The following is a 72,089-nucleotide window of genomic DNA, read 5'->3' on the forward strand; positions in this document are numbered from 1 at the left end:
TATGGGTTATAGGTCTATTTAAGTTGTTTATTTGTTCTTGAGTTAATTTTAGTATGTGGTTCCTATCAGAAAGTTGTTTCTTTTAGATTTTCCAATTTTGTGGAGTACCAGTTTTCAAAGTGTGGCCTAATTATTCTCTGGATTTCCTCAGTGCCTGTTGTTATGTCTCCATTTTTCTTTCTGATTTTTTTTTAAATTTGGATGTTTTCTCTCTCTGCCTTTTGGTTAGTTTGGATAAGGGTTTGTCTATCTTGCTGATCTTCTAGAAGAATAAACTCTCCATTTCATTGATTTTTTGGTATTATTCTCTTTGTTTCTATTTTATTGATTTCAGCTCTCAATTTAGTTATTGCTTGGTGTCTACCCCTCCTTCATGAGTTTGCTTCTTTTTGTTCCAGAGCTTTCAGCTGTGCTGTTACAGTGCTAGTGTGAGATTTCTCCATGTCCTTTAGGTAGGCACTTATTGCTATGAACTTTCTTCTTAGCACTGCTTTCATAGTGTACCATAAGTTTGGGTATTTTGTGCTTTCCTTCTGATTGAATTCTAGGAAGTCTTTAATTTCTTTACTTCTTCCTTGACCCAATAATGATTCAGTCGAGTATTGTTCAATTTCCATGAGTTTTTAGGCTTTGTGCAGTTTGTGTTGTTGTTGAATTCTAACTTTAAGCCATGGTGATCCAATAAGATACAGAGAGTTATTCCAATATTTTTGTATCTGTTGAGGTTTGCTTTGTTACTAAGTATGTGGTCAGTTTTAAAGAAGGTTTCATGAGGTGCTGAGAAGAAAGTATATTCTTTTGTGTTTGGGTAGAATATTCTATAGATGTCTGTTAAGTCCATTTGAGTGATGACATCTGTTAGTTCCCTCATTTCTCTGTTAGGTTTCTCTTTGGCTGACCTGTTCATTGGTGAGAGTGGGGTTTTGAAGTCTCCCACTATTAGTGTGTGGGGTTTGATGTGTGATTTAAGTTTTAGTAATATATCTTTTTAAGGTGGGTGCCTTTTTATTTGGGGCATAGATGTTCAGAATTGAGCCTTCATCTTGATGGATTTTCCCTGTGGTATGAGATGTCTTCTCCATTTCTTTCAATTAATTTTAGTTTGAAGCCTATTTTGTTAGAAATTAGGAGAGCTACACCAGTTTGTTTCTTAGGTCCATTTGATTGGAAAATCTTTTACCAACCTTTTACTCTGAGGTAATGTCTGTCTTTGAGGTTGAGGTGTGTTTCTTGTATGCAGCAGAAGGATGAGCCCTGTTTTTGTACCCATTCTGTTAGCCTGTGTCTTTTTAAAGGCAAACTGAGTCCATTGATATTAAAAGATGTTAATGACCAGTGATTGTTAATTCCTGTTATTTTTGGTTCTGTTGGTGGTGGTGGTGTAGTGTTTGTATGTTTCCCTTCTTTGGGGTTTGCTGGTGTGAGGTTATCTTTTGCCCGTGTTTTTGTGGGTACAGCTAACTTTCTTGGGTTGGAGTTTTCCTTCTAGTATTTTCTGTAGTGCTGGATTTGTAGATAGGTATGTTTAAATCTGGTTTTGTCATGGAATATCCTGTTTTTTTTTTCACCTATGGTGATTGAGAGCTTTGCTGGGTATAGTAGTCTGAGATGGCATCTGTGGTTTCTTAGTGTCTGTAGAAAGTCTGTTCAGGACCTTCTGACTTTCATGGTTTCCATTGAGAAGTCAGGTGTAATTCTGATAGGTCTGACTTTATATGTTACTTGTCCTTTTTCCTTTGCAGCTCTTAATATTTTTTATTTATTCTTTTTTTGTGTTTTGATTATTATGTGGTGAGGGGACTTTTTTTTTGGTCCAGTCTGTATGGTGTTCTGTAAGCTTCTTGTACCTTCATAGGCATATCCTTCTTTAGGTTGGGAAAGTTTTCTTTTTAGTTTATTATTTTATTAAATTTATTAGTTTATGATTTTATTGAATAAATTTTCTATGTCTTTGAGCTAGAATTCTTATTCTAACCCTATTTTTCTTAGGTTTGGCCTTTCATGGTGTCCCAGATTTCCTGAATGTTTTGTGTCAAGAATTTGTTGGAATTAACATTTTCTTTGATCAATGAATCTATTTCCTCTATCCTAGCTTCAATGACCGAAGTTCTCTCTTCCATCTCTTGTATTCTTATAGCATGATTAATAAAAACCCAGAGACAGAAATTGCAATTCAGCCTGAAGGTCAGAAAAGCAAAACAGCTAACCAACCACTGGCTCTTACCTCTACCTCAGCCTGAAGTGGCGATCCTGCCTCTAGGAATCTCAGGATGAGGCTGTGTGTGAGAGCTGTCTCCTCCTGTCTTATATTCCTCTCTAGTGCTGGGATTAAAGGTGTGCATCACTACCGCCCAGTTTCTATGGCCACTAGCGTGGCTACTGGAATGTGTTTGTCATGACTGCTGGGTCTGTAAGGCTGATCAGTGCAGCTGTTCTATACTCTCTGAACTTCAGACAAACTTTGTTAAAATACAAATGAAATATCACTATACATTCTGTTGTTTATGCTTGCAACTGTAGTTCCTGTTCATTTACAGAGATTTTCCATTTCCAGAAAACCCTCAGTTTGTGTTTTCTTTATTGCCTCTGTTTCAGTTTTCAAATCTTGAACTGTTTCCTTCACTTGTTTGATTGTTTTTTTCTTGGTTTTCTTTAAGGAATTTGTTGATTGCTTTCAATTTTCTGTTTGTCTTTTCCTTCATTTCTTTAAGGCAAATTTTCAGTTCCTCTTCAAGGACTCTATCATCTTCGAAAGTTATTTTTAAGGTCGTTTTCTTCTGCTTCATCTGTGTTGGGATGGTCAGGTCTTGCTGTTGTAGAACCACTTGTTTATGGTGGTACCATATTGCTCTTTAAGTTGTTACTGTATTCTTATTCTGCCATCTACCCATCTCTTCCTCCAATTGGTGCAGGTGGAACCTGTACCTCCAGAGGTCTGTTGGTGGGGCCTGTGGCTCCAGGGGTCACACTTCCTCCAGGTGCAGGTGGAACCAGAGGCTCTGGTGGTCATTGATGTGGCAGGGGATGATGTGGGGGCAGAGAGGATGCTGCTACCTGGTCACTGGGGCTGCTGTAGGTGGGGGAGGGGCACAGGATGTGTCCCCCAGGGGGAGCTAGTGAGTAGGGCTGTCCAGGAGGAAGCCTAGACACTCATGTCTTCCTCCAGGTGCATGTGGATCATGTGACTCAAAGCCGTCCTTTGGGTAAAGGGAATGGGTATCTTTGCCTTCTTTTTCACAGTGGTGTTGTCAGAACCTGTGGCTTCGTGCATGTTAGGCCAGCGCTTTGCTTCTGAACTCTACTGTCAGCCCCTCTCTGTGCCATCTTAATGGAAAAGTCCTCGGTTGCTGGTATTTCCTGAGGAGGAATTCCGGAAAGAGGGAAACTTGGAGATTTGGGTGGGGATCTTTCCAAGAGACTTCCATGTGACTAGAAATGGCCAGTGTGTGTGGGACATGCAAGTCCTACCAGATGGCGGGGAGAGCAGGGTCTGAGGCAGCGGTCCTCCAAAGTGACCTTTTATATCTGGATAATTTGTCTAGCTGGATAGTACAGGATGGTAGGTAGTCATGCAGCCGGGACCTGTCCTTTGGGTTCCCTTTGGGTTCCAAGGCAGTGGGAATGGGGTTGGCTCTGGGACCTGCGAGTGGCTGTACTGGCTTTAGTCTAAGTGATATTAATCAACTAGACTCTGGTATAGGTGAGGATTTCACTAGCCTTGTGATGAGGCTAGCCACTTTGATTCTGGATTGTGGGTAGTGACATTTAGGCTGTCTGTCTTCTTCCATTCATTCTTAAGAGAAGCAGTCTGGCTTTGGTCTAGGTCTTTGGGGGACTGTCTTAGTTGGCTCTGTGGAAGGTAGAGTGGGAGTGGGGAGCATCTCTAGATGGTTCAGTGTCCCAGGATGCACAGAGACTGCAGTGACCCCTCCAGAACTGTGGGTCAACTGTGAATGGTAGGGAGGCGGGTCCCTAGGTGGGTCCCAGCGACAGCTGGTGTGTGACCTGCTGCCTCTCTTGTCTGCTGCAGGAACAGAACAGACCTGGGGCTCCAGGTGCAGGGTTTTCTATCTGCCAGTGTCCCTAGGTGACAGTGTGGAGCAGAGCCCTCCTCAGAATTAAGGTGGCAGAGCAAAGTATGACCTTTGAGAATTACACTGGGGATTTGGGGATTATTTCTATGAGGAAACCTTGGAAAGCTGCTGCTGATGCTGTGGGAAGACACAGATGTCATTCAACTCCATTGATGTCACATTCTAAAAATAGAGGCCCAAAAATAAGGTATAGATGCCCACTCTGGCTAAGTAACATACATAAAGTCATTTTGTTTAGGGGCACAGCTATCCCTGATAATGTTTGTTTTAACAAGTAATGTACAAATAAATTGTTTTTTTTAAACACAGAGGATTCCATTTGTCTACTGATTTTACTATAGTAAAACATGGTAATCTGGTACTATGTTTTTTAAAAATTGTTATGTGAAGTTCAAAGCTCCACAGTGCATGGCAGTCTCTTTGTAATCAAGCGTTCAGTGCCAGTCAGTAAACATTTAGAAATGGTGAAAGAGCCTACTCTGAAATTAAGAAGGGCGTCGAATCCTCAGATGAAGCAAGGACTTTTATTTTCAGAATATATTTATTTAGTGTGTGTGTAAGTGTTTTGCCTGCACAGATGTATTTATACTACAGGTGGGTAGTACCTGCAGAAGCTAGAAAAGAGCATCAAAGCCTCAGGAACTGAAGTTACAGATGGGTGTGAGCTGCTTAATGTAGAATTTGGTAGCTGAACCTGGGTTCTCTGCAAGAGCAGCAACTGCTCTTAACCACCGAGCCAGCTCTCCAGACCTGCATCACCAAACCAGCTCTCCAGACCTGCATCACCGAGCCAGCTCTCCAGACCTGCATCACCGAGCCAGCTCTCCAGATCTGCGTCACCGAGCCAGCTCTCCAGACCTGCGTCACCGAGCCAGCTCTCCAGACCTGCGTCACCGAGCCAGCTCTCCAGATCTGCGTCACCGAGCCAGCTCTCCAGATCTGCGTCACCGAGCCAGCTCTCCAGATCTGCGTCACCGAGCCAGCTCTCCAGACCTGCATCACCGAGCCAGCTCTCCAGATCTGCATCACCGAGCCAGCTCTCCAGATCTGCGTCACCGAGCCAGCTCTCCAGATCTGCGTCCAGAACTTGGGAAGCAGCAATGATGGTAGAAGGAGGAACAATGGCAAAGGAGGCAAAGTGGCAGAAGAAGGCTTTCTCATTGCTCTGTTTGCAAACTAGAAATTTCTTATGTTGGGTATTTGTGAGTACATATGTTCTTTGGTGTATATGTGTTTTTTGTGTACCTTTGGACATGTATGTACTGTCTGTATTTATATATGTGTCTTAGTTAGGGCTTTATTGCCGTGAAGAGACACCATGACCGCAGAAACTCTTGGAAAGCAAAACATTTAATTGGGGCTGGCTTAGTTTCAGCCATTTAACTGGGGATGGCTTAGTCTATCATGATCATGGCAGGAAGCATGGTGGCATGCAGGCAGACACGGTGCTGGAGAAGGAGCTGAGAGTTCTGCATCTAGATCCACAGGCAGCAGGAAGAGAGAGTGACATTGGGCCTGGCTTGAGCATTTGAAACCTCAAAGTTCACCCCAGGTGGCACAGTTCCTCCAACAAGGCCACACCTCCTAATGGTGGCATTCCCTATGAGCCTGTGGGGACCATTTCTAATCAAATCACAACTTGTTAGTTTGATCAACACATAGCCAATTAACTAAGTTTTTAATGACCTTAAACTCTTTTATGGGAATGAAGAGGATTTAAAAAAAAAAAAAACATGAATAGATTTCATAGAATCATGAACATTTTAGTCTTCTGGATTTCTTGAATTTTGATGAGTCTCAGTCTCCCAAACCTTTGCATCAGTTTATTCTTGGAATGCATTTAGTGTGTGCCTACTGTGTCTCAGGGTCTCAGGGGCAAGGCCTTAAGGAGACTGGAGCTTTCTGGGGGGATGAAGACAGAAAATCCACATCTCCATGGTATAGAAACATATGGCAAACATATCATAACAGGATTCCCCAGAAGCCCCGTACCATTCACAAGAGGGATTTGGGTCATTTGAGGCTGGGAGTCAGGCAGGAGTCGGAGAGGACGAAACATCACGACCCACTTAGGTTGGTAAGGTTGTGTAGATCTTGACTCTAGATTTTGGGAGAGGCTGTTCCTAAAACACACACACACAATGGCCTGGAGGGAAGGGGTGAGATTATCAAATGCAATTTCACTGGGAGGCTAAAATAAAAAGGCGATTGTAGGCTCATCTCGGTTCTTTCACCTGGCAGGTGCCCGTCCCTTAGACCATTTATGGAAAGCGCTCCATTGATGAAGGTCCTCTTGTTTGTGCCTGGTGTGTGGTGCTACACAGTCCCAGAAATGCTCCCACCTTTCTCTAGCTCCACACTCCCCTGAATACCCCCTTCTGCACATTGTGGGCTTGGGTGTTTACACCCCTCTTGTAGCAGAGTGGGGTGCTGCTGCCTGTCAGTCAGGAAGACATGTTCTCAGCACGCCATGCTGTGGCCCCACAGAGACCCGTTTCCAAGAGGACTGAAAATGTAATCACAACAGTTTTTATTAGCAAAAGAACAGCAGGATCCCTTCTGCTGTCCATATGGAAGGATCCCGATGGGTATTCATGAAGCAGTTTGCCACGCAAACAGCCGTGCCTAAAACTCCTCGTCCAATTACCTTTGAACTTGCCCCTCCCACCCCCGCCTTTTGTTTTTGCTGTGGTGGCTGCTGCTGCTGTATGCAAAATGTCTTACATTTTGTTTTTGTTTCTACCAAAGATGGAGAGGAACCTTCTTTCCTCTGTGTGGCCTTGCCTTATAGGCCAGCCAGTGGTGACCTAGACAAGACCCAGGAGTTTGATGTCTTGGTCACTCATGATTGCTGTCATAGTGTTCTAATCAATCTCATTGTCCTATATAAAACCATCCAGCTGACTGGGTCAAATCACAGCTCCTGGCAAGGTCTCTCAGGAGTGCAGGGACACTGGTGACAGGCTCAAGAGCTTATTGATTGGTGCACTGCTTTCTTACCTTGTTGGCAGGCTGTCTCAATTTGGTATAGGACTTTTGTGACCATCCTAGCTTGGAATCTTAGTCTTTCCTGATTCAAAATATTCCTTCTCATATCAATGACAGACTAGATTCTTGGAGAGATAGTAGTATTTTTTTGTTTCTAGAGGAAAGGAATACACTGGAAACAAGGTTAAAACAGAACCATCTCTTTTCTGCATGGGGTCAGTGCTATTGTGTGTTGTTTTGCTCTTTTAGCTTTTTGGGGGGCCCCAAATAAATCACACATGGAAGCTTATTCTTAGTTATAAATGCCTGGCCTTAGCTTGGCTTGTTTTTTTGCCAGCTTTTCTTAATCTAAATTAACCCGACTAACTTTTGTCTCTGGGCTTTTATCTTTCTCTATTTCTGTACACCTTTCTTTGCTTCTTCCTCTGTGGCTTGCTGGGTAGCTGGGTGACTGGCCCCCAGAGTTCTCCTCTTGTTGTTCTCTTGCTCTTCCTTTTCTTCATTTGCAGGTCTCCTTCTGTTTATACTTCTGCCTGCTAGTCCCATATTGCAAGGAACCGCTTCTCCGTCCCGGCTGCCCAGAACCAAAATAACCACACAGGAACTGTATTAATTAAATCACTTCTTGGCCCATTAGCTCTAACTTCTTATTGACTAACTCTTACATCTTAGTTTAACCCATTTCTAGTAATCTGTATATCACCACAAGGTCATGGCCTGCCAGCAAAGTTTTGGTGTGTCTGACTCTGGCGGCTTCATAGCATCTCCCTCCACCTCTTCTTCCCAGCATTCCATTTAGTTTGCCCCACCCAGCTCTGTTCCCTTATAGCTCTGCTATAGGCCCAATGCAGTTCCTTTATTAACCAATAAAAGCAACACATAGACAGAAGGACTTCCTACACCAGTCCCACCTATTCTTGCTCCTGCCTTGCTATTGGCCGTTCATCTCTTTTTTAGGACTATTAGGTGTTTTAGACAGGCACAGTAACATAGCTTCACAGAATTAAACAAGTGCAGTGTAAACTAAAGTTACATACCTGAAAACAATATTCGCCAACACAGGGCCAAACTTTGAACTTCATTGGCTTGAAGAGGGCAGAGAAGTGGGGTCAGGCAGTCTGAAGTCAACCTTCTGAGTCCATGACAACCCACAACTGGAGGAGCATCCAGTCAGGCAAATATCATTTGATCATCGGGGCCTTAGATCTGTTCTAGCCCCCAACTCTGGGAATCCAAGGGGACAACTGTCATTGTGCCTGCTGCCCTGACCACCTTCTAGCCAGAAATCTGTTTTCCTTGGGGGTTCCAGGCTCTCCTGCTTTTAGGGACAGGGGTCGTTTTGAGCTGGTTTTCTTCTTCTTCTCTGGGGAATGGGGTAAACCCAGCATTAACCTGCTTGGAATGGGTCTACGTGGGGCAAGATGAGGCTGACTTGGACCTTTATACATAGGCTTCCTTTCAAGCAGGGGATGTGAGCTCTGGAGGCCTGGGATGGTTACCTAGGTGTCACCTGGGACAAAAATGCTGAGAACTGTTTGGACCCAATGATGTTCAAGTGACAACATCTCTGATTTTTGACCCAGAACTGATAGCCTTTCTTTTGTACTTAGGTTGCTGAGAGAAACTTCCAGGTTAAAGATTCAGCCAGATGATCCTTTCCTAAGAGTTAGTGGTTTTGTTTTGTTTGTTGGTTGATTTTGTTTTGTTTATTTCTTCTTCTGTTTTTAATATGACTTACAGCTTCCTTTCCCTGGCCAGGATGGGGCTTCCCATGTGACTGAAGGATAGTTAGCCTCTTCCCCTGGTGTGGTGGCCCATATGGCCATGTCAGATGGAGTTGTCCACAGTCCTGGCTCAGGGGAGCAGCTCATTAGCTCATGCTAATGATCCTATGGCACACATTTCCAGGCCTTCTCTGTTTCCCATCTCTGAAGACAGAACCACCTAAGGTGGGCTTTGGAGTCAAACAGCTCTGGAGGCTTCTGCCACTGTTATTTCTAGTGGCAAAAACTGAGTTTTTGGCAAGGTATAAAGGCCGTCTTTTAAAAACAAGTGATGGTGGAGTAACAGAGTAACCATATATAAGAAAGAAAATTTGACTCTTAGCTTGAATAATTAGGCAAAAATTAGGTCAAAGTGAATGGTAAATCTAAATATAAAACCCCAAATGTAAAAGTTCTAGAAGAAAATATTAACAACTGTGGTTTAGGCAAAATTCTTAAGTACAATCCATCAAATGGAAATATCAACAGATTGGACGTTATTCAGCGTAAAATCACCTTTTAGTCATTGAATAAAAGGACAAGCCACAGGCTGGAAGGCAATGTGCATAAATTGTGTGTTTGATAAAGGACTTGTATCTATAAGTTACAAAGCCTTCGACAATAATAAAGTAACCCTGTTAAAATCAGGCAGATTGAATGAATATCTCACTAGAGAAGGAGGGCACACAGGTAATGATAAAGAGCGTGATAAACATTCTAAATATTGTTATTCGTGAGGGAAATGCAAACTGAAGCCACAGTGAGAGGCTAAAGAGACAGAGACAACTCAGTGGTTCAGATCACTTGCTGTTCTTCCAAAGGATCTCAATTCAGCTCCTAGTACCCGTATCAGACGGCTCACAACCACCTGTGGCTCCAGCTCTGTGGGACCAGACATGCTTTTCTCACTCCGGCAGATACCAGGCGTGCACGTGGTGCAATACTCTTCCACCCCCACAGACACACATAAACAAAATAGTAATATATATATATATGTATATATATATATATATATAAAATGAAAAATGGAATCAATCTTTTGTCAAAGTCTTTTATCTACCCTCACAGAATGGTTAATTAAGTTAGAAAGACTGATCTTACCAGGTCTTGCAGAGGATACGGGAATTGAGGTGTTCGTCATAAAGCCCTACTTGTAAACAAACTAGTCTACAGAAAAAGAAAGCAGATCAGTGGGTTGCTGGGGGTGAGGGTAAGATGCTGGCAGAGTGAGCAGGAGGGAATTTGGGGGGATGATGGATAAGCCCATTATTTCAATTGTGATGATGGCTTCCTGGCTGTCTCTATTTGTCAAAGCTTATTAACATATACACTTTAATTATATATATAGTTGCTACACGTCAGCTATTGATTAATAATGCTGCTTAAGAACAAGAGGGGCGGTGGTATCTGGGTCTCCCAGCACCCAGATTAAAAAAGGCAGCTCAACATAAAGCCTGGCCTGTCTGGAAGAGCAGGAGCAGGCCCTGCAGTACTGGGACCCGTGCTGTCCCTGCATTGCGCACACACCCATCTCTCCTTCCTGCCCTGCCATTGTCAGATCATGCTCTTCCTGTCTGCTCAGGCAGCCCTCTTGAGATGCTGCTTCTCCTTCATCTAGGGCAGGGTTTGTCCACCCCATGAAGCCTTACAGAACGCACACCTATCAGCATCGCCTTCACCTTATGCACGGGGACAGCACTTCTTTTGTACCCTTCTCCCCAGAACATCCACAATGGGTCTTGCTCAATAGAAGACAGACATATGAGATGTTCAGTCAGCATTAGGAACTGCTGTCATGACTCTCTGGAGGCTTCCACTGGCACAGACTCAAAATAACCTACTGCCTATTTATTCGTTTGTGAGTGGTGAATTCACACGTGTGTAGGTGTGGGGGGCCCCTACGTGTACTTGTGGGCAAAGGAGGTCCATGTCCGATGTCTTCCTCACTTATCTTCCACCTCTCTCTGAGACACAGTCTCTCACTGAACCGAGCCCCAGGGTTCTCCAGGCTCGGCTCCCGGCCTCAGCACTGGGGTTATGAATGAGTGTGTCCACACACAGCTCTGGGCCCCAGCCTTGGGTTACGAGTGCGTGCATCCACACCCGGCTTGCACTTGTCTGCTGGGGTTGAACCCAGGTCTTCGTGCTTGCAAGACCAGCACTTCGCCCACTCAGCCAGCTCACGGTCCCTCACAGGCGCAGCTCTTGACCCAGCAATCTTCAGGGGGCAGGGGGGAAAAGCAAGCACACAGTGGGTGTCTCTGCAGCAAACAGATCTCTGCCTACCACAAAATCACACAAGTTTTTCTCTACCCTCACCCTCACAAAATGCTCTGGGTTCTCTTCAAATCATAAATCAGTGTACTCTGGTCTCTGTCTTAATAACTCATTCCCCAGCTAACATCACTGCAAACCCTTGCAGCTTTTTCTTAACCTAGCACCCAGCTGATCCCTCCTGGAGTTCCATAGGCAGATTCTATGTCCCCACACAAACCTTTTCTTTATGTTCTCTCAATGGTGTTGAGATAATACTGAATCCTCTGGCCAAGGGCCACGCTGAGGTGCTTACCCTTGCTCTGACCACCTTCGCTGACCTAGTCTTATCTGTGGCCTCTGACTTTCCCATCTCCCGCCTGTGGCACAGACTTGTCCCTTGCCTAGAGCCCCCTCTCTCCCTTTCTCTTTGTTTAGTTTATTGGAGCAATGGCCTGTCAGTTTCCAGCACTGTGATACTGTTGTATTGTTGAATGAACGAATGAATGAATCTCAAGGGAGCTTTGAGGGGCTAGCTTTCACTGTGTCCTTTGTCCTTGTGACCTAGCACGGGAGGTTATTTCATTCTATTGTATGGTGCAGATTTCCTAAGTCAGGCTGGCTCTTAGTGCTGTATATGTTTATGGTGGCAATGCCTTTTGCTTTGGAAAGCTACCCCCTTAGTAATTCATTCTTGTGATGACACATTATGTGGAAATAGAAGTAGAAGTCACGTCTTTGTGTTGTCTAATGAATGACTGAAAGCGTCTGACCCTTCATTTCTGGGAACTTCTGTCTGGTTTCTCAGCTACGACACCTGCTTTAAGATCTCCCTTCCTCTGATAAAGCAAGTGTTACTTTGCTCATCTCTTCAGCATACCTTCTTCTTAAAACTCAGAACTTAGGGGCTGATGTGATGCTCCACACTAACCTCTGAGGACTTGGATTTAGCGCAGGGAAGAAGGGGAGAATGCCCAGAAGAGAGAGGGGTCTGATTCCTGACCCTCCCCAGCCACGCCACACAACATCTGATAGTGTAGCTGTGGCACCTCTGGTATAGCCTGGACCTCAAGGGCAGTTGTGCTTTGATGCCCCTGAGTTCCAGGCTGGGCATTAGAGCCCTTAGGTATCCATTGGGTATCCTCAAGCATCCCCAAGGATGCGGGGCCCTCTCTTGTGAGCTGTCTGATTCCAGTAATCAGGATTTTTATCTTATCCACTGAATGAGTTCTCCACATCCCACCTCACTCCATTATACTCCATCCTGAACCCAGCGCTCACCTGAGCAGACAATTCAGCTCACTGCATTTGAAAGTTCACTGGATTCAGGGGTTTAGAGGCCCAGCCCCCACCACTAGCTCCCGGACCTCTGCACCTTTGTGCTGAAGTACAAATGGCAGGGGGTTCCCCATGGTCAACCACACTGGCCAGATCAGGCCAGGCCAACTTAGGCTTCTTCATTGTAGTTCTGTGTTTTGTTAATGGTGTAGCTCGTGCGGCTTGGCTTCTCTCTCTTAGGCACAGTTTCCTCATCTGCAAAAAGAGGATGATAAAGCCAGGCAGTGGTGGTACAAGCCTTTAGTCCCAGCACTTGTTAGGCAGAGGGAGGTGGATCTCTGGTACGGGAGAATTGTTTATATTCTGCCAATCATGTTTTAAATAAACGCTGATTGGCCAGGCAGGAAGTATAGGTGGGTCAACCAGACAGGAAATAGAGACAGGGCAAGGAGAACAGGAGAATTCTGGGAAGGAGGAAGTCTATTCCTCCCAGTCCTGTCTCAACCACCTAAGAAGCAAGATGTGATCTGCCCTGCTAAAAAAAAGTAATGAGCCATGTAGCTAACATAGATAAGAATAATGAGTTAATATAAGCTACAAGAACTAATAAGAAGCCTGAGCTAATGGGCCAATCAGTTTATAATTAATGCAGACTCTCTGTGTGATTTTCTTAGGGACTTACTGGCTGTGGGAACTGGACAGGACAGAAACCCCAACTAGTAAGCACCCATGTTACAGATCTCAGTGAGTTCGAGGTCAACCTAGTCTACAAAATGAGTTCCAGGGCAGTAAGAGCTGTTACACAGAGAAATTCAGTCTGGAAAAACAAAAATAAATAAATTGATTAATTAAAAGAGGATGATAAATATGGCTTGTTGGATAATTAAAAGTTAAGATTGAAGAGAAAGGACTGAATTGCCTAACCCTGGCTAAGCAGGGTCACAGCAGGGCCAGGCAAACCTTTGGGGATGTTGGGGGAGGCGTGGGGCAGGAGGAGAGGAAGAGAATATGCTGTAGCAGGCATTTAGCAGGCAAGCTAAAACAAGGTTATCATTTTAACAACTGGCCCATCACAAATGTGCCTGCTGGGCAGTACCTAGCATGGTGATGTGTAAGGAAGACAAGTTAGTGCTTGACTTAGGGGCATCACCTGTATGTGCTGTTAACTGCTAGGAAGCGCAGGCTCTCATTTTAAAAAAGCTCTAATATTTAGTATTTACCTGTGTGTGTGTGTGTGTGTGTGTGTGTGTGTGTGCGTGCGTGTGAATATTATCCACCTCCAGAGTCAATTTCAAGCAGCCAGCATGTCCTTTTGAACTTTTGTGTTATAAGAGATGTGTTGTGGCTACTGTCATGTAGAATTCTCTCTCTCTCTCTCTCTCTCTCTCTCTCTCTCTCTCTCTCTCTCTGTGTGTGTGTGTGTGTGTGTATAGGGGGCAGGCATCAACACCAGGTGTTTCCCTTGATTAATCTTCACCTTCTCCTTTCTCCTTTGGGATCTGCTCTCTCCTTGAACCTGGAGTTGGATGACTTGGTTAGGCTCAACAACCAATGAGTTCTAGGGATCCACTCGTCTCCACCCATCAGCACAAACACACACCACTGTGACCAACGTTTTACATAGGTGCTGGGGATCCTAACTCAGGGCTTCATGCTTGTGTGGCAGGCAGTTTGCTGACTGATTTATCTCCCCGGCCCCTTTCATTTTAATGTTTATTGTATGTTTGCATGATGTAGTTTTCAATGGTGCCTTTAACAACTGGCTTGCCAGATTTTTGGAAGTTTAACCGTTGCCTCTTGAGAGCTGTCTCCAGGCCACCTGTGATCAAAGATCACACCTGCTAGGATGCTAGCCACACATTTGCCTGTTGAGACTTCTCTTCATGCATTTACTTTCTCCTGTTACCTGGCTTACCCTCCCCCACTTCCTGCTTGTGGTGTCTCTATTCCAGGTAGGCAGCGCCCATCCAAGGAGACATGCCTGATACCAAAAGATTCTTGGGCCTTTTCATCTGCACACTTTATCAACTCCATCCATCAGCTTTCTTCCTGGGCTGGGGTCTGATGGAAAAGTGCTGTCTTGGGAAAGAAAAGAGTGTGGGCAAAGGAACGCACACTCTGGGGGCAGAGACGCAGCTACAGAGGAGGAAGGTTTGGCTCTTTTTTGGCAGGTTGCTGGTTCCCCAGCTCTTGGCTGCTGTCCTCAAGAGTTTCAGCTGGTAAAGATGCTTGCCAAATGAATCTTCAACCCCCCCCCCCGCCATGCACAGAAATTTCTCCTGCCAAATTCAGTCCTCCAATCAGAGATAGTCACTGTTGGCTGGTGCAGCTAAATACAGAGCATGAACAGTGGCGCTGGGGTTGGCAATTCAGAGTCCCTTGAAATCCTGCACGTTTGTATATCACAAAGTTATCAAATGAATTAAAGGGCCAAAGCGATCTGGGGAGATGGCTTAGCCAGTCCAAGAACCCAACTTTGATGCCAGCACGCAAGTAAAAATTCTGGGTGTGGTGGTGTGTTTGTAAGTAATCCCAGTGCTGGGGAGGCAGAGACTGGAGGGTCATGGGCGGACTGGCCAGCCAGTATAGCCTAATTGATGGCCTCTAGACCAATATGAGGTCCTGTGTCAAAAGAGGTGGACCTTGTACCTCAGGATGACATCCGAGGTTATTTTTGCCTTACATGTGCACATACAAGCTGAGCACAGGGTGCCCCATCCAGATGCCCCTAAGGCAGGCCTGCTATCAAGTCTTCATTTCAGGGTCATCTGCAGAAGAAGCCCATTCAAAGGGCCAGAGAGGACATAATCTGAAAACTGGAATGACCTTATGTTTTGGGTCCAGAATGAGAAGGAAGAGAGAAGAGGAAAGCTAGATTTGGAAGATAGTAAATGGTTCAAAGAGCGGAGACTTTTGGCTGTGATTGTAGTTTAGTTGGTAGTTTACACAGCAAACAGCAAAGCCTGCTTGTTCCCCAGCACCACACAAACTGGGCATGGTGGGGCAGGCCTGTAATCCCAGCACTTGGGAAATCAGGTTAGGAGGATGAGAAGTGCAAGGTCATCCCTGACTATGTAATAAGTTTGAGACTAGCCTGGACTACATGAAAGTCTGTTTCGACAAAACAGAACAACAGCAGAAGCAACAAACAGAGACTTTAGGGCAAACTGATACCATTCAAATTCAGAATTTTAACGCTTTCAGCTTCATGACCTGACCTGTATGATCTTGGTCATATTAGTTTTCATCTCAGAGCATCACATCCAGGAGAATCACGATGGATGTTGCTGGCGCTTGGTCCCTGTTAGTTAGCTCTCTCTGGCCCTCACTGGCCCTAGAGACGTCTGACAACCACCTATGGTTTGGTTGCAAGTCACAGGTCAGTTGATACTAGGAACTGCTCTTCCTGTGGAGAATAGCTCTCTCATTTCTCAGCCCTCAGTATGATGCTGAGGCACGCGGTAGATCCCCAGAGAGCCTCAGCAGATGGAGCCTCACACGGCTCCATTAGTGGGGTTCTCTCTTTCATGAACTACTTTCCTGAATTCATTGTCTTTCCTCACCCCAGTTGGTGCCTTTTGGAGCCATCCTGCACATAAGCTGCCTACTTGTACTTGGCCGCTTACCTCGGCATCTCCTGGAAGGACCTGTTGTAAGGAAGTACATACATCGTGGAAGTTTGAGAATTAAATAGCAAGACCCATCATCCATTTAGGGAAAAATAGCATGCAGAGAGCCACACCTAGTGTGGACCCGAGTAGGTACTGGGCTCTGTCCCATCTCTGCCTTTCTGTGACCTTCTCAAGAAGGATCAAACACAGTGAAACCATCTTCTTTCAAGTTCCCTTCCCAATTTTTCAGGAGCTATTGGTGTTCTGTCTACACGTGGAGCGGGCAAGCGGCTATGGGCAGGGTGGTCTCCTTCACTGACTGGAACCTGCGCCTTAGCAGGGAGTGGAACTCCCCGCCCATGGGGGCAGAAGTGGAGCCTCTGGGAGTTCTTTTGGGGACTAAACAGACTCAAGGATTAATTAGCTAATGCCTGTGGAGTGCCTAGGAATGTCAAGTACCGAGTGTGAAGTACCATCATTGAGATGGCTTCCCCTCTTTAAGCCCTCCATGAGAGATTCGTCGATTACCATGTTCAGAGGCGCGGCTGCTGCTTCTCCAGTTGGGGCTCTCAGCCAGGCAAATATTTACAGTCCACATCAGGCACCGAGGGCTGCACATCTTCTAGCGCTTTGATCACAGCTCCCTTCCAGATGCAGCAGATGTTAGCTTGGGGAATAGTTCCAAGGTGTCCACTTTGGAGCTGGGCCACCCAGCATCCTCAGCCTTAGGCTACCTTCTTCTTTGACTTATGTAACCATGGCTAGAGGTCACACAAGGGTCTTCCTTCATCATTTATGCAGGGATCTGGAGTTGTGTTCCCTCCGAATCTGCCTTCTTCTATTGGGCTGGCATTGCAACCCTCCCTAACATTCAGGCATCTTTACTCCCTATCCGTCTTAGTTAGGGTTTCTGTTGCGGTGATAAGACTCCATGGCCAAAAGCAACTCGGGGAGGAAAAGGTTAATTTCATCTTAACAACTCTTAGGCCACACCTCATCAGTGAGCAAAGTCAGGGCAGGAACTCAAGGCAGAAACCTGGATGCAAGAACTGACTATGGAGAATGCTTCTTACTGGCCTGTACATCACGGCTTGCTCAGTCTTCCTTATCCTCCTCAGATATTCAGGGGTGGTACCACCCACATCAAGCATGAATTAAAAGATAAGTCTGACAGAGTTGCCTATAGCACAATCTTATGGAGGCATTTTTCCATTTAGAGCCCCTCTTTCCAGATAATGCTGGAGTGTGTCCATTTGGTAGACAACTGACCAGGACACCACCCTAGTGACCAGCTGCCTCCCAAGTTGTACTCATTCTGATGTCCATGTCCTTCTTTTCCCCACCCTGTTGCCGCTGTGCTGGCTCAGGGTCAGCACTCAGGTGACCACTCTCTGATCTGTCGCTTTCATCTCCTGGACCCCTCTCCTAGCCTCCCGTGTGTTCCTCACACAGCCTGTGGAAGCTCATTCTGAATGCAGTTCCAGAATTGTTCCTTTAGTGGACATCTATCCCACCAGCTGTCTATGCTTATGGGATAGAACCCAAACTTGTAGTCTTCCCAACACTCACCATGACTTGGTCCTAGCTAACCTCGTTCATCTTATCTCCATCTCCGCTTCTATGTCCCTAATGCTTCAGCGACTTGAACTGACTCCGCGTTCATGGCCACTGCCCTGGTGGGTCATCCCAGCCGTTAAACTAGTCTGCTCCCTTTCCTTCACATGCTCTACATCCACATCTATGTTTAGAAAACAGTTAACTACTTGGTTTGCTCTCCTCAGCAATATGACCCATATCATGAAAGAGGTTTGGGTTTGATGATAAATAAGGAAGGGGTCTCCTGCCTCCTGTATTGGTGCTGTCTGTGGCCAAGTGGGGCTGTAATATAGTTTTCCTACAGCAGCATCAGAGAGCCTTTCATATAGCCCCCCAAGTTGCCTGCTGTTCGGCTGTAACTAAGAATGGGTAAGAGAGTTTGTCTTTCCTCACATCCTTCACAGAACTCTTTGCACCTAATATTCCCCCCCCAATGTCAGCAATTATTAGTTGTTCAATGCTTGCTGAAGTAACATAAACTTAAGACTTCCGAGATGACTGTGTATGCTCTGAAGATGCGCTGTGATTTCAAGCTGGGTTCACAGGATACCACAGCCAGTGTGGGATTCTGTGGAATCAATGTCTGACTTGACGCTTGTTCCCCAAGTCCCTCCCCATCCCTGGCTCTTCAGGTGGCTGCTGTTCTGGAGCTGTCACCTCTGAGAGGGCTTGACCAGGAAGGCGGGATGTGGAGATTGAGTTCCATTTGGATAAACAGGAATTCAGCCAAGGGCATTTTCTTGGCTATTTTGAGCTTTGGGAAGTGGGGAATCTAAGTTCTGCTGGGTGAGTGGTAGGGACAGTGAGGAGAAGGGGTGCAGCGCACTCTGGAGGAGGCCAGCCTTCACTGGTGGGAAGGGGGCCACTGTGGTGCTGGCCAGACATTAGGTAGCAGGACAGCTGATAGCACTAGCTTCGTTTTTGGGTTGCTTCTTCTCTGTCTCCAAAGAAATCACACTATGAGGCATCCTTATCTGCCCCGGGGGTTAGAAACACTGACTTGCCTGATGCCAGGGTCGCATAGGACAGAGCTCCTGGAATCGGGGTTCTTGGGACGGTATCAACTCTGGGCTTAATTTAAAGGCCCTGTGTCAGATGCGCCTTTCTGCTCAGTTTTGTTTGGTCTGCCAGTGTTTTAAGAAGCACAGCTAATATTTTTAAACGATCACTTTGCAAGCAAGGTCATGTCTGCTTTCTTTTAAAGAGAAGTAGAAGCAGGAGGGGAAAGGAGGAGGAACCGGGCTCCTTGCTCTTGTAAGACAGCAAATAGAGAGCTGGAATCAACAGTGACTGCTGTTGTGGACAGAGGGGGCAGCGTCACTGGGTCATGGGAATCACCTGGATTTCATTGCTTATCTTCTGTCCTGACCTGTGGCGTGGCCTTAGGTCATGGCCAAGGAAAATACCCTGCTCCAGTGGAGAACCTTTGCTACTAAGGAGGAAGCCAGAATGATGCGGCACAGCTGTGTGTATTCATGTGGTAGCCTGCCAGAGCATGGCAAAGTTCCTGTTGGACTTCCTTCCCATCTCTCTTACCAGAAGACTTAGATTGGTAGCCTGGAGATGAATAGGTATGTACCCAAGACACCTTCATGGCGCCCTCAGGAGTCGATGTGACCAGAGATCAAACCCATGACCAGGAGTCTTTCTGATTACGAGAACGTCTCTTCCCCACCCCCTCCGTCCTTTTGTACCTCTCATTTGTGGCCATCAGCTCCCTTGCAGACTGGGGGGAGATTGTGATGAGGAGGGCTGGGGAATAAAGGGGAGGGGAGAGGCCAGGGCTGCTCAGGATAAAGACTGAATGCAGGGGCGTTCAAAAGCCACCGGGCACTGAGCGAATTAAGCCATGCCTGTCTCCGTTGCCCGGGTACTCTTTATGCATCACATAATACTATTGTTCAGCCAGAACCCGGGGCCAGAACCATCAGTCTTTGCAGGTAGCAGCCAGAGCCAGCTCGGCAGCAGGAGAGGGAGAGGGAGAGGATGGAATATTTCAGCTTGAAAATAGAGCAGCTGTACAATAGAGCTAGGCTGGTTTGTCTCCGGGCCCCGCTGTCCCTTCTCCCACCTCAAAGTAGCAGCATGAATCAGTTCACTGCGGCAATAGTCCAGGCGATGTGACTTGCATTCCTATCAGCTACCTGATTACAGTCCCTGGATATGTGTGGCGCAGGATGTGCCTGGCATACCAAACCATCATCCTATTGCTGCAGCTCCAGGTAGAACAGGGGATCCTTCAAGGCCAGCATTGTCCTTCATCTTGTCCTGAGTCTCCAGGACAGTCCTAAAATCCTGGGACTGCTTTTGATAGGGCCCTAGTTGCTCTCAAAGATGCCCCCGACAAGCCCCTCCGTTTCCCTGCAGACAAAGGCTTGAAAGGGGATGAATTGCGCACAGTCTAGAGGCTGCTGTTACTAATACATTATTCTGACACACAATGAGCTGCAAAATTTCCTTGAAAGAAAGAGCCTGGGATTTCGGAGGGTCTGCATGCCTCCAGCAGGGTTCAGTCCTGTGCAAACCTTGCCCTACCTTCCTGGAGACCTAGGGATACCAGGTTCCTCACCATGGTGCCAAAGTGGTTGGTGCTTGTGGATGGCACCTACTGAGAGGATGCCCAGCTCAGGACCAGAAGGACCAGGGCATGTTTGCACGATGTTGGGGGTGGGGCTTCACAAAAACCTCCCAGCAGAGCCCTCTGAAACAACAATCCTTCAAAAAATGGTGGCGCTTATCCTCTGCTGACAAAAGACTGAGCGGAGCTCTCCCCGGAGGTGGGATGAAGCACACACTGCCTTTTATCTCCCCTTCGCTTTGAGAGGGGAGCCGGCTGGTGCAGAGCGTGGTGGGGAGCCATAGAGAAGGCACTCCGGAATGAAAAGCATAATCTCTCGCTCCCCAAACCAGGAGGGGAGGTGGCTTTCATCCCCTGTGCTACAAGGCTCTCCATCCTGGAGGCATCTGAATGGGAGTGAGGGCTTGGAAGGATGCTACACAATGCAGTACTATATTGCCTCTCCCCAGGAGCCCAGAGCAGGCCAGGGGTACACAGCATCTAACTTTGAAACCAAGCCTCCAATCAGCGATTTAAATAAGAAATATAATCTCATTGAACACCAAGAGCTGTCGCTCGGAGACGCTTCCATTTACAAGGTACTTGAAGAGAGTCCCCAAGCCTCCAGTTTATCAGAGCAGCCAGCTTTGGACTATTTCCCCGCAAGAGGGATGCTGGGGAGGAGGATGGAGGGCTGAAGTGGCTGTTAGGAATCCAGGCTGCAGGCAGCTCAAGAGGGTGGGGGTGGGGGGCACTGTGCTTCAAGTGCTTGCCTTCTGTAAGGAGGTGGGTGAGATCTCAGGCCAAGAGATGCTCTGAGAAGACCCCGTGACTGGACAGGAGGGCCTCAGAGCTTTGCCTGTCACCTTTGGGGAGACGTCACCCTGAGTACCTGCCATATTCTTTTACAGCCTTGTGCTTTTATGAGGATCAATGACTAGAAAGTCTCAGAGGACCAAGTTTCCCTAATGAGACCAGGCCTGTGAGCAGACAGTTATGTGCTGAACTGACTGAGCCTCTTCTGCGTGGGTCCGGTCATTTCCAGGCCTTGCCTTACCTGCCTTGGGGGATTCTGGAGACAGCTTTGTCTGGAGAGGGAGACACTGGTGCTTGTGATTTGGGCATGCCCTTGAGGGTTACTGGAGCAAACCAGGAGCCAATAACCACAGTAGGAGTCCTGAGGAAAGTTCTCTTCCATTTTAATCCATGTGCAGAAACTCATCCACAGCCTCAGTTTCCCCATCTGTAAAAGGCCATCTGAAATGAATGACAGACTATGCCAGGCTCTGCCCCATAAGGGATGTTTCTACCACAGAGAAGGCGTGGCTCTGTCTCACTCCCAGCCCATTGCTCTAGTCCTGGCTGTCCCAGCTCTGTCTTGTCTTGCCCCACCCTGTTTTGCTCAATTCTGTCATCACATATGCTTCAAATTCCAAGATGTCGATGTCTGTTCCATGATGGTGGGAAATAGGGTGTTGGTGTGAGCTGGAAGGCTGCCTGGAGGAGGTGTCTGAGGGGCGGGAAAGCTGTGAAGAGGGGGAGAGGTGAGGAACAAGTAGAGACGAGTAGAGAGGTTGGGAGACCAGCCTACTGCTGGGCTTCCAGAGAAGAGTGCTGGGAGACAAGCATCCGGGTCTCCTTGGTGACTTTGGGTCACCCGAGTGTCATTGACCTTTGGGGGAAGAGGTGAGATTGAAGCAGGTGCATCCTGGAACCACAGTGTCCCAGAGGCGTGGTAAAGACGGCCTCTTTAGTCCAGAGAGGAGTAAAAGGCAGGCGGCGGGCACCCACCCTGCTTCTTCCCCAGTCTCCGAGGTAAAAGTCAGGGAGCTCTTGCCACACCAGTCCCTGCCAGTCACTCTTCTCGCTCTTGGGCTGTACTCCACACTAGCCACACCATGAGCTTCTCCTTGTACCCATTCCACAGATGGAGAGGGTAAGATCAGGCATGCTCTAAGTGTGGCTGGAATCTTCTCCTCAGGACAAGGCAGGGTGAACACAGGCAGAGGAGTCTTGTGTCTTCTTTGTCTTCTTGCCTCAGGTGAGCGGGAACCCTCCCCCGTCTGCACCCTTGTCACGCCTTAGGACAGGAAGCCTTGGCTTCATTTAATATTTCCTTCCTCTCAACCAAGAGATAAACTGCGCCCATGTGCCCATATCCTAGAGCGCCAGGGGCGCGAAGAGAAGGTCTCAGCCCTGCGTCCGTCTGTCCTCATTTGCCTGACTGCCCTCATGCTTCTGGAAGCCATCCCTCAAGGCCATCCCTCCACGGCCTGCTCACAGAGCAGCTACCGTGTCCTTCTGCTACAGGAACCAGAGGGAGTCATGGAGGACGAAACTTAGCTGTGCACACACTGGTGATAACCTCACACTTAATGGGCTTTGTCTCACCTAACCTCCACAACGGCCAGCGGACGCCGACGTGGAACCCGACACCCGAGAAATTTTGTTCACTCACCCACAGTTTACAGGCACTTTGAAGGTGCTACAGCTACGAAGAGTCCAGACTTCTCCCAGCCTTTCCCTGCCTAGGCTATGTGTGTGTGGGGGGGGGGTGGGGTGGGGTGGGGGGACACAGGGCAGGTACTTGGTAGGGAGTAGGGGCGGGGGCTGGCTTGCAGTGCTGAAGTACATCTGTGGCCTTGGCTCAGAGGAGGACAACCCTGGCCAAAGTCATCCGAGGACCTCAGACAGCTGTCTCCAGATATTAGAACTCTGGGCATCCCACCACCTGGTTTATTAGCTGTCCCAGGTTTCGAGGGACCCTGTCCTCTCTCCCTCTACCTGCATTATCAATGACGGCTTTACCAAGTCTCCCTGTGAGTGGTTTTGAAACTGGAATCCGAGCCTCCTTGCCATGCTCTGGTCCTTCTTCTGAGGAACCTGGCTCCTGCTTGTGTCTGGCCTTATCCTATAGGATGATTCTTTCCAGGGACCAGAGTTCTTACCAGAGACATCCCAATCTGTTGCTGGCCTCTCTGCTCCCATTCTCACACCATGGTTTTGCCTCACCCCAAGGAGCTATGCCATTCTGATCTTGCTGCTTGGTAACTCTTGGCTCCTTGTGCAGACTCAGCCTAAGCTGGTCTCCCTTGAGTACTGTGGCCTGAATAGCTTGGTCCTGGAAACCTGACTGGCATGATGAGGAAATGAAGAAAGAACAGATACACAGCCACGTGTACAGAAAAACTGGGATTGGGAGGGCTGTGCCCAGCTATGCAGCAACCAGGAACCTCAGCGCGTTTATTATGTGCAGCAGGAGGGGTTAGCTAGTCTTGGTGGCTCTTAGGAGGGAAGTTGTCTCAGGTTGTAGTCATCTGAGAAGAGGAAGCTTGATCATAATAGTCTCACTTGGGCCAGAGGAAGGCTTTGCCACTCTCATTGGTCTGAGACCAGTGTGTGTGTGTGTGTGTGTGTGTGTGTGTGTGTGTGTGCACGTTTGTGCACATACCCATGGATGGAAACCTGAACCTCTGGACTTAAACTAGGCCCCAGTGCTTATAAGCCATGTATCTTCCATCATTAGGTTCAGCCTCCAGGCCTGAGCTCGCTCACATCCAATAGAAGATGATGGTAATTCCTTTATCGTGACTTTGTGGGAGGGGCTCCAGGGGTGATGTCGTTATACCTGGCCCAGGCTAGGTACAGAGGAGCATGTGAGGTTTGGTTGGAAGCTTCTCTAAGGTCAGGAGGGTAGTGCTGGAACTTGATTCTGAATCACTGCGCTGTGAAGCCAGGCATGCAGAAGCTCGTCTCTTGCTCATTTTCGTTCACAGTCAAGGTCAGAGCTGACTTTGGCATTTTACAGTGTGGGCAGAGCTGGACTGTGGGTGGGGAGCCTGAGGCGAGAGGGAGGAAGCCCACGCCTTTCACCGATGACCTGCTATGGTGGGGCTGATGTACTCACCTCTCTTGAGTCCACGGGTACCGGCTTTGGTGTGGCGAGCCACCTCCAATTTTTGGTTGTGTGTCTATAAGTAATATCTCCCTTGGTCCCCATAGAGAGAGTGTGACAGCATAAAAGGAAATCACCCAGTGCTGAGCACTGGCTGCTAAGTGGAGCCTAGGTGGGCCTGGTAGATCCTGTTACTTTATTTCCAGATGAGGATGTATGTAAGTCTGGGAAAGATCCAAGCGGAGAATCCAGGACTACCCAGTTACCAGGGACAAGCAACGAATGAGCCACTCCAGGCCTCTGTGGGGTGGGGAAGCTGCCCACCAGCAGACCACGTAGAACAGGCAGCTTTTTTCCTTACAGCGCTCGTGTTGCGTTTCTTAATTTAAAATGGGAAATTCTGTATTTGGAAGCTCATCCATCATTTTTGTGAGCTGGGCTCTGCGGAAAGCATGGGGAAACATTTAGATTTGCAGCTTGAACTGTTGAAAATGGGAAACAATTTAAATAATATTAACATTTTAACAGCCTCCACTCAGGGCTCTGTGAAATTAACTATTATCTCTTGGAGTGTTTGTTAAATTCAGCAGTGGGTAAGTGGTGGATCCTCTGGGTGGTATTCATGTTTGGGAGGTTGGATGGGGACCCTGTGTGAGGTCTCTTGGGGGCTAGTCTCACTGAGGCCTGCTGTCAGTACTAACATTCCCATGCCCTCAACAATAGGGCCATCCCCCCTGCAGTGGAGACTGTGGATCCAGCAGGGCTGAGTGTCAAGGCTAACTAGGGGTCATTCACATAAAGCCCTCAGCGGACCCCAGTGATGGGGGAGGTGACCAGAAAAGTACACAGTGGTGTTGGACATGGGCTACACATGAGAAGGAAGGAAGCGTGTGGGGGTCCTGGAAAGAGGGAATAGGGATATTTCATGGAGGAGGCAGCACCTGAATGGATCCTTGGCACTAGGCAGTCACAGAATGAGGGACAGCTCATCTCCAAGGTCTGGCTTGACTCCAAGGGGAGGGGCCTAAAGATGATGCCAGGTAGGGCATGAGAAGATGCTCAGGGCTGTACTGTTTCCACGGAGTCTGTCCAAGCCCGTGTGCAGATATGTGATAGGTTTGTACTCACAGGTACACAGGTGAAAGAATGGCCAGGCAGACATTTGCTATGCAGCTTGCTGGCCCTAGGGCTGATGATAAGCCAGGACAAGCGAAGACTCAGAAGAATAAGGTTATTGCTATTGCTGGAGTGGCTTTTCCCGGGGCCTCAGTGGGAGAACTGGGCTCTGGACCAATGGGCTGCATGGTGACGAAGCTTTCTTTTTCTTTTCTTTCTTTTTTGTCTCCTCCTATTTTATTTTTTTTGTACTTTATTTTATTTCAAAAAAGAAAACAAACTATCTTTTTCATTTAATATACCAATCCCAATTCTTCCTCCCTTCCCTCCTCTCCTTCCCGCCACCTATCCACCCCCACCCCCCATCCAACTCCTCAGAGACAATAAGGCAAATTTCTTTGAGGAAGGTCCAAGGCCCTCCCTACTATGTCTAGGCTGAGCAACATATCCATCCAAAGAGAACGGGTTCCCCAAAAGCCAGTACAAGCAGTAGGGATAAACCCTGGTGCTACTGTCAGTGGCCCCACAGTCTGCCTCAGCCATATAACTGGGTGACGAAGCTTTCCTCCTGTGCTCTCTTACCCATTCTTTCCTTAGTGTGTCAGCAGTCATGGGAGAGTGAGCCAGCCGTGGGGTGGTGGCCTTCCCATCACTGTGGTGCTGGGCAGATGTTGAGTTTAAGGTGTGTCAGGGCCTTGTGTAAAGGACTCCTGCATGGGACATAGCGGCCCTATTGTGGGCCAGGCAGCCCTTCCTTGGGCAGACATGGCCTTTCAGGGATGTTGTGGGCTGAATGTGACACCCCCACCCCAGAGGATGTACTAAAGCCCTACACACAGTCCATCACATCTGTACTTGGTTCCTGAAGTCAAGTGAGGTCATAAGACTGAACAAGAGCACAGCACGAAGGGGATGATCGTCCACAAGCTTGGAAGATCTCCTCAGACACTACCCCCAACCTTCCCAGTCATCTTTATCTCAGACAAATAGGGATCAAAGCAGGACCCTTGGGGGAGGTGGGTGCACGGGCAAGGGGCAGAAGAATGGGGATCTGGTGAGGTAGTGGAAGGAGTGTGGAAGGAATGGTCTGTACAAGAGGTGTTAAGGGATGATGGGCTTTGGGGCCCTGGACAGGGAAAGGAAGGAATATGAGGGGAGAAAGGCTGAGGGCACAAGTGGTGTCCATTGGAAAGGTTTGACCCTTCTGCATCTTGCAGGGAACGCTGATGAGAGACTCCCATCTCCCAGCAGACTCTGTTTAGTGACTGGTAACTTCTGTGTGCCCACAGTTTTCTCATTTGTAAAAGCGACTGAGGAACCTCTACCCTGCCTGTCTCGCCTCCTCCCCAAGGCTTTGTGGGCTCAAGGCGGCCACTGCTTGGTCTGCTGAGGAGATGGCAAGTGTTGCTGTGGAACCACCCAGACTTCTGAGAGGCACAGAGTCAACTGGAAGGCTATTGGGGAATTGGCTGATCTCTGAAGCTTGTCACCGAGACCTGCCTTTTCTTTGCATCCCTTTTATGCCACCGTGGGTTCCACGAAAGAAGGGAAGAGAGTGTTTGATATGTACAAATATTCCATTGCCGCCAGGGTAGAGGAATTCTGAGGCAGAACTATCATTAACGTCTGAGTCTTTGTGGATCAGAAACTGCGCTCCTACATAAACAGCTCCTTGTGTGCCTGACAGCCAGGCCCTGCAGGTTTGGGTAGAGTGCAGGAGCTGCCAGCCTGTTTCAGCCCTACTGGCTGAGCGTTCATGGTACGGAGCTGCAAGGCAGGAGGTCTGGCTTCCTCTCCCTACATTGTATCCCTTTGCAGGCAACCAGTGGCTAGCCACTTGCTTTCTTTGATCCAAGAAAGACAATACGGTTCCTACTAGCAATGAGGGCTTTTACGAGCAGGAAAAGCAAGATGCTGTGTAACTAAGATTGCATACAAGCACAGGATGCTGACCCTGGAATAGCGATGCCAGGGACTTACCTCGCTGGAAGACGCACTAGGGTTTGAGTAGATTTTGCCCCAGAACTATCAGGAATTTGAAAATCTGATTAACAGCACTGCTCCAGGTCTAGAGCCACTTCTTAGGCATAGACCTGGGGACCTTGTTCAGCAAACTCCCAGGGGATGTGCATCAGTACTGGTCCGCACTCCTGTACCTGTGGATCTGTGGAATGGGAGTCTGTCTGACGTCCATGGAGACAGTCAGGTCACATATCTGTGCATCTATTTCTCTGTGGGCTTCTAGGCCAGGAGGAGTCTTTTGTCCATGAGCTGTGGAAGTGATGACCAAGCTCTGGCTTTGGGACAGATTTATCTGAGAATTTGCCTTCCAGACCAGTTTCTCCTTGACTTTTTGCTGTGTCGCTGGCTCTCAGATCTTCCACAAATGAACTGGGATGCCTGAGCTTTGGGCTTTGGGTCCCTGGCCTGTTGAAATTACTTGTGACTTGCCACCGTGTTGCATTTACCAGGGAGGCCTCAAAATATCATCCCACTCTGACTGTGGTTTCAGGAGTCAAACATGGTCTTTGAAAAGCTAAACTAGTCCTATGTCCTACTGGGTCATTGTTGGTTACCCATGGCCTGGGCAGCTCAAAAAAGTCACAGCCTTATCAGGCATCCAGAAAAGAGCATGTGTTGTAATGCAGCACAGAATCCCGGGAACAGCTATAACCTGTTCTTGTACTGACACCATTGACGCTGTATCTTCAGACCTGAGATAGTCAGAAAGTCACCCCTTGCTGGGTGTGACATATCACAGTCCCAGGTCCCTGCCTCTTGTTGCCATGCCAAGGGGATCCAAGCGTAGGTGTTGCCATGGTCATGACTTTTTTGCCTGTTGGAACTCCCCAAGGAACTTTAAAACACCAGGGTGCTCCGGGCAGCTCTGTCCTTTCAGGAGCCTCGTCTCCTGCAAAGAAGGTTTTTGATGCCATAAACAGGGTCTCTTTGCACCAGTCTTCTGCCTTGTCTCACAGGACATGTCCTTGTCTATCTGGTTGACAATGGGCAAAAAAAAAAAAAAAAAAAAAAAAAAAAAACACTAGGATGTTTTTCATGCTCCAGAAGTGTCAGACTGGAAGTAGAAGATTTACCCCCTACCCACATTCTAGAGCTTGGTCATACACAAAGCAGACTGGGAAATGGATGAGACTGGGTAGCCTGAGCCCTGCTACCTTCTTGCCTATGATGCCTTTACCATTCCAGAGCTGATTTTCTTTGTTCCATCCAAAGGCTTGTGCTCTTCCTATCTCAGCCTCTGCAGGTGCTCCTTCCATCTGAACGCTGTGTTCTCTCTTGTTATCACACTACGCCCGGCTCAAGCGGCTATCAGGGCTCTCCCTGCGACTCTGCCTCTCCCTCTCATTGATCCAACCTGCATTTGCATCTTGGACGACTAAGCAGTTCTTCAGCCTGTTTATACCTCTAGATCTAAACTCAGACCGGCAGCATCAACACTAGCATCAGCTTCAGCATCAGCTTTAGCGCCATCATCAGCATCATCAGCGAGCTTCAGCATCTTCTTCAACCTCAGCTTCAGTGTCAAAGTCAGTGTCTGCAAGGACCTTATTAGAAGTATAAATTACCTAACTCTACTCAAGGTCTACTGAAACAGAGAATGTGTAGTGGGGACCATCACTGGGAGCTTTAAAAGCCCTCCAAATGTGTATTTTAGAATCAAGCAACTTATTTGAGTTAGCACAGGCCAGCACTCCCAGCCACCTGGGAAACAGTGACAGGAAGCTTGCAAGTTCAAGGCCTGTGTGTGGGCCATGGAGTAAAACTCTGTTTCCAAACAAAAAGTAAAGAGTGAGGTGGAGTAGTAGAATCCTTGCTTCATGTATACAAGGCCCTAGGTTTGATTCCCAGTACCACACACACATTCTACCTAAGAATAGAATCTGTGAGTCTTATCTTGGGCCTGGGGTATAGTTGCGGCCTGCCCCATGGGGAGTCACATGGATACAATGAGTTGGGGAAAAGTGTGAATGAGGAATAGATGCCAGTTGAGGAGTCTTGCAGGGGATAGTGAGAGAGCCCAGGGAGTGCACAGAGTCAGAATCCACACCAGAGAACTCAGTTCAGAAAGTCAGTGGCAAGATGGCAAAAGTAGGGTATGGAGGATGGAGGGAAGTACCAGTGCCCCACAGATGCCCTTTGCCCAGGTATCTAAGAGGTGGTTAGAATGATACTTCACATGTGGATCAGAGACTGGTCAGTGGGGTCATGGACTTTTGATGAAAGCTTCTGTTGTGTGTCCTGTCTGTGCCAGGCCTGACCAAGCACTGTGCAGGCCTCAAGTGGTTCATTTTCATGGCAGCCCTTTGATAAAGAATCTAGAGGATATCTGACTGACAGATGAGAAAGCTGGCATGGGGCTCTGCAGTCATACTAACACAGTGACCTCAAAGCAGCATCTGACTGGTCTGGGTAGAGGCAAGGGGACATGAATGTTCTTGCTCTATCAGACACTGGGCAGCTTCTTATTCTGTCATAGCTTCCCCCCTCTCTGTGCCTGGCACAGCCAGCCAGGACTGCAAGAAGAATCACTGCATGGGCTCTGGTTGTATGTGTTCCATGACTTGACAAGCCATGTAGGGTGTTGCTTCTAAGTGGCATAGGGCAACATCCGTGTGATAAATGGGAAGTGACCCAGCCTGGTATCTTGGCTTATTGCATCAGCATATTGCTGTATGCAGCCACCTGGCTCTTGTGTATATATGCTCGCCTTATGGAGTTGTGTTAAGTCTATGTTCTGTTGCTATAACTGAACATACATATGGGATACTTTATAAAGAAGGTATGCGTGTGTGTTGTTCTGGAGATGGGGCACTCTAAAGTAGAGTGTTGTGTTTGACGGTGGCCTTTTTGCTAGTGGGAGCTCCACAGAATCCCAAGATGCCTCAGTGGACCACATGTGACAAGACAGAGCAAGCTTGCTAACTTGGGTGTCTTTTCCTATCAGAGTACAATACCATCATGGAGGCCACATCCTCATAAACTCATCTAACCCAAACACGAGCACATTTCCAACACATGAACCTTCAGAGGACACACCCAAATCATAACAGCAATGTAGAATGATAAGCAAAACTCTTGCCTTTACATTGAAGGAATTCACTCAACATTCATTCATTCAATCATTCATTCATTCATTCTTACAACCCCCAATGGACCCACTAACCTGTGGTAAGACTATGTGTCACTATCTTCGTCTCTGGGTCATGTTTATCTTCATACGCATTTATGTGACACTGGCAGACAGGTGGCACAGAGCAGGACATGCCTCTGCCTGAACATGAGGCAGGAATACAAGGAAGTTTCTCGAGGAGGTAGCCTTGGCTCAGCACCTCAGAGAATTCTTCCCCACTCTCGTGTGTTCCTGTACTTACCGTGCCTCCAATGCTCCTGCACAATCCACACATGCACAGCATCACCCAAGACCCTGGTCCAGGTCTGTGATGCTCACCTGTGCAATGTGGCTCCTGGGTCTCATTAGAAGCTGCCAAGGAAGTTGGGTCAGCCTCCACCTGCTGCTTACAGTGCTCAGCTCACCGAGTCTAAAGAGATTTGATATATCTAGCAATAATTTAAAAGCCAGAAGACTGAGTCCAGATTATTCCCTTCTTTAGACAAATTGAAAATCCTACAAGCATTGACTGGAGCTCCTGTATTGAGGATGCGGAGTGGAGGCCATGCCATTTGCACAGATGAACTCCCTCCAGTCTGCTGTGTTCTCTTGTCTTCAGGGCCAGTTAGAGTCTCCCTGAGCCCAGGAGACTCTTGGTTATATGACCTTTGGGGTCTTTCTAGCTGGGTCCTGTGAAATGTTCCAGGAAGGCAGGAGAAAAAATGCCACCTGGCCCTTTGCTCCTGCTGAGCGAGCATGTTAGAACAGAGAGAAAAGCAGCACAAGAGGACTTGATCACTTACAAGATGTTGGGGTTTATTACAAAGTTACTAGCAACCCCTTTGTGCAATTGGGGCGTATCTGTATGATGTGACAGAGGAATTCTCCACCCAAAACATGGCAGCTTCAAGCTCTCACTGACATCCTTGGCGGAATGGTGTCAGTCTCAGTCCAGAGACCAACAGTCAACAAGCAGTGAGCGTAACTGGCCTGTGGAAGGGTGTCCTGGCAGGATGGCATGGTGCCAGCTAGCCTGACGCCTCTCCTATGTATTCATTCATCTGTTCATTTGTTTCTCCATCCTCCCATTTGTTCATTTGGAACAGGGTTCTGTACAGACAAGATTTGCCTTCAAGTTGTTAAGTAATTGAGGATGACCTTGAGTTTCTGATCCTCCTGCCGCCACCTCCCAAGTCCTGAGATTACAGGTGTGCACCACCATGCCCACTTTCTGCAAAAGTAGGCATGATCCCAAGGGGTTTTGTGCACATTGAGTAAGCACGCTGTCATCTGAGCTGCATCCTTGCCCTGCCCTGCCATCTCCTGAGGCCACTATGAAACAGAACCTTAGAGGTTGAGGCTCTGTCATCTTATTCTTCAAGTCAGACTGCAATTCCCAGATCTGAAGCCTCAGGGGAACTGTGGCCAACAGGGGGAGTTCCCAGGACAATTCCTGCTCTGAAAGTCCATCTAATGCTACAAGTGATGCTTGTCGGGGAGAAAGAGGAGGGACATAGGAAAGCCCACGAGCAGCAGGAATATAAAGGAAGAGGGTCCTGGGTACCAGATGTGTCCCAACTGGAGTGTAAGGAAGTGTACACTGTCTGTTATGGGGTCCTGTATCTCCCATAGCAACCTTGGGGAGGGGGTATAGCTGGGTGATTTCTAGTATCCCAGTGTGGGACAAAGTCAGGGTAGGGGGCATCTATCTAAAAGGGAGCAAGGCTGGAGGTTTATCTGCAGTCAGCTGAAAACTTCCTAGAGAGGGTGACATCTACCCTGGGATCTGGGGACATATCAGAAGTCTTTATGTTCAGGAGGCATGGGGTAAGGTTCCTGCTTGCAGATTGTCATGTGCACAAAAGGAATGACTTGTATTTCTTTTGGATATTCCTGAATTCAGTCATGGCACTTTTTCAAACAGCCTTCTTCCCTTGAGTCTAAACTGGCAAGGTCTGGCTGCCCAATTAGAGGCAAACAACAACTGTGTATTGAGTACCACTTTGTGACTGGCAATATGCTACCCCCTGGGGACCGAGAGATGCATAAAACAGAGTCCCTGCTCCTGAGAGCTCACAGCCCAGGTGAGCAGATGGTGGTCCCACATACAGGAAGACTAATGAGAGCGAGAGAAGACACAGACAGCTCATGTCTGTGGTGAGTGCGAGAGATGAGTTCTGATGGGGACGGGGGTAATCAGGGAAGAGTTCCTGTAGGAGGAACATTCTTGGGTTGGGATTTGACAGAGGACTTGACTAGGGAAGCCTTCTGAACAAGAGAACAGTGAGACCTAGACTGTTGTTGAAAGCCAGGCTGGGGTTGGAAAATGCCAGAGCTTTGAGTGGCATTCCCATGGGATTCCAGGCTCGCCAGGGTCAGAGGCTACCACCTAGCTACTCCAGCTGTGACCAGATAGCATGCGAGACCACACAACAGAGTATGCACCAGGATAGATGTGGGATTCACAATGAGCCAGTGTACCTGCATTTGTGTATATGTGAGTACGTATGGGTGTGTGTGTCTATGTTTGTGAATGAGAATACAAGCTTATGTGCATCTTTTGTGCACATTGTGTGTGAATGTGCATGGGTACAAGAATGTGTGTTTATATGTGAGCATGTGTGTGTTTGTAAATGTATGTGAGTGTGTCTTTGTGTATGCTTATGAGTTGTGTGCATTTGTGATTTGTGCATACTTGTGATTGTGTGTGTCAAGATGGTAGTGCTGACTCGCAGCCTTCAGGCATCCTGAGAAGGGCACTTTCTTTCCTATAATACATGGAACCACAGGAGAGAATTTGTTCCAGGCTCTCTGTCCTGGGAACTGGGCCAGGCCCCGGGCCCAGACTCACTAATTCTTTCCCTTCGTGGGGCTCACAGAACACATGAAAGATCAAAGTCTGCTCATCCAGTAGACTGTGGGGGTGTGACACGGCAGGCCTGGGAGACATAGCAGTGACTAAGACAGTCACATCTCTCCTGGGAAGCTTCTTCCCTAGGCAAAGAGGACAGAAGGTAATTCCAAAAGCAAAGCCCAGACCAGGGATAAAACACAAAAGCAATTAGCAATGACTTTATGGGAATAATCTCTAGAAGGCAAAGGAAGGGGCAAGTGTCAGTCAGGGACACTGTGCTTAGGAGGTACACCTGAACTGTGTCTTGCTTGGTTCCTACTGAGACAGTGCAGAAGAGGCTCATTTCGAGCAGAACAAGCTGATGATTAAAGGCCCTGAAGTAGGGGTGGATTTTATAGTCTACGGGAGGTAGAAGGAGGCTACTATGGCTGGAGCCCAGTGTGTGATGGAGAGAGGAGGGCTGAGCTGTGGGAGGTGAGACCCACGACAGGACAGTGCGTGGCGAGGACCAGGTATTTGGAGCTTTCGTGTATGCTACAGGAACTTTGGGACAGGCCAGTCACAAGATGCTCATTTCAAAGTGTCAACAGATAAGGAAACTCAGGTTGTATGTTACAAGTATGACAGAATCCCTAAAGGAGAAAGGCAGGAGTGTGGGTCGTGATGTAAGGGCGAGAGAGGAGAGAGAGAGAGAGAGAGAGAGAGAGAGAGAGAGAGAGAGAGAGAGAGAGAGAGAGAGAGTAGTGGGTCACCCGGCTTCCTTAGAGGGAACGTCCTGCAGAGGTGGGTGTTAGCGTGGGTGGGCAGCCAGAAGCCTGGCTAGAGTTCAGAGCTACGGAAGTGGCATCTAGGAGATGAGACATGACAAGGTATGATCTACAGGTTCGGTGGGGATGAGAGCAGGAAGGAGTTGTTCACTGGGAGGTCGAACAGTGTCTCTATCAGCTGTGTTCCGTCGTGACCTTACTTGCAACAAAGGTCATTGCCAATGCAAGTAATGCAAGAACCAAAGATGAAATAATTCTGTGTTAGACGGTGACCTAAACTCAGTAGCCTAGGAGGTAGAGAAGACCTGAGACCCAGGGAGGCAGGTATCGAGAAGACAGCAGCAGAGACAGGGTGATGTGTCCATAAATCAAGCTACCTGCGGGGCATCAGAAGTTAGAAAAGGCCAGGAACAAGGTCTCGCCTGCCAGCCTCGGAAAGCATGTAGCTCTGTGAACACTCAGACTTCAGATGTCTGGAAGCTTCTGGAACTGTGAGAATATATTCCTGTTGCTTGTAGCCACCCATCTGCGGTCATGTTCTGTGTCAGACCCCAAGAATTGAATGTGATGTTCACCTAGAGAGCCCAGCTAGCTTTGCTCTGCTGAGGCCCACAGGCTGCCCTGGTACCCTTTGCAAAGCTTGACTCTGTTCCCATCTTGTGCCCTCCCCTCCCTCTCCCATCTATATTAGAATAAGATTGGATTTTCTAGTTTGGGTTACTAAGCTTTCAGATCTCAGAACTGTGGCCATTCATCAACTGTCAGGGGATGTCGTAAACAAGGGACTTTAAAAACCATGTTTGCTTTTTAGGGTGATAATACTCGGGAGGTGAAGCTAGGAGGTTTATACATAATGCATGTGTTTTAATGGGCCACGCGCTACGGCCCTCTTTAGTTGGAATGATTCGTTTTAATGTTCAAAATAAATATCAGAGACAATTTGCCAACAAAGCTGATTTTCTTCGCCCGCCATTAACTTAATCTTTATACCTCAGCTTAATGACAGAGGGACTGTGGGATGACGGGCTGGGGCTTCAGATGGAAAGTCCGCGGGAGGGGCAGGAGGCACGGTCATGAGACAAAGGGTTACGACCCATCTTGGTTTGTGTAACAGTCCCAACCTTGTTCAGTGTCCTGAGTGATTATTCTGAGGTGGGATCAATGGGCACTGTCAAGATTCAAATACTTCTCATGGACCAAATCTCAATTTCATAGGGTTTAATAGAAAGGTGAAGAAGTTTCCTGAATTGTATGTTAAAGTGTATGGTTTTACACACAGGGAAACTGAACTCTGTGAGCCCAGGGGCATGGCCTGGGAACACAAAGCTCCACGAGGTATAAGCCCCAAGCCCTGCCCACTGCTCCTGCTTCTTTCCCCTCTCCACCTCTGCCTGCTTCTGTCCCCAGCTCCATGACCTTCTTGTCATACCCGGAAGGCAAATCCTGAGGGCTTCTCATAGTCTGCCCCGGCTTCCTGGGACTGACGGTACATGAGGAAGGACCTCCAGACCCATGGTCTGATCACAGCCTCCCCACCAACCCAAACCAGTCATACCCTGCCCCCACAGAACAGCCGTCATGCCTACTCATGCTGCTAATTAATTTTTATATCTGTATGGAATTTCAGGAAGGTATGAGGTGGTTGTTCCTCCTCTCTGAGACCTGTGCTCTGGTCTCACTCACAGCTGCTGTCGGCTGAGGTGAAGGTGCAGGGAGCAGGGAACTCAGGAAAGGGCTCGCCAAGTTCAGTGGATTTGACTCTAGAGTCCCGTAGCCCAGCGCTGTCCGTCTGTCTGTGTTGCTATCTCAGAACAGTGACTGAAAGAGGAAAGTAATGTCGTCCTCAGTTTTGTAGGTTTGAGGCAAAGTCATCCGAGATGAAGGCTGGGCGTGTGACAAGAACTTCAAGTGGCATCCTTCCATGGCAGCAGATAGGATGGGAGAATGTGAGAGATAAAGAGATGGAACTTGCTGTGGCATTTATCTCTTGTCTGTCTGTCTGTCTGTCTATCATCTATCTATCTATCTATCTATCTATCTATCTATCTATCTATCTATCTATCTATCTATCATCTATCTATCTATCTATCTATCTATCTATCTATCTATCTATCTATCTATCTATCTATCTATCATCTATCATCTATCTATCTATCTATCTATCATCTATCTATCTATCTATCTATCTATCTATCTATCATCTATCTATCTATCTACCCACCTACCTATCTATCTGTCATTTATCAGTAGGACCTCATACTGAACCTAGAAGCCCCCAATTTGGCTAGATTAGTTGGCTGTCTCCTGTCTCCATCCCTCCCCCAGTGCTGGGCTTACAGGTATGCACCACCGTGCCTGCATTTTGATGTGGGTAATGGGAATGCAAGCTCTTATCCTTATGTTTGTTGCAACAACCACTTTGCTGAGTCCTTCTCCAGCCCATTATCTGCCTACTATTTCCCCACCTCAGGGGCCTTGGATTATCTCTCTGTCCCTGACATAACTGTGAAGGCTTCTTCTTGCTTCAGAGCCCCTGATGGAACCCTGGACTAGGTTTTATATACCCACATGTTATAGGCCCATTCTTTGGGACCAACACTGAGGCTGCAGGAGAAGAAATATCTAAATCTGATTCCCAGCTCTTCCATTCCCCGACTCCATGGCTTGGGGGAAAGTTGGCTTCAGCTCCTGAATGCAAGCATCTTGCTCTGTGTGGTGGGAATGCTCAAAGGGAAGCCGCTGGGCCACCATCATCAGGGACTTAGGGTGCAAGGTGACGAAGGACTCTCTCCTAGGGCTGTTGCTGTTGCCGAGGTCAGTGCCTTAGGATCAGCCACAGAGTGGGTGTCCCAGTCAGAAGTTGTGTGGCAAAGGTTCCCTGAAGTTGTTTTGTGTGTGGATAACCCCAGGGAGCAGGAGAACCCAGGGGCACCATGCAGGGGCTCAGAGAGATAGGCACCTATGGTGGTAGGACCTCAGTCTCCTGTTTCCTGTGAGGGACCATCACATGGGGACTGTCTTCTAGCTCTGTCTCACTAGGAGTTCCACAGCTCTGGGAGCTCTGTCAGCAGCTTTCCTCTCCTCTTCATGGACATGCCTGCGAGTGCACAGCCTGCGAGTGCACAGCCTGCAAGTGCACAGCCTGCAAGTGCACAGCCTGCGAGTGCACAGCCTGCAAGTGCACAGCCTGCGAGTGCACAGCCTGCAAGTGCACAGCCTGCGAGTGCACGGCTGAGTCCTGGCAGTGAGAAGCAAAGGGGAGCTGGGGTTTGAACGAGAACTTCAGGCCCCCACACTGACTTATGTGCACTTAGGCAAAACACTTTACCTTTCTGAGCCTTGGTTCCCTTATCTGTGAAGTAAAAGGCTACGGTACCATTATCCATATGGAAATGATGATGATGATGATGATGTGTGTGTGTCTGTGTGTGCGTGTGCGTGTGTGTGCACTTGTAGTAATGGTATGTGCCTTCTATACACCTGCAGCTCAACTTTCTCCATTGTCTACCCTTCCACATGGCTCTCTTCAGGTGGGCCTTTTTCCTCCAGGCAGCCTTCTCTGAATATCTCTCTTGGCTCAGGAGGCTTCTTCTTGGTCCCATGACCCAGGACTTCCCTCTACCTAACATCATCTCCTCACCTCAGTACAGAGCCTGAACAGTGGAAACTCCCCTCATCATGCTGTGTCAACCAGATGATTGCCAAGCCATTAGGTGAGAGAGGCCTCCTGGTATTAACAGTCTGGTTACCCCTTTCTGAAGAGTCCGAATGACAGGTTAGACTGGTTCCCAGAAGCTGCATGGAAAGCTTGCTCTAATGTCTGGGTCTAGCCAGAGGCTGCTGGACGAAGTGGGCCTTGCTTTGCTCTGGGGTGCAACGGTAGTTGGTAGACCTCTGATTTCCTCATTCATTTGGTCTCTGATCATCTAGCTTTGGCCTTGGTGCTCTGTGGAAAGGAACCTGGATCCCCTGGATCCTGCTGGTCTCACTAACGCTTTTCAAGAGGAAATACCCCAGGGAGAGTGCTTTTTTTGCTCAATTACTTTTTTTTTTGGCCAGCTTTCATGTACCCTAGTCTGGCCTTGAACTTTCTACTATAGCTTAGAATAGTGTTGAACTTCTGATCCTCCTGCCTCTGCCTAACCGGTTTTGGGGTTGCAGGCGTGGACTGCTACTCCCAGTTTATGCAGCCCTGGGGGTTGAACCTAACTTCAGGCATATTAGGTAGGGACTCTAACAACAAAGCTCCACCCCCAGGTCCCCATATCAGTTTCCAGTATCAGCTTCTGCTCTATAGTTTAAAAATGAGAAACCCAGGATAAAGGCAAACATGGAGGAAGGCAAGCACCGAGGAAGGCACCGAGAGATTTCAAGGCTCGGTCCTGTCATTGTTCCACTCTGGTCCAAGGGCCATTGCCTAACTGGCTTTCAGGAAGAACAACCACCAGGTCAGCCTTGTCAGTAAGACCCTCCATCTTGTCCCCAGCCAGTCTGATTCCTCACGGCTCCCACACTCCCTAAAGAGTGTCTTTGCCTCCCAACTTCTGGCCTGAGTCTTTGCAGAAGGTCTCCCTAGTGTCCTAACTAGAGAGAGGGGTGCCAAGATTTGAATATGGTTTTAATCATGTCCTCTGAAAGGGTTTGGAATTCTGCTTGCCAGAGATAAGATGGTGAGTGGCCATGGGGTCTGGAGGAGGTGGAGCCTAGTGAAGGAGGTGGAGCCTAGTGAAGGAGGCGGAGCCTAGTGAAGGAGGTGGAGCCTAGTGAACCGTGGTTAGGGTACTGTTTGAAGAAGGGATTAAGACAGTTTTCATGGGTCCCTAGTTAATGCTCTCAAGACCAGCCCTCCTCATCTGCTCTCTGCTTCCTGTCTCTTTACCCAGTCTCTCCCTGATACCATTTGCTTCATGATGCAGCAAAAGAGAACCTCACAGGAGCCAAGCATGATGTAGAACCATGCACCTAAACTTCTCAAAACTATGGGATAAATAAACCCTTTGACTTTGTAAAAGATCTAGCCTTGGATGTTTTATTATTGTGATAGAAACTGGACTAATACAGAGGGTATCAGTCACTCCACTCTATAGCCTTTAAGTCTTCCACTAGAAGTCAGGGTCAGGAAATGCACAAGTTTGGAGCCCAGGAGATCTGGGGTGAAAATGGGCATTAACACTGGAACTTGGCACCTCACTAGTCCTCCCACCTTGAAAATGTAAGAAATCTTGTCTCAGCATGGATGATGTATCAAACAGTGGTTCTCTCCATCTATCCCTCCTCTATCATCCACTCATTTATCCACCCATCCATCCATCTATCCAACATCAGCTCATCTAGTCCTTCAGCCATCCATTCATCTATTTATCAACCCATTTATCCATTTATCTAGCTATATCAATCCATTTATCCATTTATCTATCTCTCCATCCATCCACCAATCCATCCATCTATCCATCATCAGCTCATCTAGTCTTTTATCTATCCATCCATCACAAACTAGCCCTATTCTCGAAGGAACTAAAGTTAACATCTATGATTCACCTGTTAAGACATATGGGGAAGAGGAAAAGCCTTATCCTCAGGTTCGTTTATGGGGTGTGCAGAAGCTGGTTTGCTCAGTTAAGCTCAGGTCATTAGACTACCTCTCTTGTACTTGGGAGTGATGTAGGCAGGGCCGGGAGCAGCCCCACTGCCGATTCCGTCATTCGCGCTGGCTTGGCTTCCTTTAGCTGTAACAACACAAGCAAGTGCTCCTTTCTGTTTGTCCTTTATCTTCCCCAGACCCAGGCAGGAGTTTGTTCCCTTTTCTCCACTGGCAAACTCATTTCCTTTTATTACGGACCCCAGAAAAATGGCGAGTAAAGGCTTGATGGAGTTAGAAAGATTGCCTTTTGTTTCACAACTATCAGCTTAAAAATAGTGTTTAAGAGATTATGAATGGGTGATTAGCTGTTTTTTCCATTACTTCTTTCTCAGAAGCAAACCTGCAATGCTTGTGATAGGCACGGCAAAAATGGAGGCCTCATTCCAGGAAGCTGGGGGAGAGCACAGACGTTCCTACCTGAGGGGTGACAGAGGGATGATGGAGGTTGCTAAGGGCACCATCAGTGTCCTGGGTTGATGCTTCTGCCTTGCCTCTCCCACCCCACCCTGATGGGGAGCAGCAGTTAGGAGAACTGAAGGCAGATTCCCTATTTACTGCTTTTCCAGAGTCAGTTTGTTTTGGGTGGAAACAGCCTCTGATGGGGCTCTATTGGGCCATTTCGGGGGACGTTTATCATTTAAAAGGAACAATTTTAATACCTACATTTGCTGTGCAGTATGAGCCATAAATGTGATTTAGGCTTCTCTTTATAACAGACTCTACAGGCCATTGCACAGGCTCCAGAAGCCTTCCTGCAGGTGGGGGCCTGCATGTGAGCAACTTCCTCTTTTACAAAAGTCTGCCCCGCCTACCTCCTGCCCCTCCTCTCCCTCCCTCCTTTCCTTCTTCCCTCCGTCCCTCCCTCTCTCCCTCTCATTCTTCCTCCCCTCTTTTCCTTCCTTCCCTTTTCCTTTCCTTTCTCCCTTCCTTCCTCACTTCTCTTCCTTCCTCTTTCCCTCTCTCCTTCCTTTCTTTTCTACAAGCCTCCCCCTTCCTCCCTCCCTCCTGTCTTCCTCCTCTTCCTTTTTCTTTATTGTAGTACTGGGGGTTCACACAGGTGCCCTACTGCTGAGCTCTATAGTTCTAGTCCTTTCTTGAACTTTTCTTTTGAGACTTTGAATACCTCTTGCTGGCCTTGGGCAGGATTTATAGTCCATATGGGCCTTGGGCTTGTAACCTCCTGCTCCAGTCTCCCTCGGACCTGGGGTTCAGCTCTGCAGTACAGGGCAAAGCTGGAAGTTTCTATTTCTACTCTTTCCTGAAGTTAATTAGTGTTAACTGAAGGAATGTGCTGAGTTGTTTAATCTTCCTTGAAGGGAGTCTGGATTTTCCACCCTCTGGGAGTGTCAGAAAAGGATGCTCTCCAGGCAGTGAATGTCTTGGTCTGCTAGGCTGGCACTTTGAGGACCTTCAGGGCTGTCCATCTCTCCTGCCTCTCTGGCTCAGCTGCTCCATCTTCAGTAACAGCCGAGGTGGCCATAGTAACAGGTCTGCCCGAGTTCTGCTGAGAGTCAGGAGACCGAGAGCTTGCTGAGATGCCCAGACCTTGATTCTGATCAGAGCGACAGGGTAAAGATACTCCGTGCTCTAAGCCATGAGGAGGAATATGATTTACACAAGCTGGAGCAGGTCAAGGACAGAGAGCTATTCAGAGTTCACAGAGCGCCTTAACCCATTAGCTTCTGGTCATGGGAGCTAGAGACCCACCCACCAAATGCTTAAGTTTCAAGCTGGCCAGTGACCAATTAACAGGTCCAGTCCTGACCACTAGACTTGAGTTAAATGTTGGAAAACTTGGGTGTGTGTCCTGAGATAGTGAGGAGGATGGAGACAGTGGAAGACAGACTGACCTAATGGGGACCCACTCACGTTAGAGAGCCCTGTGCACTCTGACGTGTGTATGTGTGCTGGGTGAAGGCAGACACATGCTCAGCTCAGGGATAAAATGTTACCGCTGGAGAGACAGAGACCTAGAAACCCTTCTGGTCCTGGGTATTAGCGTGGACATCTATATCATCCTGGAATGTAGAGCTGATCCACTAAAGCAATACATGTAAGAGGCAGTGCAAGCAGAACCCTCCCCCCACCATGATCCCATTTGCTGTGGGTGCTGTTCCTATGTTGGCAAAGGGCCCCCATGGTCCCAACATTCTAAGTCCTGTCTGTTTTTACCTGACCTTCTGCTGTAGTGGCCTCCTGCCCCAGCAAGGCTGGTAGAGTTGGAAAGGAGACAAACCCTTCCTCAGGGATCTGTAGCATCCTGTTGAGAGATGCCCCATGGGGCTGGGGGAGGGGAAGGGGTTGGGTTAATTTTTGGTAGAATCAGTGTTGACTGAATGTGTAGTTTTCAAATTGTCGACTATGATATTAAGTAACAGGCAGACTCCTGTCCAATGGATGTTATAAAAATTAACTGTTTTAGCACTACATTTAGAATCAGAACCAATCTGTCACTCCTAAATTGGTTTCTTTCAACTGCTATTTGCGGGTAAAACGAACAGTTTTAACAATAACATCTCCAGTGCAAATCATAAACATGATTTACAGGAAAACACTTAATCTACTGCCCTTGACTGTACCCAGAGCTGCCAATTAGATGGCGGTAAATTTCTCAGCGTGTTGATTTGCTTCCCAGACAGCAGCTCAGCCCCAGTGCCTCCATCACCTGTGGGTTTCCTTCAGAAGAGGGCATTTCAAAGCAAATGACTGTCCATCTGGAGCTGCTCGCTGGGGGTCCTCTGCTCTAGGCTATTATCTTGAACTCTAGAGACATACGTGGATCATCAGTAGTATTTAACCCAATCAGAGCTAGCTGCTAGAGAGGGAGACTCTTTGAGTGTTCGGACAGATAGACCCTGAAGATCATAAATTCATTCATCAAACATTGTTTCGGCAGCCATCCCTCCAGAACGAGGACCTGAAACTCTGCCATGATCCCCATAGTTTCTCAGTGAACTAAAGGGAAAGACAGGTGCCAGAAATGTCATTCACGGTTTGATGACTCACTCTCCTCCTTTTCCTCCCCGCCCCCTCTCTCGGGTTTGGAGGTGCGCACATACTTGTGTACGTGCATTTAGAGGCCAGAGGTGAAGTCAGGTGTCCTCCTCAGTCACTTTCCCCCTTACACTTTCAACTGTCTCTTATTGGGTCAATAGACTGGCCATCAGCTCCGGGGACCCTCCTGTCTCCCCTCCCAGCACCGTGGTCCTGGATGTGTGCTACTGCACCCAGCTTTTCACGCGGTTCCTGGGTGACCCAAACTCAGGTCTACATTTGGGCTCAACAAGTACTTTGGGGGGCGGCATGTTAATATAGAGAGGCTTTGCAGACCTTTCCTTTGAGTGGGGTCTTGAAGGCTGACTAGGAGTTTTTCAGATAGAGAAGGAGAGGAAAGGCTCTCTCGGGAACCAACAGGAGCAGACTTTTGTCAGGGAATTTTCAGTGAGAGGCTCCTGCAGGAGCCCAGGAAATCCTCGAAATCAGAGTACCTCTTTTGAGAAGTTTTGATTTGGGCTAATGTACTATTGAAACCATTGTCTAGTTAAGAAAACAAAAGGCCAGAGCATTGAGGTGCCTGGTGCCAGTTGCCGGGAAGTTCTAAGCTGTAGATTGGAGGATGGTCCCTGGGCATTGTGAGAAGTCAGAAAGCATATGCAAACCATATGCAAATGAAATGCAAGCCAGCACCTGCTGTGTGCTTTGTGTACTCAGGCTCTCTACAGCACAGAGGTAGGCTGGCCAGTCTGCAGAGCTCCCACGAGTTCTACCAGCTATTATTGGGCTGTGAGAGAAGGAAAACTCCACCCAGACTCCTCTGGGAGAGAAGAAGGACCAGAGTGTGGGCTCCAGAAGGGAGGGACAAGAGGGACAAAGCCCAAGATGGCTAGTTTTTTTTTTTTTCCTAGACAAGGTTTCTCTGTGTAGTCCTGGCCATCCTGGAACTCACTCTGTAGACCAGCTGGCCTTGAACTAAGAGATTAGCCTGCCTCTGGGCAGCGTTGGGGGATTAAAGGCATGAGCTATCACTGCCTGCCCCCAAGGTGGCTATTCTTAAGGGAGCTGAGTGAGAGGGTTAACATGCTCGCGCCTCTGCCCAGACCACAGTCCTCGGTGCTGTCTGTTATGCCCAGATCACGGGGTCCCCCCCAAAACCAACCGGAAGACCGAGTTCTGATAAGCTGGGTCCTACACTGTCCTTCAAAGGGTCTCCCAGAACTAGAGCTAGGAGTGCAGGGAACCTGTGTTTTCTCTTGACCTGATGTCTGTCCAGGTCCGTCTTCCTCCTCTGTTCCTGACACGGTGTTGGTTATGGTGACACAGCATCCTGCGCTCCTCCTGGGGGACTCTGTCACTCTTTGCCCTGCCCACCTTGAAGATGTGCCCAGCAGTTGTTGCGGACTGAGGCTCACTAGACTGCTGAGATTATGAAAGCAAACCCAGGACACAGGACAGAGGGATTTTTTTAAAAACCTAGATTCCTCTCTCCTTAGGATTTATACCAAGAAGCCAGAAGACAGCATGCTGAGATATCTCAGTTGAAAAAGTGCTTGCTGCCCAGATGTAACAAGACAGGCATGTGACATGTGCCTGTAATCTCAGGGCTTGGTGCTGAGACAGCAGGATCCTGGGGACTGTCTGGCCAGCCAGTTTAGCCAAAACAGCAAGCTTCTGTAGGACAAGAGAAAAACGTGATCCAAAGTTGATACCTAGCCTCCAGCACGCACACGCTTCTGAGTATATGAAGCACACTTCTTCCCCCACCACCAAAACAGGAAGTGAGCATCCTGCCCTAGGCTGACTTGAGGACACCATGCCTGGCTTCAAGAAGTTTCCAGGGCCAACTCTGCCAAATTTGTTGTGTGGTCTTGCACAGCTTCCCTCAGTGGCAATCGCTGCATCTCAGCAGTTGACAGGCGTTTGCATACCGGCTGTGTCCTGCATGACTTTGGACTTGACCTGTCTGGGGCATAGGGAATGAAGAAATGGCGGATAACCGTGGACCCCTGAAAGCTGGGATCAGGTGGGCTGTGTACTCAGATGGAAACTGGAGCTGCTCTCCTAGAGTTTAGTGTATTTGTGCTCTATAACACGAGTGAGCAGACAGAGTAGCCAATCTTGGTGGGAGCGAGTCTCTGTAAAGGAGCAGGCTAAAGCTGCAGTCATCTGGGATATCCTGGCATCCTTGACATGACTGTGCTCATGACAACAGTACGCATTCACTCAGGAATTCATCTACTCCCACACATACGTGCCTCTCTCTCTATCTCTGTCTGTCTCTCTCTGTGTGTGTATGTGTGTGTGTGCGCGTGCGAGAGAGACAGACAGACAGAGAGATAGAGAGACAGAGATTCCAAGGAACAGGGACTGAATAACAAGCAGTTTGGGGGATTGAAGCGGCACGGGAATATCCCATGCCCATCACTATGGCCTCAGGTCCCTGCACAGAGAGGCTCCTGGAGGGAGGATGGATAAGGGTGACTGGTCAGGATTGTTCCATTTACAGTGTGGGGGCCAGCAGAAAGGGGCTTTTGAGTGTTCTGTTGCCCCTTTGGCCTCCACCTTGCTCTCTGATCTTCCTGCTGTCTGCTTCCCAGGAGGCAGCAGGCAGCAGAACTGGCTCAGCTCAGACCCTTCTTCATGTTGACTTCTCTGGTGTCTCTCTCCATCTCTCCCCCTTCCAGTCTCCGCATCTCCACATCACACCCGATCCCAACCCTAGCTGTTTACTGTCTGGGTCCAGAAACTGATTTTCCCACCTTTCTCCTTGCCGTCCCCTCACCTTCTTCACCAAGATGGAGGCCCTAGGCACTTTGGGGAAACCAAGGAAGAGTCTCAGTCTGCTGAGGATAGAAGGGCAGGAGGGAAGGGGATCAGGAAAAGCCAGCCTTCAGCAGGTGGCACTGTTGGGTGACTTTTGCTTTAAATGCTGGGGGGAAAGCAACCTACCAAAACCATGCTAGAATCCACTGGCATTTGAGGTTTTGTTTTTGTTTTAAATAAAAACCATGACTCTTATTTCCCTGGCAATCATTAAACAAGGTGCAGTGTTTCTGTGTGTGATGTGTGTGCTGAGGATATGTGAACTGTGAGTGCCTGTATCTGCATGGGGCTCTGAGGCTGGAGTGTGTGTGTATGAGTGTGTATGTGTGTCGACAGAGCCCTTTCCAAGTCCATGACTGTGTCTGTGCACTGGTATGACGTGAGTGGGTGTACAGACAGGAGTGCCTGTGTGAAGTCACAAGCACCAGGAATGTGTATGGTGAGTGCTCCCATGAAAGGTATGTTCACCCCTGGTTACCACCGCTAGGTGGGGGGGCTCACCCCTTCTTTATGCCCATACTGTCAATGATACCTGTAGCAGACCAGGTTTCTCCTAGGGACAAGAGGAATCTTCTGAACACAGGTTCTGAAATCCTGGCCTCACGATATTCCTGGCTTTGCTAAAACCCTTGGCAACCCCTGCATCTGCTCCCTGACTTTTCCTGGAGCGAGCACCTATATAGAGAAAGCTGCTGTGTAGCAGGGATAGCGATGGCTTGTGCTCAGCTTTGCCTTGCTCCCAGATCACCGGAGCTGAATGTAGGAAGTACAGGGTTCCACACAGTAAAACTCGTGACCTATCCTGTCCCCTCAGTTGCCATGGGAAGAAGAAAGGTGGATCCTAGGATTGCTGTGAAATAGGAGAAGCCCAGAGAAGGTGTTGAGAGGCCCTGAGGTCACACAGGAAGAGAACTGGTGCTCAGGATGGGTTGGGGATCAGTTCCTCTGTCCATGAGGCCTAGGAAGCCTGGACTAGCCGTTCAAAGTATCAGGAGGATCCCTAGAAGGAAGATGGCTTCTGGCTTGGGCAGGGTGAGGGTGACATTGATTTAACAGTTACTTCATGGTTCCCTCCGTTATTTTTTTTTTTAACAGATACAATATGTACTCTTTGTAGAAAATATAAAAACACTGATAACAGAAGAAAATTAAACAGCTGGAGTCTAGCCCTACAGAGACACTAGCCCTGTGTGGGCATACCACCAGGCTTTATTTTTTCCTTTAAATAAAAAACATTTAATTTTTTAATTGCACATAGAATATTGGAATGCATTTTTGTTAGAAAATTCCAATAATTCAGATCATGCAGGAATCTCCCTTCCCCCTTACAGCCTTGGCTTCTGCTTGCTGAGGGGATTCTTGATGTATGTATGCTGTTCCACATCTTTTAAGGTTCGTACGCACTGGCGAGTATTGTATGGAAAGCCAGTCCAAAGCCCACAAGTCAAGAGGTTTCTCAGGGGACCCTAACACATGAACATACTGTCAAACTGTCTTCTGCGTGTTTATCCCTAGCTCAGTGCTGCCTACACCTTGGTCGAGGAAGCGGTTGTCGGCCGCGGGCAGCAGAGATCCTGGACTGGACAAAAGATGGAGAATACGTGTATGTTTGGTGCTCAGTCTTAAGTGGGACTTCTGTGTTAACCACCCAAGGTTCAGGGACATCACAGAAGAGGAGCTGGGAAGATTGTGAGCTGGGCCGTGTAATACTGTCTTCAGGACATCGATATGGCCATTGTGCTCATGAACCCACTGTAGCTGTGGTTAGGTGAATGGGATTAAGCCAGCAAGAGCAGTCATTCGGGTGAGGTTACAAAGAGGATGGCCACCTGTGAAAGTAAGAAAGAAATATGTCTGCGGGGGGGGGGGGTATGTCTATGGAAGACTAGGAGAGGGGACTTGGGAGTGCATAGGATCAAGATACATTGTATACATGAATGAAACTGTCAAAGGATAAGTAAAGGTATAAAGAATAAAATTCACACACCTTTGGATACGCTCACATGGAAATGCAATTCATATAGCCCAGGCTGGTCTTGAACTCCCTGTAGAACTGAAGATGATGTTGAACTTTTGATCCTCCTGCCTCCAAGGCCCAAATGCTAAGATTGCAGGCACTGTTACCATGCAGCGTATGCAATGATGGGAGCAGATGTCAAGATGCTGGCTTTAACTTTTGTGTGTTTGGACTTTTTTTGAATGGTATCATGCCAGGTGCATTGTTTATACCTTGATCTTGGCTCCTGACTACTAGTTTCCAGGTTCTCTCAGTGGGCGATGTGTTCAGAACACTCACCCATCTGTCAAAGCCACTGGATGGATCTCCCCAGCAGGTGTGAGTTTATTTAGCCATCCCCTTTTGATGGACATTCTGATGGCTTTCACTGTGTTCTGTTGCTTTTCTGTTGCCACTGTTCTAGGTCAAAGGCCCCTTATTACCCAGTTTCTCTATGTCAGTGGAAACAAGAAACCGGTACTGGACTCTCCCTTCACACATTAGTAAAGATGGGAACCCCTGGGACTGCTGTCGTGAGAACACATCTTCTCCAGGCATCCACGCCGATAAGGCAGCCACAACAGCAGACTGGGACCACCAGCGCTGTATGCAGTGAGGCCTTGGCAGGTGTCCCAGTGAGAAAAGCATCAAATTGTTACAGAAGGGAGCGCATTCAGAGGACGTTCTTGGCAAGTCGCTGATGCCCCCTTAGTGTATCGGGAGGCATCCTGGAGGAAGGAGCAAGTTTGTCTCCACTAGGCCCAGGCTACCCGTAAAAGAGCTGCACTGCAGGCAGCATAGGATGTAGAAGGCAGACCGTGCCTGCTCCTTTCTGCTTCCTTGTTTCCCAGGCACGGCCAGCACGGTTCCACTTGCTTCTTCTTCAGTGTGTTGCCTAAGGTCTTCCTCCTGTTGCAGAGGCCTAGGGTAGGTCAGAGAGTGGAAGCTGTGCCCTGTCCACAGTCCCCAACAGCCTTCAAGTACTAACCCGGTGGTTTGGTGTGAGGCTCTCCAGCTTCCCATACCCCTCCAGTGGCATGGCTTTCAGGCTAATGCTTTTATGCAAACCATGGGTTTCCAGAAGCATGGCCTCTTTCCTTACTGAAGTACTGATTTGCACATAAACCTGGTCTGGCCACTTTCTTCCTAATCTCACTCACCCACACCTTCACTTACCCACCTCCATTAAGGCTAGCCTGCGTTTGAATTCTGGGTCTGCTGAAGGACTCAAAACCAATCAGTGGTCACTTTGGTTGAAAACTGTATTTTATTAAACATTTATTAGTTTGTGTGTGTGCGTGTGTGTATGTGTGAGTGTGTGTATGTGTGTGTGTGCTTGTGAGTGTGTGAGTGTATATGTGTATGAGTGTGCGTGTGTGTATGTGTGTGTGAGTGTGTGTGCATGTGAGTGTGTGAGTGTATATGTGTATGAGTGTGCGTGTGTGTATGTGTGTGTGAGTGTGTGTGCATGTGAGTGTGTGAGTGTATATGTGTATGAGTGTGCGTGTGTGTATGTGTGTGTGAGTGTGTGTGCTTGTGAGTGTGTGAGTGTGTATGTGTGCACGCGCGTGTGTGTGCATGCAGATGCTCTTGCCTGCACGTGGAGGTCAGAGGACAGTGCGCAGGACTGGTTTCTTCCTCTCAGCATAAGGGTTCCAGGTATCAAACTCAGGCCATCAGCCTCGACAGTCAACACCTTTACCCTCTGAGCCAACTCCTTGGCCCACAATGGTCACACTTTCATGATTCTATAAGAGTATGCTGCACGTTTCTCAGCCAATTCTACGTGAATATAGGAGGCTTCCTACTCTGTGCAACACCATCCCCACCGCCCACCCATACCTTGGAGGACATTCTTGTAACGGCTGTATGTGTGCTCGAACACGCGGAAGCCAGAGAGCAGCTTCACTGCTGTCCTCAGGCACCATCCACCTTATGTATGGGACAGGGTTTCTCACTGACCGGGGGCTCGCCAGGTCAGTGCCTGGATTAGGTTGGCCAGCAATGCTGAGATTACAAGTGTGTGCCATGACACCTTGGGTTTTGTCTTGGGTTCAGGGTATCAAATGCAGCTCCTGATGCTTGTATAACAAGCTCTTCACAGCCTGAGCCGTCTCCCTGGGCCTGTGTGAATTCTTTCTCATTGCCTCGGGGACCATTTCTATTCCCAGAGCCAGGAGGAGTTCAGGAGGAGTTCCTTTTTAAAAAGGCTTTGATAGACATACTTGGTACCCAGATCTGCTCTTCTTATTTGGGCTGAATGCCACTTTGCAGTCCACAGGGCACACAGAGGTACCAGCTGTGAGTATGCTCTGGGGACTTGGAAGTCACCCAGGAAATCACCCTGGAGGAGGCACTGAACAGAACCCAGGGTGACAGATGGACACTTATCTGCAAGCTCCCAGTGGGGGTTCTGCAGCTTGGTGCTTCTTTCCGGGTTCTTATCTGACAAGGCCTGGTGGAACTCCTCCAAGTCTTCCTTACCTTCTACCTTTCTGGACCCCATCTTAAGGCACTGTCAGACTCAGTGCTAATTTTGTCTGGTCTATGCTGCCTCCTGTGGGCAGTAATAGTCTATAAAAGTCAATGTCTCCCATAGGACACCCACGGGGCTTAATAAACAAACAAATTAATTAATAAATAGGCTAGGGGAGCTTGGACCTGAGCTCCACCTCTGCAGATGGCCCCTATGGGGATCTGTGGGGCTCAGAGCAAAGCCCTGAGGTGGACACGAATCAGAATGAGTACCTCAGGGGCCACCTGTCTCCCCTCTTAGCTCCACTTTTGCCAGCCTTGCAGGGAGCCACTCTGTCAACCCAGAGGCTGGGCTGTTTGTATTCTGCACAGGGATGTGGATATCTCTGTGCCTTTCCTTTCATCCTTCCAGGTGCAGGTTTCTGGAGACAAATATACCCTCCGTACCAGCCCCTCGATCTGTCTAAACACAATTTGACATGCGTTGCTATTAGCTTAGCACCTTATCAAATAATGCGGCTTGATCGAGATAAAAGGTTTTACAACCCTGGCTGCCTTTGTTTCTGCCTGCATTCACCCGCCGAGACAGCTAATAATTACCACCAAAGACAAAGAGAAATCTATACGCACCGCTCCCAGCTCTCGCGTGCATGTTAAGCAGTGGCAGAAGCAGAGAGCTGGGAGGAGCCGGCCGATGTTTGGTCTTGGTCAATCCTGGGGACAGCGATAGAGGAAGGAGACTAGCAACAAATCCTGGCCTAGGTGAGGTGGCCGGTGGTGAACTGAAAGGAAGGACACACAGGGTGTTCTGCTGGAGATGGTGCAGCCCTTGGGTGCCGGGACCCTAAGTTCTGCTCTGTCAGGACTGCTGGGAGCAGTTCTCACCCTCTGAGGCATCCGTTCTGCTCCTGAGACTGCCATAGGAGACTGGGCACCTTGGCTCTAGAGTGAGCATGCTGTCCAGCCTCGGTTTCCCCATCCAGGAAGTTGAAGGGTTGTGGGTGATGGAAATGGTCATTTTGGGCAGAAGATGTGACCAGACTTGTGTGAGGCCTTGACCATGGGTGCTGAAGAAGGAGGAGACACAGGCATTATGGAGAGACAGTTTTCTTCTCTAAGGCAACAAGCACAGAAGGTGGAAGGAGTGAGTTCGGGGGGCGGGGCTTTGGGAATGAAAGCCGACTGAGGAGGCTTCCTGGATGAAGAGGACTTGAGCAGTGCCCAGGTGTTATGAGCAATGAGTAGGACTGAAGAAAAAAATGCAGAGGCTTTGCGTTTGGACTAGAGGGTCTGCAGGCACTGGTGGCTTCCAGGGGACAAGGTTCTCTCCAGAGCTCAGACTGAAGTGACCTCTTGGAATCCCCATCCTCCACAGCCTCTGCCTGCTGTGCCAGTGGCAGGCTGCGAAGTGTTGGAAAGCTACCTTGGAAAGCGTTCATTTGTAGCATTATACCAATTCCCATGCTGTAAGCATTCCCACCACGGACAACTCTGAGATGCCAGGATGACGCCACAGAATGAGCATGAGGCCGGCAATAAGTACAGGTAGCTCTCACAGTGGAGTGGAAACCCAAGCACAACCCTGGAGTTCAGCGTGGACCCAAGAAGTCAAGCCATCAGGAACCAAGAAGATAGAGTAGCACAGGCTTCTTCCACTCCCGTTTGCTCCCTGTAGCAGGCATTAGTAATTATGTTTTTTTGTTACGCTGAGGATTCTTCTCATCCAAGTGTTATTGGAAGATATTATGGACTGATTAAAGTCAGCACATAATATGCCAACTCTTTCCTATTGGTTGATTTAGACTACTTTCCTCAAAAGCTCTGGGTAGGGAAACCGAGGCTCAGAGAGGAAGAGTTCCCCTAAAGCGATCAGCCCTGATGGCTTGCCTCCCAAACCAGCGCTCTCCCCTCTTCCACGCTGTCATTCCTCCTTTTGAGAGCAGCAGCAAGGGAAAGCTTCTAAGAGGGAAGCCAGGGCCAGGCTGGCAGTTCTTTGCTTTGAAGACAGGAAGAATCTTGTCATGATCAAGCCTGTCATTGTAAAGACCTGTCTGCTACACATTGCTGTTTTTGCTCTGTATCCTTCCTGGAGGATGTGTGCAAGTAGAAGGTGTGTGTGTGTGTGTGTGTGTGTGTGTGTGTGTGTGTTGTGAGAGTGTGTCCATACATGTGCTCACAGGGTGTGTGTATCTGCATATGCAGAAACAGACATCCCTACACACAAACAGATGTGCTTTTACTTCCAATTATCTGGTGACAAAGTTGAGGACGTCCCCTGAGAGCTGCAGTCCCTCCAGGGAACTACTCACCAATCTCCCAGATTTATAGAGCTAGGCACGATACTATGATTTACCTAGAGCCGGGCTTTGGGCCAGCCTCTTAGGGCTGCCTTGAAATATCTTGCTCTTTCCTGCCTGATTTCTTTTTTATGTTTCAGTGGGCCAGCTCAGAACATCCTCACTGGCCTCTGAGCCTGAGCCCTGTCCCTTTCCATCCTTCCAGTCTTCACGCTCATCCTTGGGTTGGCTGTTTTACAGGCCGCCCTCAGACCTCCATGACTTTCTTTCTTAGAAGTAGATGCCTTTCGCTCTCTCAAAGGGAGAGGTGATGGTTGGAGTGGAGGAGGGTGCTGTTTTGGAAGACAGGCCATCAGGTCTGACCATTGAGGAGAATACCTTCCCCTCTCTGGGTAATAAAGCAAATGAGACAATGAAACAAGTTCTCTAAATTTTTGTTCTCTCAGTGACTATAAAGTCATCTCTGTACTATACTAATCCTACTGAGTGTGTCATTGTAGTGTTGTGTTAAAAGACTATGTACATTCCTTAATTTAAAAAGTAGTTTATGGCTACAAAGATGCTGATGATCACCTGAACTGCTGGAGACAGAGCTGAGAACTTGATCATATCAATTGCCACTAGCTTCAGTTTGTAAGGGCAGAGACTAGGCCTATGTTTAATAGCAGGAAGCCTGGAGAACTAAGGGCAGGTAGAGCAGAGAAGTAGAGGCCCCAAGGGCAGCTAGAACCACAGCCTCAATCACACCACCAAAGCTTTTAGAGGGGACACTGGCAGGCTGGGCAAGACAGAGCTTCTCACTGAACCTGGAACTGGCTACGCTGGCAAGCAGCTAGCCCCAGCCATCCTGTCTCCCATACGCTCCACAGTTACCATCATATGTGACCATGCCCAGCTTTTTATGTGGGTGCTAAGGCTTCAAACTCCATTCCTCATGCTTTTACCTGTGGAGCCTGAGCTCCAGCCCTCTGCTTTACTTTTTATTATATTATAAATCTCAACAGTTACCTCTGACCAGTTGAACCAGGTCACCGCAGATGCTATGGCCCCTGGGGATGTGTATAAATATGCTTGAGGGCAGCTGGGACTCATCCCTGCCGGTGTACCTGACCGGAGGTAGAAACCACATTTCTCCATTGCCCACTGTGGGGCGGGGTCCAGGTGCTCCCCTAGCTGATAGGGAGACCCGGCTGTAGTGGCTTATGTCTCTCATCACTGTTTGGGAGGCTGAGGAGGATCATGAGTTCCAGGCTGGCCTGGTCTACATAAAGGATTTAAGAGCACTCTGAACTATGCAGCAAGACCCATCGCCCAAGTCCCCACCAGAAGGTAAGGGCCAAGGACCTAACTCAATGGTGGGGCAAAGCACTTGATTGAGCTCTGCAGTGCAGAAAAGATGTCTCTTTTCTGGTCAAATCTAGTAACATAGGATATGGGCTCTACTACCTAACCTTTAAATCCAGCCAAGACTTCCTTATGCATGTCAGAATAGACATCTCTCTGCTACTTCTCACCCCAGGCCCCCTCCCTTGTTGACAGTTCTCTATGCAGGAACCTACCCTCAGTCAAGGACCTTAAATAATGTAGGATTTGGGAATAAGAACCAGGACTTAGGGCTCATTGGGCCTGGCAAGGGCTCATAGGCTTGCAGATGGTTACTTTGGGAGGGGTTGTAAAGAGCCCCTAGCCTCATCCTAACTATGCAACTGGGGAACTCAGCATCCCCTGAGCCTTGAGTGACATTTGATGCCATGGTCATGACACCTTTTCGCAAAGAGAACTGGTCTTTTTGAGCTCTCTGATTAGTAGGGCTTGTGCAGAAAGAACTTAGAGAGCCTACGTAGGAGATTTAGGCATAGGGCTCCATTCTATGGGATACCTGGGCGCTGGTAGCAAGTCACTTGTGCAGACAGCTTCCCCCATGGCTAGAGTGTGGAAGTGGGGTACACCTGCTTGTTTCTCTTTGCTTCCCTAAGCATTGAGGCAAACTGCAGTCCCCACATTCACACATACTGGGTACAGCAAGCCCATTGCTCACTTCGAGCTCAGAGTGCCAGGTGTCCCTGCAGACTGGGACAGGGATGGATGTTCTGAAATGGGGAGCTGAAATCTTCAGGTGGAGTTAGAGGCAGTGGGAAGCAAGGCGGGAGACAGATAGAGACAGGCAGTGTACTGATCAGGCAGTGCGTGCTCATCTGGACCAACCATGACTTCTGGGACATCGAATCAGGAGCTGTGTCGCTGTCAGCACTGCCCTTCCAAACTGCGAACACAGCTTTTCTTCAGAGCCTCCTTTGTCCTTTATCTGGTCTGAGAGCATGTCCACGTCCCAGCTGACTCCCTTGGCTGCAGGAATCATGCTGCCGGGCACAGGAGAGTCACTACTGTCCTGCTTAGTGTTAGAGCAGGCTGGGCAGTTGCATTTCTCCATGGAAACAGGTGGGGCTGCAGCATTGTCTGTGACAAAATACTGGGCACTTATTGAGTACCAGCTGTGTACTTTGTGTGCTCTGCTGGAGCCTGTATTAGCTTATTTCATTCCAGCCTCACAGTGGCGTGCTCATAGAACAACAATTCCCCTTTCAGAAAAGCAAAAAGACGGAAGACTTGGCCATGGGTACGCAGTCAATACAGGGCAGGTCTGGGCCATTTTGTGTCCATACTGCCTTCCTGTGGGTCCCTGGTGGTAGCTATGGGAAACTTGGATACTGGCAGCTGGATGTCCACCCCTGGGTGGAGGCAGGGTTATGAATGAGGCAGAAGGCTGTGTCATCCTCAGCCCCAGACTTGATTCCAGGAACTTCTTATTTATGTTCCCATTTTCAGAAGGCAGGACTGGGGCTGGAGAAAAGAACTGCTTGAAGATTTCCTGAAGAATTAATTACTAAGCCCAAGATGGCTGCTACACTATAAGCAGTAGTGGGAGCCTGAAGGCCCAGATAGCAGATCATCACTCTGAGAAGTCCTATGAGCCGGCTGGTGTTTAAGTGGTGATCCCCTTCACATTGCACTTACTCGCTGAACCACTAGGAACCTGTGCCTGGCGCAGGGCCCTGGACTGGCACTTGCCAAGGCAACATGGAGTGATCTAGAGCCCCCAAGCCTTATAGAGCACCAAATCCTAAGCTTCTGAACTCTTGGCCCAGAGCTGCTCCTTGAATGAGCAGGAAACATGTGGCTTGAGGGAGAATTTAGACAGTTGGCATGGGATTCAAGAGCTCTTGAATCCTCTGCTCTTTTTCTGAACTGAGGTCTTGCCGACCTACCTATGTCCAATTCCACCTTTCCCACCTCTGTCTCTGTTGCTCATTCTTCTGAGGAGGCCCTCCCTCCAGCAGGCAGCTGCTCCTGGCAGAAGCCCAGCTTGTCTTTCCTTCTTCTTGAAAAGGTCATCAGCTTGGACTCGGGGTCCTGAGGTTCATGACCACTTCTTGGTCAGCTGTGGTTGATTCTCTGGGTGGTCTTGTTTTTCCTCTTATAGATCTCCCACCCCTGCTTGGAGTCACAGCATCAAATTTGAAGTTTGATTTCTCCTATGATCTTGTAGCCTTGGGTTTGATACTTAGTCATCATTAAGACTCTGAACCTTAATGGCTTTCATTTGTGCAACGATAGTGACCTTGTGGGGAAGATTAAATGAAAGTGGCACGGGGCTTACTTATAGCTTGGAGGTGGCATGGGACAGAGCTTGACATGCGCCACATAGAATTATTATGGTATCCAAAATGATTGAGCCGGTATTTGCCCTATAGAGTGGGCTCCTAGGTTAAGTGACATACGCTACAGAAGTGCTGAGCTCAGGTTTTGGCTTAAAGTAAAGCAGGTCTAATCATAACATCAGTGCTTGACTGGTCACATTAGCAAACTATTGAAAAGCTGTGGCCAATGGAGGACACGAGAAGCCAACCTCTGGGTACCACCTTCCAGAGGTTCATCTGACACCCGTAAGAGCTCCTTATATTTAAACTTTTCTTTTGCTCGTTTCAGTTATGTGAATTGGCTGGGGTATTCCCAGTCGCATGCATCACAAGGGACAAGTCACACAGATGCAAGGGTGAGAATATTTCACTTTTGCAAGGGCCAAATCCAGGAAGATGGTCACTGATTCTAATGGTTAGAGTTCAGAGCAGAAACCAGACTGTCTGAAGAAGAATGCTACATCGGCATTAACTGTTATTTATTCCCAGGCTCTGATGTTTCTGGAAATCACTAATTTAGTGGCTCTGTGAGGTAAGAAAAACATTGACATTTCCCCTCCCCCATGACCTGCCCTGCTGCTGTCAATATATTGACTTCATCCTTAGACTTGTGCCCTCGTGATGTATGAAGGTTGCTGCTTCACCAAGCATCGCTCCTTACACAGCCAAATCCAGAAGGAAGAACCACTCTTTTTTTAAAAAGAGAGAAAAATTTTCTTTTCTTTGTTATCTATTTTTTCTTGTGGTAAGAACTGAATCAAGAGCCTCTGCATGCAAGTGTGCAGTCAACTGTGAAGAGAACATTTTTCTGAAATGACACTCTTGTGATTTGGTTGACTAAAAACGGGTCAAATGCTCAAACTTGGTGAAGGGATGGGATGGCTGTAGCCACCTGATCCTAGCCCATCTTTCTCCCCCTGAAGCCATTCATGCATGGACCAACACAGGGGGTTCCACAGTGTGGCATAAGAAGGGTGGGGGCAGGGATGAGCCTGACTTGAGAGAATGGTGGCAAAGGATCAGCTATCATGCCGGGCCAGGCTCTGTGGTGACTACAGAAGGGTTTGCTTATCTGGAAACCCCTGTGGGTTGGTGCTGCTGACACCTCATCTCCGAGGAATGATTGGATGGAAGAGAGAATTCCAGGGCAGAACTATATCTCTGTCCACTGTCAACACAGTAACAACAGCTCTGTTGATTGGATGGGAAGACCCACGTATATCAATCCCCGTTTTTTTCTTCCTAGAGTTTATTTTCATTTACCTCTTGACACAAGGAAATTGAAGTCACAGAGAGAGGGCAGTGGTCAGGAGCAGATTGCACGAGTGTCCCTTGTTGACCTTTGGTTCTTCTTAGAGGTCTCCTTTGCTGCTGGTGGATAAGGTGCTAGTGGATTCCCGCATCAGGTGGCCTGTGCACATGGCAGCCTGGGAGCACGGTAGCCACAGCAATGAGCATGGGAGTTGGGGACAGCCAGGGGGTGCATATCACCTGCCTACAAAAGCATGCTCTCATGGCTGTTCCCTCCTCCCTATCTTGATTCCCCATACCCTACTCCGCATTTTCTGAGATCACCTACCCCTGCTCCTAGGTTCAGCAACTGATTTGATAGAACCCAAAGTAAGAAACTTGTCCAAGTGCCGGGTGCAGGCAATCCAGTCCTAAGCCTGATCCTTGGATTATTGGGTCAGTTACCGGGAGAACTGATGGCAAACAGGAGATCCCAGCCTCTATCCCAAACTCCACCTATATTCAGCAATACCCATGTTAAAGTGGCATTGGTCTGACTGCTCAGCAATTGGACACTGTACTTCTTGTGTGTGAAGGCCTGCTGGGCTCCAGCAGCCCTTAGTTGCTTCACTCACTGGTCATGCCCAGTGACCCATGAACTAAATCTGAGGAGAAATTTGGTCTTCCCCAGCTGGCTTCAAAGGAGTGATTACGGACCATCCAGGAAATAATACATTTCATGGAAAAGACCATAATTATGGAGTATTGAGTAGATAATATGTGTTTTTTAAAAAAAGTCTGCAATTATGTATTTATCCTATCCATAATTAGGGAATTTTTAAAGGGCACATTATAGGTAATTTAAAAATAAAATAATGATGCCACTCAAAACAAACAGCCCAAACAAAGACAGTCAAGGCCACCCCAAACTCAGCTCAAGGATTATACTGGGATCCAGTGGCCTGAGTTTTGGAGAAACTTTACAGTTGGGGTTCAAAATGGGTGGGTGAGATCGGTTCAACAGGGATGTTTCCTGAGATTACACTTCTTTCCTTTACAAACCTGGTCCATGACAACCTTAATCCTCAGAGATCTGAGCTATAACCAAGTGACTTTTGTGTGCCAACAGCTTTGCTTGCCTTCATCCTTCCAAAGATCTCTGCCGAGGTAGCCACTTGAAATAGATCACCAATTCAATGAGCAAAAACTTACATCTAAAACCCTCATGTACTCAGCGTCAGTAGCTGCATGTCACATGTCCTGTGGTCACATGTTACAGTGTGAGAGGTTGATTCTGCATCATGGGAGAAGATTGCAGGGCAAACAGCCTGTGGAACCTGCTGGTCAGGTACACAGGGCATTGTTTTTGTGGTGTAGACCAGTCCTTAACAGGACACTTCTTCCCATTAGCTAGCCTCAGTAAGTTTCCAAAATCTCCCTTCTTTTACACTTAGTGTTTAGCTTCACCTTCTCTAGACTGTCTTATCTTCATGAGAACCTGTCCCAGGTCAGGCTATAGAATAAATATGCTGGGAGAGAAGCCCTGGGCTACAGTCTGAGTGTCTCAAAGGCTCATGTGCTAAAAGATCGCTGCCTAGCAGGGTTCTTTGGGGAGTCCGGCTGCAGACCTTTCAGCCCTGGTGACTCACTGGGAGTATGCTTTCAAATGTGATTATGGGACACTACTCCCTTCTCCTTTTCCTTTTGACTCCTGGCTGATGTGATAAATAATTTTACGCCACTGTGTGTTCCCGCTTTGGTGCACCGCTTCACGGCAGGCCCAAAGCAACTCGATCCACCCACTGACCTTGGGTTGGGGCATCCAATGGAACTCTTCTCTCTACCAGTTAATTATCCATGTTCTTCACTGTGATGGAGAGTTGACAAATGTCCAAGTTCAAAATATTAGTGAAAATTTTTCTTCATTTCTCATCTGCCTTTGTTGATACCATCTTGATCCCACCATTCAGTTACATGAAGGACGACCTTAAATGCAAGGTCTTCTGGGAGGAAGTGACTGGCTCTCCCATTCTTCTCAGCAGTGACTCTCATAAACTGCTACTGGCCCTTTCTGGCACTAAGGAATGATGAGCAGAGACCTCTGAGGGTAAGGCTTCCTAGTAGGGGAGCAGATTATGGGGTATAAGTTCATGCCTGGCACTTCCTTCTTGAAGTCAGTGCCAGGAATCTTGATTTGGAATGCAAGAATCAGTATATCCTAAGTCTGGACCTTGAAGGTCACCATGTCCAGAGGCAGATTCTGGGGTGAGTGTGGGCTTGGTACCCATATGGGTGTTCTTGAAGGCAAAGACAGTGGTTAGTAACGGGGGTATTGCCAAGGTGTCCTCAGGTGTGAACTGGAGCCTCTGACTAGAACTCTCTTGGTCTCAGTTTCCCCTGTGCCATATTAGAGTTTCTAAAAAGATAGAGTTGCTTTAATGTGTTCCCAGGGGAAGGTGAAATTGCTAGGGTAGTGACTGGCAACCTAAATGGCATCTAGGTGACAGCGGGAAGTGAAGCAGGAGGTCCCCTCTTCTTTAAGTGCAAGGCTCAAGGTGACCACATCCATGTGCCTACCTCAGCCTTTTTTACCAAAGGAATCCTTAGGCAAATATTGGAATTTATTTTTCCTTTTTTATTTTTATAGTGCGCGCATGCACAGATACTCGTGTTTATGTGTGTATGTGCACATGCAGCTAAGCGTGCAATACGTTCATGTGTAGAGGCCATGTAACGAAACCGAGCGTCTGCTTCAATCACTGTCTTGGTGTTTCTATTGCCATGATGAAACACCACAACCAAAAGCAACGTGGGGAAGAAAAGGGTTATTTTGCTTACACTTCCATATCACAATCTGTCTTAGTTATTTCTCCATTGCTACGAGGAATCATCATGACCAAGGGCATCTAGTCAGGGAACATGGAGGCAGGCAGCAGGCATGGTGCTGTAGTAGTTAGTTGGGAGCTTGCGTCTGATTCATAAGCAGGAGGCAGAGAAAGAATGCTAACTGGGAATGCCAACGGCTTTTGAAATCTCAAAACCTGCCCCCAATGGCACATCTCCAATGAGGCCACACCTGCTAATCCTTTGCAAACAGTTTCAACAACCGAGGACTGAAGTGTACAAAAACAAATGCCTGTGAGGCCATGCTAATTCAATCCACCACACAGTTCGTCACTGAAGACCGTCAGTGCAAGAACTGAAACCGCAGAGCGGAGCTGACGCAGAGGCCATGGAGGAGGGACACTTGCTGGCTAGCTCTCTATGTCTAGCTCAGTCTGATTTTTATAGTGCCCAAGAGCACAGGCCCAGGGTTGGCGCCACCCCCAACTGGCTGGGCACTCCTACACCAATCACAAGTTAAGAAAATGGCCTACTGGTTTGTTAATAGTCTGATCTTAATGGAGGCATTTCCCCAGGTGATGCTCCATCCCCTCAGATGACGCCAGTTGTGTCAGGTTGATACAAAATCAGCCAGCATAATTACTCTCCATCTTGTTTTTTGAGTCAGGGTCTCTCATTGCACCTGGAGTTCACCGATTCAGCTAGACTGGCTGGCCAGCATGCCTTAGGGAATCCTTCTGTCTCTACCTCCCTAGTGATTATAGATGTGGGTTCTCCAGAGTTTTACATCGGTGCTTGGAGCTGTTTACAGTAGAGTTGGGAGCTGGCACAACCTCAGTTGTGCTCCGTCAGAGCTAGGCAAGAAGTCAGCGTTGTCTGAACAGCAGCCATGTGGAGGCTGGAAGGAATCTGTCAGGCCACATCAGCATCCTGAGACAGGCTGTCACAGCAGAGGCTCTGCAAAGGTGGCATCTGCTGCTCATTAGGATGCCTGTCCTCCACATGCCCACACTAAGGAAGTCTCGTCACCACGGTTACTTGGGTGTGACTCGAGACCTCCTCGTAAGCACTGTCATTTGGGTGTGCTTGCACAAGGGGGCTGGAGCCCACCAGGGCTGGTCTTCTGGTTGAGAGGTAGAGGAGAGGACTCTAGGGACCTGAGTGCTTTTGAGCTGTGCCCTGGTGCTTCTGCCTTTATGACAGTGACTCAGACAGGATGTCCAGATGGTCTCCCTCCAGTTCTTACCTCCCACACTGCTATGCAGCAGGCTCTTATCTCTCTGCACTGATGCTCACATAACTTAACCTGCTCCCCTTGCTGTCACTAACATCCAGGACTAACAAATTAGTATCGTCTTTTCTCCTGGACTGACCAAATGTATAGCTGGCCACATTGCATCATGAAGTCTTTCAACCTAGACCTGGCATTCAAAATCTCCTGTTGCATTCTGAAGGCTTCAGTCCCTGCCCAGAGACCTCCCTATTTCCCAGACTCTACCCTGCGTCTTTGCTTTGGTTGGACTAGGAACTACTAAGAGCTGAACACTAACCTCTCTTTCCAACACAACTATCCTCTTTTCCAGGCTGGTCCTTCCTGGGCTCCTCATCACCTCTCCATCCTTCTAGCTCCTCTCCTCTCCTGGATGCAGGGTAGTGGTTGTCCAGTTGTGGATTAATTTCTTCTTCCTCATTTACTTCCATGGAGACAGTATGCTAACCTAGTTAGGAATATGGTTGGCAGTCACACTATCTCAGTTCAAGTCTTTTCCTGGTTGTATGTCTTTTGGTGAGGCCCTCTGTCTGAACCTCAGTTTCTCTATCTAGCTGAATGCTGAATGCATGGTGAGCACAGGTACGACACCCATCCCATGGATACATCCCATGGATACTGAATGAATGGTTGTAGTGTGAAGCGGCGGGGCTGCGTCCCGCCACCCGGCCACCGGCTAGCTTTACACCCGAAATAATTACACCGAAACTGTATTCTGCCACGTTGGGCGCCAATCTGTAGTGGGAAGCGGCGGGGCTGCGTTCCCGCCGCCCAGTTCCCAGCAACCAGCTAATCCGCCGCCGGCTAGCTTTACCCAAAATAATTACACGGAAACTTTATTCTTTTAAATACTGCCTGGCCCATTATCTGTAGCCTCTTATTAGTTAATTCTCACATCTTCCTTTAACCCATATTTAGTAATTTGGGTAGCACCACGAGTTGTGGCTTACCAGGAGAGATCTTAACCTGCGTCCATCTCGGAGAGGAGCAGCATGGAGACTCACCACGCGACTGCCTGAAGCGTCTCCCTAACTCTACTTCCTTGTTCCCACAATTCTGTTCTGTCTACTCCACCTACCTAATTTTCTGTTCTTAAAGGGCCAAGGCAGTTTTCTTTATTAATAATGAAAGTAACACATAGACACTCCTCCATCACTTCCCCTTTTTCTGTTTAAACAAAAAAGAAAGGCTTCAACTTTAACATAGCAAAATTACATATAACAGTTATCAAGCAAGTATTACAGTTACAATATTTAAATCTATTTTATCTTTTATCATAACTAAGGAAAGCTATAACTATCTATTTATTCTTCAACTCCATCAAAGACTCCAGAAGGATATAATATTACCTAAGCAAACAAGTCATATGCAACTTTCAAACTCTAGAAATGACAGAGACAACTCGCTGCCTGGACAGTCACCCAAAGTTCCTCTGTACCGTTGGGGCATCTATCTTCAGCCTTCAGGCCCATAGTGTCCAGCAGACTTTTTCATGAAGCAGGAAATTCCAAAGACAGTTCAGTCACTTTCTGCTGTGTCCTGCAGAACGTCTCGCAGACTCTTTCATGAATCAGGAACCCCGAAAGACCATCTCACCTTTAGGCAAGTTCAGCAGTCCTGTCTCTGCGAGTTTTTTGTGTCCAGTTTATGCAACAGTCCAGCCAAGAGCAGTTTCTTGCCCAAATGGCTAACAAACTCCATAAGTAGCCTCTTCGATGCCCATCTTCCTCTCGAAGTAGATTGGTGCTGCCAGGAGCAGACGTGTCTCATTGTCATGAAAAACCCTAAGTTATTAAAACATTAAATGCCATATTCTGCAGTCTTTGAAAGATATGAAGAATGTCTATCTAACTGAAATATATCTCTACATATCTAGAAAATCTAATAACATGACTACAAGCTTAACTATTATCAATGATTATCCATTAACAACCTATATTTCCTAATTATACATTACATTCTTTAAAATGAACTACAATCACAATAGCTTAATCAAAATCAGAAATACATATACATATAACAAAATTGACCTTAAAATCTATACCAATGCAAATTCATATCTATATCACCTCCCCCTTTAAATGTAAAAGAACATTTATAAGCAATATTTGGGAAAATGGGCGCAGTTTTTTCTCTCCAAACTGCTTCCTGCTGAATGGGGGCGCTGTTATTTAGGTCTTTCATGGTGTAACCTGTGTGCTAGGTTCCTCTCAGTTGGCAGTTGAGTGAAGTAATTTTTTGAAGATGTTCACAGCAACCTTTCAGGAGGGCGTGGTCTATCATACCATATTGGGATAGAAGCAATCCACAGAGTCTCGTCCTCTGTGAAAACAAAAGAAGAAACTCTTTTCCAAAGCATCATGTTCTTAGATCCAAATCCTGAAGTCATACCGTTAAGATGTCCATTTTGGTCTAGACTGGCAGCCCATATAATGAAATGTCTCTCTGTACTTAGCTCCTTTACAGTCAAAAAAATCAAAGAAAACACAACAAAATACATAATCCAGACTCTCTGTGAATTTTCCATTTTTACGTGGCTTATTTTTACTCTATCACTTTACTTCTTTTAATCTATAACTATCTGTACTCTGTCTCTTTAAAGACTTTAACCCTTTTTTTTAAGGCATTAACTTTATTCTCTATATTTTCTTTTTCTCTCTTTTAAGCCTACGTGAGCCATTTAAAGGCCTTCTATGTCTGAATCTTTTCTATTGTGAATCTGTAATTTTTTACTATCCAGGAGCACTTCTTAAAAGGTTAACCACTTCTTAAAATCTTAAGTTGCGCCAGGGGTAATACGGTACTGCCTGTTTACAGCCAAGTCTAAACCTTAACTGCGCTGTTATTATGGTAATTGCGATAGACCTGTCTGAGCTCAGCACAATTCAGCATGGCGGAGCAGAGCCAAAGCCGCTCCTGCCTCAGTCATTTGGTGCCCCTGAGCCGCACACAGTTCCAGGTACACAGCAGTCGACATTGGAGCCACACTCAGCAGTTTAATTCTGAGACTGAGCGTGCAGCACAGAAACTCTTTTAATCCAAGTTACAGCCAAATCTGACGCGCAGTCTGAAAACATCTCTCTCTCTATGGCGGCAGGAATCCACCATGCTCTCCCGCTCGCCTAAGCCTGATTCCGCCATCTGCTCAGGTGCAGGAAGGGAGCAGTGAGCCATTGGCATGGTCTCAGAGAACTTTCTTTCCGATCCCAAGCGGGCAAGGTTTTTAAGTGGATTTAGTCACCACGTTGGAGCGCCAATCTGTAGTGTGAATCGGCGGGGCTGCATCCTGCCACCCGCCGCCGGCTAGCTTTACCCAAAATAATTACACGGAAACTGTATTCTTTTAAATACTGCCTGGCCCATAGTTTCAGCCTCTTATTGATTAATTCTCACATCTTCCTTTAACCCATATTTAGTAATCTGGGTAGCACCACGAGGTGTGCCTTACCAGGAGAGATCTTAACCTGCGTCCATCTCGGAGAGGAGCAGCATGGAGACTCACCACGCGACTGCCTGAAGCGTCTCCCTAACTCTACTTCCTTGTTCCCACAATTCTGTTCTGTCTACTCCACCTACCTAATTTTCTGTTCTTAAAGGGCCAAGGCAGTTTTCTTTATTAATAATGAAAGTAACACATAGACACTCCTCCATCAAATGGTGAGCACAGGTATGTCAGCCATCCCATGGATACATCCCATGGATGCTGAATGCATGGTGAGCACAGGTACATCACCCATCCCATGGATACATCCCATGGATACTGAATGAATGGTGAGCACAGGTATGTCAGCCATCCCATGGATACATCCCATGGATGCTGAATACATGGTGAGCACAGGTACATCACCCATCCCACGGATACATCTCAGGGATTCTAAATGTATGGTGAGCACAGGTACGTCACCCATCCCATGGATACATCCCAGGGATACTGAATGAATGGTGAGCACAGGTATGTCAGCCATCCCATGGATACATCCCAGGGATGCTGAATGAATGATGACGAGCGCAGGCACTTTTCCCAGCTCAGCACCTGGCACAGAACAAAGGTGGATTATGTGGGTTGTTAGTGTCATGCCATTGGCTGTTGACTTCCACCGCAGGAATGAGGGGTCCCTACTGTTACACCACCAGCCCCAAAGGACACAGACTGCCTGTTGGGGGTGTAGAGACAATTTACTTTGGCACTACAGGAAAGATTCTGTCTATGCACATTTTCCCTCCAAGCCTCTCTCCCTCGTGCCAGCCCTCCTGCCTCTCTCCCAGTGGAATTCCCAGACTCCCCGAACAACATAAACCTTGGACCCTTCAGGCAGGTGTCAGCCACGGGAATGGTGGGTTTACAAGGTAAGGATGTATAAGAAGTGACAAGCCCGGAATTAGCAATGCAATTCCTCTGTCATTTTTATCATTGGCCCCTGCAGGGAGGAGCTGATTAAATGGATATTCAACTCTTTGCATTAATGTGCATCCAGCTTCAATTTGCATTTCATTAGCTGCACAAAAAGCATAATTTTATTATTTGCCATTGGAAAGCAGATCTCTGCTAACAAGCAGTTCCACACTGATCCTGAAATATGGTGTGACTGACTCGCGCTCTGTCTGCTCGCTCTGCCGTCCTCCTCCCCAACATGGCTGGGCATCTGTGCAGCACTGGACTCAACACAGCAGGCTGTGGTTCTTATTCCAGAGTAGCCCCTCAGAGGGCTTGGCTTTGTTATGTTTCTAGGAGACAGGGTAACTGCTGCTGCCTTCTGGGCAAGTCACTGTCATCCATCACTGATGACGACAGTGTTACCACCGCTAAACAGCATTTCCAGCATCACATGCCATCTTCCCATTACTGCCACCACCACCACCACTACCGTTATCACCTCCACCAGTCTGACCACCTCCGCTTCCACCATACCGCCACCACCATCACCATGGTCAACACTGTCTCTAGCCTTCCAACCTCCACCATTCTACCACCACCGACACCTTGGTCAACACCACGGTCTAACCACATCATCTGCACCACGCCATCACCAGCATCACGTGGTCATCACCATTTCTAGTCCTAGCGCCTTCACCACCGTCACATCACCTCCACCTCTGGCATACCCTACCACCACTTCCCTGTTTCATCACCTCCGTCACCGTCACCATCATCTGGTCTATGTCTACCAAACTGGCACTACCATGGAGACAACCGTTATTGCCGTCATCACAGTATCATCTTCATCAGTGCCCCAGCCATCACCACTGACTGCCCCTCCAGACCACCATCATCCTCAGTGCCATCACCACTGCCCCCGTAACCATCACCGCTATCACCTCCACCACCTTTGCCATAACTTAACCTGTTATGCCACGGTGATTTCCACCATCACCGTCTCCCTTGCTGCTCTCTCCACAGTCACCCCACCATGGCTGTCACCCTCTCCACAGCTGCCATCACCGCTATCACCTCTGCTACCTCTGCCTCCACCACCACCAACTCCACTGAGCCAACGCTGGTATCTTCTCCATCACCATCCGCCCGCTGCTCTCCATACCGCCACCCTGCCACTACTTCCGCCTCACGGCCAGCATCCACCACCACCATCTCTATCCCCCATCCACATGACCACTATGAACAGTTCCATCACCACAGCTACATCTCCCATCTCTACCACCAACACCACTGTCTCCATTTCTTCCTTCTCAGCATGTACATGGGCTACCGTGACACCAACATGGTGCATTCTGTGTTTTGTCATTCCATCTGGACCTGTGCTAGAAACCCGCTTGGTTGTCAGAGTCCATGGCATGAGGGTCCTGTGAGAAGTTGGTGACAGCAGTGGAAGGAATGGTACTGGTGACACCACACATACTGCTGTCGTGAGTGAACCAGCACTTTCCCTTTACCCTGCGGCAAGTGTTAACACAGAGCATCGGTTCCCTGCTCACATCCCCTCGGCTCTTCTGAGTCCCAGCTTCTGCATGTTTCTCCCCTAGCAGAGCACAAGGCCAGCTGTGCCCTTCACCCCTACTGCCCCCTGTCCAGGCCATCTTTCAGGCTCTCGCAGCTGCTCTGCTCAGAGCTGTGAGCACTGCAAGGGCGTCCAGGTGACTCCAGCCGGTGACCAGTAGGGCGCTAGGATAAGAGACGGTCTAGCGCTCCCTCCAGGCTCTGAAACTCGCTTGGATGTTACAGGCCCTGGCTCACTTTCCCCATCTCCTCCAGCTTTTCCCAGGAGTGATTTCATAACAATGGTGGCAATAAGTCTTTATCTCATGATTTGCCTGTGACATGGCGGTCACTTCTTTTTGTTGCGTTTTTCAAGTCTACTAGCCAATAGAGGGCTTTTGCACATGTTCCTGAGAGGCTAAACCACTTGTGTGAGCGGGCACAATTGATCCCTTTTAGCGGGTTTAATATTGAGCCCAATGTGCAAGGTCATGGTAAATGGGTAGGAGGGGAGCATGGCCTCCTAATTGAAGATCCACTCCCTTTCTGCGGTACCAGCCTGCAGTAGCCTCAGAATTCAGGGCCAGTCCAAGCTCGGACTAGTATTCACGTGTGCCCATTCTTTTGAGTCACAAAATGGTGTTATTGTTTGCAAAGCTCCTGGTTGAGAGCCCTGAAATTCAGTTAACAAGAACAAGGCAAAAGCAAGCAACACCCCCACAATGTTTAAGTAAGTTGACTGTTTTACGTGGGTCACATTCACAGCCAGCTATGATCACACACGCCTAAAGGCTGCAGGTTGGGTGTTCCTTATTGTTAAGGGTTTCAGATCAGTTGTTGGGCCCAAAATTCAGACTCCATTCTCCTTCTATCTGGAGTAGCCATTTCCTCTCCCTCACCAAGAATACAAATACAGTTGCAACGCAACCATGATGGTGCCACTGTGGGAGACGGAACAACCAACTGACTTAAAAAGAAGTCAGCGCGGTAGAAGAAACCCTGCTCTGCAGCTTCTGGGACCTTGGGCAAATGCTTTTTTTCTTTTTCTTTTTATAACATAATTCTTTATTGATTCTTTGGTAATTTTGCATCATGCACCCCAGTCCCACTTACTCCCATCCCCCCGTGTCTGCTCCTCACCACTGCAGTGTTCCTCCCTCTAAAGGACCCCCCCCCAATTAATTAAAACCAAAACAAAGCAAGCACCACCAATAAAAGCCTCATTCCTCTGTCTTTCCTGTCTCCCAACATGTCGTCATTCATTGTAGTGACACTGGGAGCTGTGGTGTGTCAGGTATTCTACCCTTCGTCCAATCAGCCCCACCTGAAACTGTTCATTAGAACGAGCCACATCATCACTGGATCCTCACCGAAACTCCTCTTGGGTATCCTGCTGTTACCCTGGGTCATGGAGATCCTGTGGCTATTGTTCTGCAGGGCCAGTCCCTTCTCGCACTCCAACAGGTCACAGGTGGGGTAGATGTTAGGGTGGGCCATTACGCAGTCCAATGAGGGTCTGGGTGGTAGCTGAGCTAGTCAGGCTGGGCTGCGGGGACCACCTCTTTCAAGTGAGGTGTGGAGCCAGCTCTCTCATGGCCATTGGTGAGGGGTGGGGCCAGCTGAGTGCAGCTGAGTGCAGGGGCCAGCTCTCCCATGAGAGGTAGGGTCAGCACTTCTATTGTAGTGTTGAGCTGGCAGGGCCAGCTATCCCAGGGCTGGTGGGGGCAGGACCAGCATAGCCCTTGGATTCCTGCATGCATTGTTCCTGTGGCCCCCTGTGATAACACGGCTATGGATATCAACACAGTCTCGAGTTGCAGCAGGACTATCGATCCAGACATGGCCCTTGGCAGCCGCTTGGGGCCAGATGTCACCATGGCCCTGGTGGCAACACATACTAACCCAGATCAGCATGGCCCCAGCAACATCATGTCACTGACCTTGGGCAAATTTTTGATCTGAGTCCTGGCTTCTCCATGTGATCTTCCTGAATTCATTACTTGATGGGAAGCAATGTAAGAGAGTCCACATTCATTTTGGCTTACAGTTACAAAGGACACAGCCTGTCATGGTGGCAAAGGCATTGCAGCAGGAACAAGGAGCAGTTGGTACATTGCATATATAGTCAGGAAGCAAAAAGTGACCAGAAAGTAGAGTCGGACTAAAAACTCCTCAAGGTCTGCACCCTGTGATTCATGTCTTCCAATAAAGCTCCATTTCCTAAAGGCTCCACAGCTTTTTCAAACAGAACTACCAGCTGAGGACCAAGTGTTCATGTGTCTGAGCCTATAGGGAGCCTGAGATGGTAATGGATGTTTGAGAAAGGGGGCAGGAGCAGGGCATGACCTCAGTGCTGACTCCAGATCCATCTCTGAGCTGCTTTGCTGGCAAGGTGCCTTTTGTGTGTGTGTGTGTGTGTGTGTGTGTGTGTGTGTGTTTTCTGTGTCAAGGATCACACACTCTTGCATAGATGTACCTTCTGGCAGACATGGCGCATGATTCCCACACAGCCCAGTACCCCTGGAACTACTCTGAATGGCTGTGTCTGATTGGGGTTTGACTGTGGCTTCCTGCACCCTCATATCTGTTGGTCTCACCCATTTGGTCCCAACATAAAGGGATGAAGCAGCTCCTGGCACAGGTCCATCATGCCAAATCCTGCGCTCACCAGTCCTCTTGAGGAGCTCCGTTTGGTGTGATGGAGCACTATCTCATGGGCATGACTGCCCTCCAGATCCCTTTGTAGGGCACATCCTCCATTTGACCCTCTCAGATCTCTTGACTCAGCCCTAGGTCCACTCAGAGGGTGTTCTCAAAAGCAGCAGAGTAGAGTGACCTGTGCAGTCAGGGAGATTTTGATTCAGTTTCCAGATCTCCTGCCTGTGAGTAGAGGCCGTAGGCTTCCTTGGGCCTTTGTGAGTCTATTGTTTCATCTGTGAAAGAGTGTTATGGTAGTCCCTACCTCATGAGGCCTTACCAATGGGGAGTACAGACACTGGCACCTGGACTGCAGCAGAAGGTTCTAGAACCTGGTTAAATCAGTACCTGCTGTTGCTGATTTCTGCCCTTCCCCCACCTCATTCCGTCTCTGTTTTCCCTGTACTGTGAACTCGGCCTGTTGTCATATCTCAGCCATGTTTATGTGGGGTGTTGTCAGGCAGCAGAATGAGGGGGGAAAGGAGTGGGCTGGAGCCGAGGCCCAGGGATGTGACTGGTACAAATCCCTAGACTTTAAGGCACAGGAGCCCAGAGGCTCTTGCCCAAGCCCATGGAGAAGAGTCTGCATGGGCACCCCATGGGGTGGACTGTCTGATCCTGCAAAGTCAGTGCAGCTGGTTTTCAAAGGCACTGAATAATGCGAATCACACAAGACAGAAAGCGAGATTAAGGTGAGCTGATAGGCTCTCCGGGCTGCCACATCCGCTCTGCACGCTCCGTTCCTAAAGCTGCCTGGGAGAAATGCTGAATTTATTCTCTGTCCAAAGTGCTAATTACCTCGTTTCTCTCTTCCAGTCCCCAAAGTCTCTTTGCAAATGTATTTTCTCTTTCAGCCCCACCTTTGGTCCCAGAAACTCCCATTCCTCAAAGGCAAAGGGTCTGCTGGGAGTGGACACATTGTCGGAGATAGGTATCGGGCTTTGGATCCTCCTCCAGGCACTTTGAAATGAGAGCGTCTAAGTGAGGAGGGCTCTGGTGTATTTATAGAAATAGATTTTGCTGTTTACGTTTCAAAGTTATGCATGCATAGAGTTTGAGAGACAAACAAAAATGTGTTATTTTTCCTTTCTTTTTGACTTCTTGTCCCCTCTAGGGTCAATGACTATCTCTGTCTTTTGCTTGCTTACCCATTAATTTGACGTTACCTGTTCAAGACCAAAGTCTTCGTTGGTTGCTGGTGATGCTGTTATTAGCTATATTGTCTGAAAAGCCTCCCCAGAACCCTCTGGCACTGTGTTCCCAGGGACAGGGTCTCTGGATCCCTGGACAGTCTCATTCTGGAATTCCCCTAAACCTGTGGTGATTTGAACCAGAGTGGCCTACATGGCTCACACATTTGAATATTCAATCCCCAGTTGGAACTGTTTGGGAAGATTAGGAGGTGTGTACTCCTTGAAAGAGGTATGCTATTGGAGGCAGGCTTTGATGTTTCAAAAGCCTGTGCCATTCCTAGTTAGCTTTCCCTGCTTCTCTCTGTTTCCTGCTATGGACCAGATGTAAATTCTCAGCTACTGCCCCAGCACCATGCCTGCCTGCCTGCCTGCCTGTCTCCATGCGCCCCTTCATGATGGTCATGCTCCCCAAGTCCCCCAGAACTATAAGCCCTATTGACTTTCTTCTATAAGTAGCTGTGGTTATGACTGTATCTTCACAATAGAAGAAAAACAACTAAGATAAATGCTCCTCTGTCTCCTTTTCTTTTTAGTTTACAGCTTTGTTTAGGTAGCACATCCTGCTGTGTCTTCTCAAAAAGAATGCATGGGGTGGGGCTGCTTCCAGTACAAGATTTTCAGTTATTTGAGTGAGTGTAGAACTTGTTTTGTTTGGTTGGTTGTTCTGTTTTGTTTTTGTTTTTCATTAATAGTATGAAGGGTTTTCATTGTTATCTTTTGTTGCTGTTTTCCTCACTCAGAAGAATTCAATACCATTATGCTTCCGGATTCTTTGTATATTACTTATTTTCTTGGTGCTCCTGGCCCAGGCTCTAGGCACTGACCTTGCTGTGCTGTGGTGAGCACCTGCTTACATGTGCGGCACTGGCCACCTGGTGGAACTTTCAGTTTAGAAATTTGTGCTCTGTGGTTTAGTGAAATTTTCCTAAATTCTGTCTTAGATTATTTCTCCGTGTGTCATTCATTCATTTATTTATTTATTTACTTACTATTTATTTATTTATTTTTGAGAAATCCTGTGATTCACACATCAGACTTCCTAGTTTGAATATTCAATCTAACTTTATCTTTTAACCTTCTGGAGTGGTTCTTC

Source organism: Arvicola amphibius, chromosome 12 (genome assembly GCF_903992535.2).
Source record: "Arvicola amphibius chromosome 12, mArvAmp1.2, whole genome shotgun sequence".
Taxonomy (NCBI): Eukaryota; Metazoa; Chordata; class Mammalia; order Rodentia; family Cricetidae; genus Arvicola; species Arvicola amphibius.